Source organism: Thunnus albacares, chromosome 3 (assembly GCF_914725855.1).
Source record: "Thunnus albacares chromosome 3, fThuAlb1.1, whole genome shotgun sequence".
Classification (NCBI taxonomy): Eukaryota; Metazoa; Chordata; class Actinopteri; order Scombriformes; family Scombridae; genus Thunnus; species Thunnus albacares.
Window position 1 is genome coordinate 25,467,598 of NC_058108.1, and position 60,948 is coordinate 25,528,545.

At 39.2% G+C, this 60,948-nt stretch overlaps 3 protein-coding genes across 5 annotated transcripts; 2 read left to right on the forward strand and 1 right to left on the reverse strand.

Moving 5' to 3' along the window:
* Positions 1–1,804: 1,804 nt before the first annotated feature.
* On the forward strand, positions 1,805–7,046 carry rps3a (ribosomal protein S3A). The gene is made up of 6 exons (XM_044347247.1): positions 1,805–1,920; positions 2,590–2,693; positions 3,661–3,848; positions 6,037–6,245; positions 6,526–6,635; positions 6,878–7,046. The coding sequence occupies exons 1-6, from the start codon at positions 1,859–1,861 to the stop codon at positions 7,003–7,005; spliced, it is 801 nt and encodes a 266-aa protein (XP_044203182.1). The 5' UTR covers positions 1,805–1,858; the 3' UTR covers positions 7,006–7,046.
* Positions 7,047–7,678: 632 nt separating this feature from the next.
* Positions 7,679–25,135, reverse strand: sh3d19 (SH3 domain containing 19). Of its 3 annotated transcripts, none has more exons than XM_044347245.1 (21): positions 24,947–25,135; positions 18,054–18,093; positions 16,549–16,589; positions 16,170–16,209; positions 15,781–15,907; positions 15,120–15,309; positions 13,978–15,033; positions 13,113–13,226; positions 12,778–12,896; positions 12,235–12,275; positions 11,915–12,128; positions 11,752–11,820; positions 11,482–11,625; positions 11,299–11,362; positions 10,515–10,645; positions 10,334–10,392; positions 10,010–10,239; positions 9,203–9,252; positions 8,875–9,061; positions 8,152–8,255; positions 7,679–8,038 (listed from the first exon to the last, which is right to left on the reverse strand). In XM_044347245.1, exons 1-21 carry the CDS (start codon positions 25,026–25,028, stop codon positions 7,931–7,933), a joined length of 3,210 nt encoding a protein of 1,069 aa, XP_044203180.1. In that variant the 5' UTR covers positions 25,029–25,135; the 3' UTR covers positions 7,679–7,930. The 3 variants fall into 3 exon arrangements, with proteins under 3 accessions (XP_044203180.1, XP_044203181.1, XP_044203179.1); XM_044347246.1 differs by having other exon boundaries at positions 8,152–8,258; positions 15,120–15,288; positions 24,947–25,134; XM_044347244.1 differs by having other exon boundaries at positions 8,152–8,258; positions 24,947–25,132.
* A 1,924-nt stretch (positions 25,136–27,059) lies between these two features.
* fhip1aa (FHF complex subunit HOOK interacting protein 1Aa) lies at positions 27,060–60,581 on the forward strand. Its single transcript, XM_044347248.1, has 13 exons — positions 27,060–27,329; positions 39,508–39,569; positions 41,558–41,778; positions 47,161–47,844; positions 49,714–49,872; positions 49,997–50,083; positions 51,009–51,176; positions 52,248–52,327; positions 52,531–52,733; positions 53,920–54,954; positions 55,066–55,244; positions 55,581–55,701; positions 57,803–60,581. Exons 3-13 carry the CDS (start codon positions 41,671–41,673, stop codon positions 57,997–57,999), a joined length of 3,021 nt encoding a protein of 1,006 aa, XP_044203183.1. The 5' UTR covers positions 27,060–27,329; positions 39,508–39,569; positions 41,558–41,670; the 3' UTR covers positions 58,000–60,581.
* Positions 60,582–60,948: the final 367 nt, after the last annotated feature.

Consider the following 60,948-nt stretch of genomic DNA (forward strand, 5'->3'; position numbering starts at 1 on the left):
AACATCCTTCTAAAGTTATGTTGTTTGAATGTCTCTTTGAAATTTCCAGTAGGTATTTTCAAGTTATACAATTCCAAAACCTTTTTTTTAAACATTGATGGATGTATAATTTCTGAAAGCTTGACCATCAAAAACCTGGGCATTATTTTTGAATCTTGTCTGACATTCTGGTCTCATATCAAGGCTATTACCAAGACAGCATTTTTTCATCTTAGTAATATTGCTAAAATCTGACCTATTCTATCCTTGTGTGATGCTGAAACCTTAATCCTTGTCTTTGTTTCTTCCAGACTTGATTATTATAACGTCCTTTTCTCTGGTGTTCCTAGTTGTGCTACTAAAGGTCTTCTGCAGCTACAATCTTGACAAAACCTAGAAAATTTGACCATATAACACCCATTCTGGCCTCTCTTCACTGGTTACCAGTGCAAGCTAGAGCTGATTTTAATGTTCTTCTTTTAACTTATAAGGTCTTGCATGTACTTGCACCACCTTACCTATCTGAGATAAATACACCATATACACTGGCACACCCTCTTCGCTCTTTCAATTCTAGTCTCCTGGTCATTCCTTCAGTTAACAAATAATCAGTTGGCTTCAGAGCGTTTGCCTACCATGATCCTTATCTGTGGGATCGCCTTCCAGTACTCGTTAAAAAGCAAGACTGAAAACCTTTATTCATGTCATTACAGGCTACTTAGTCAGGTCCATTATCTTTTAACATCCCTTCAACACTGATGTTCTTAATATGTTTTAAAATTGTTTTACTTTAATTTTCATTATTTTAATTGCTTACTGTATGTTTTGTCCTATGTATTCTCTTTAATTGTAAAGTGTATTGGGACCATGCTGAATGGTGATTCTGTACTGTAAATAAAATTGATTGATTGATTGATCAATTAATCGATCGATCGATCGATCCAGGGTCCACAAATTCAGAAATTAAGAATACTTTTTGTTTATTTTTCTCCCCTGATATCAGTTGATTTCTATACTTGGGTATTGGTTTATATTGGGTACCAATACAATTATCAAGGGTCCTTTTTTTAATTCTCCAGTATGGAAACAAATGGGATCATTTTACACTGTGGAGGCAGTTTAACACCTACATTTATTATTCTTGTGCAATCTTTAAATAAATCATTCTACCAATAGTTTTTGTCATGTCTTGTCCTGATCTGAGTGGTTTGGCAGTGTATTGGATGTGGTTTTAGAATTATGATCCTATTCACCGCCTTAATTGTAAACATATGCAATGTAAGCTGTTTTCATCTTTGATGTGTCACATGAACAAGCCCAATGAGACAAAAGGAGGGATGATAAAACTGACATAGTTTGCCTAGAAAGTAGTAAAATTCAAGAACAACAAAGAACTCACACAGGCCGGAGAAATACTAGGATGGAGACTGGAGATGTTTTATACAAAACTGTATGGACTTTTACATTAGGGAACTGTTGTTATTTCTTTTCTTTTCTATTGTATGTATCTGTTGAAAATTATTTTCAAAACCTTGGTTTTCCATTTAAACTAGCTGATTTAAAAGCTAAGTGTATTTAAACTTAAACTAAATTAAACTTAATTTAGTGCCCACTAGTAATTACATTTAACAGTGAGGTTATCTGTTGCTTGTGAATTTCAAATAATTAGCTCTTATTTGCTTCAATAAACACAAACAAATACATTTAATTCATGAAATCCCTGACTAATGGACTGTTTAGTCTTTTTACCAGCAGAGGGCACCAAAAAAAGGAAAAAAAGGCACGGAGGACTCGCGAGATAGGACAAATCTCACGAAATCTGTCTCTTTAATTCTCGCGTGATTTCGTATTTCTTCCTCTTTCACTCCCTGTAGCCAACATGGCAGTCGGCAAGAATAAGAGGCTGACCAAAGGCGGCAAAAAAGGTGCCAAAAAGAAGATGTAAGTAGAAAATTCATACACCGGAGCACAAAATACGTATTGCTTATTACACTAGTAACGCTTGGGTCTAAAAAATATGAAGGATGAAGCTGATTTTAAGTGGATGTTACGGGGCCAGTGCTAACCTCTTCGCCGCCGGCCTCTGTGGCGCTGGATGCAGTTGTAACATGCTGTTTCCTTTAACTCTGTGATATTACATCTTCACGTTTTGTAGTTGGTTTAATTAGACGTATATACCTAATCCAACAGGCTCTGAGTATGTTAAATAAAGCAGTAATAACTGTACGAGTTTGGCCGCACAGTTAAGGCCACTAACGTGAGTATGCCAAATGCTGCTAGTTATGTGTTAGCATTGATTTAGCCGATCATATCTATCAATAAGGTAGGCAAATTCCACAATAGAGTGTTTAATGATAAGAATAGTGGTACTGACATTAATGAACAACCCGAGTTGTGTGTTCAAGCGCTGAAAAAGTCGCTGAATATTTGTGAATAACTACGATTGAGCCAAATCCTCTTATGGTGCGTGCTAACCCGGGCAGTGTCCTTAGCAGTGCGTGTTAGCCTCTAACTCTAGCTCACAAGCTGTCTGTGTTTTGGTTGGAGCTGTGTGTTCGCGTAGAGTAATGGATTTTAAATGAATGCTAAATACTTCTTACTCTCCTGTAGTGTGGACCCTTTCTCCAAGAAGGACTGGTATGATGTCAAGGCACCTGCTATGTTCAACATCCGCAATCTTGGCAAGACCTTGGTCACCAGGACCCAGGGAACCAGTAAGTCTGAATTTTATTTAGTGAAATTGCTTAATATGTAGTCAATGTGTGCAGTAACGGACTGCCTGACATCTTATGCTTACAGTGCTAGTTCCAAATGGAGGTAAACTGGTACGCATATAGCTCATATTTGTCTTCATCTTCTTTGTAATATAAGAGTGACAAGCACAAACCTTTCAGCCGATCTCTTCAGTGTGAAAATGCAACTTAACTATTAGTGCTTGTTACCCTTGTGCATGTAAGCACACTATTCCTGAACTATATCATTGTCACTGATAGGATTGATGAGATTGTTTGTAGTTAAAGAGGATAGGTTCACAATATTTCAAGTCCATCCTAAAATAAGTCACATGCCCAAATGAACCAGTGAAAGAGGTTTTCATCACTGTTCTCATTCTTCCTATTCATACTGGCTTATTAAAAGATCCCCTTCAAATGCGCTTTCAATGTAAGTGATGGGGGGCCTCAGTGTGTCCACACAGTCATTTTGTGCAAAAATGCATTGAAAAGTTTATCTGAAGCTTGTGAGGCTTCAGCAGTCTGAGCAAGTCAAATAAAGTGCCTATCTGCCACATTTACAGTCTTTTTAGCATCGAATTCCCTCTTTGTGTTTCCTCGGACAGTGTTTCCCTGTTGAGCTGCGGTGGAAGTACATTAACAAAGAGAGGGACTTTGACATTAAAAGGACTATAACATTGAAAGATATTTGCTTGATTTGGCTCATTTGGACGGTTGAAGCTTCATATTGGCTTCAGATAAACTTTTAATACATGGCAGACTCTAAAGATGATACTCTGATACAATGGGAATGAATAACAAACTGTTTCAGTCCCAGATGATGATTGCAGGTTACTTATGAGATCAACTGATTTTCCTATTCTGTACATTTCTCTAATTTCACTACCTTTTTATTCAGTCCTTTAAGTTCTTGTTTTCTAACCCTCTTGTGTTATTCACCACCACTTAGGAATTGCCTCAGACGGTCTTAAGGGACGCGTGTTCGAGGTGAGCCTTGCTGACCTGCAGAACGATGAGGTGGCCTTCCGTAAGTTCAAGCTCATCACTGAGGATGTTCAGGGCAAGAACTGCCTCACAAACTTCCACGGCATGGACCTGACCCGTGACAAAATGTGCTCCATGGTCAAGAAATGGCAGGTAATGATCACATGTTTCACGAACAGTGCTGTACATCTCAATATTTCACTGCACCCATTATGCCCTGTGATTTATTAACAATATCAAGAATTAGGAAACGGTACAAGCATATTTGACCCATATTGATAAGTTCTTTAAAAGCCTTGAGGTTCGATACCAGCCTTGTTTTTATGTTGTTTTCATCAAAGAATGTTGATTTGGTTAAATTGAGCATAGTGAACCTCCAGCATTAGCTGCACTGTTTTTAGAAGCAGCGATAGTGTACATGTGACATGAGCTTGTGACTAGAAGGATGAGGAACAGCCAGGACAACTTGAGAGGAACCCAAGTTCAGGTGTCTACTGAGATATTTGATAAACTGCTGCAGTAGTAGCCAACAATAGAAGTTAAGAGCTGAGCAGGTTGAGTGTATCTGGTAGATAACAGCATGGATGCTTTATCTACTGCAGAGAGGGCTAAAAACTTAATGCAGTTATGTCATTTAGGCATAATCACTGTTTACAGTGAGATCGGTGGAATATCTAATATATTGTAAGAATACTAGTGTAGGTGGGGGGAAACCATGTTTTCATAAACCATAGTCACTAATGTACTTAATGTCTCCGAACATGCTGTAATTCCTCCATAATACGTATGACCATAGTTAAACAAGTGATGGCAATATAAAACTCTCTTTATTACCAAAAACGTTCCAGGATCAATAGAGCCAGAGGACCTTAGAACAAAAAATTCCTGTTGTGTATTCCTGTTTGTGTTTCCACTGCATCTGAAGAACCATAAAAATTTGGTAAATTGACAGATTATATGACTGTGGTTAAAACTCAAATTTTACAAATGAGCATAAAACCCCAGAGTCATGTTGTTCTTATCTAATGATGTGTGACTGGTGTTTGATTTGAATGTAATGAGTGAATGAAAATGAGACATGCAGAGGAGGAAAATGAGGCTGAAAACTCAGAGCGCCTCTCCACAGTTAATGATCTGCTTAGTGTTTGTTAGTCTTATGATGGTCACATTTAAAAACAAGTCTTTATTTAGTTCTATTTCTCTCATTCACTCTAGCTCACACAACCACCTGCGCACTCTGTGCATCTTGCTTCTTTATTTCTTCTGAATTGGGGAAACAACTAAATTCATATTTTAGTTTTTAACTTTGGTAAAGAAAATATGATGCTATTATTGATACGAGAGTACTGTTTTTATGAATGAAGCGGTACACAAGTTGAAGCAGCCGTAGTATCTGAAGTAGCTACTTCTATCACACTTTGAGCTGTCCCACAGGGAATACATTTAGGATTAGATCTTGAGTTCTGAAAACAGTTCTTAGTCCCCTGGGAAAGTTCCTCTGGTGGTAACACCTTACCATGGTTTGCGTTTATGGACCAGTTTTTTGTATCTTTATTTCTGATAGTAGTTGACTGAACCACACAATGTGAAATGGTATTGATGATTACTGTCCCACAACAGTGGAGCTCAGTAGCAGCAAACTGTTAAACATGAACCATAAAAAAATCATGTTAGCCCATCAGAAGCTAAGCAGGGACATTAGTTATTCTTACAGTGCATCTGTTTGGTACTCATAGGATAAAATGCATAGGAAGCACAGAAACTCGCTCCACTGACAGTTGCAGCAGTAGGCACGATACAGTGTAGCCAACAGACTTGTATTGTTCTGACTTAAAGGTGCAACTTTTTCTCATCTGAAACTGCAGCTTGGCTATATTTATTGCACTCAATCTACATGTAAGAACAGCACAGCTAGTTTGATGTTTTAGTGGATACTTATTTCTTTTATCTTGAATAACTTGTAAATTCTAAAACTGTAATTACTGGAATAAATACATACTTTGCAAGACATATGGTCATACATCAGTAATCCGTGGTGTTTTTCTAAAACTTATCTACAAGGCATTGAGTAGCAAATATATATCCAACGCCAAGTAAACCAAAATGCAGTCTGGTACAACTCATCTACAGGTTGTAAACACAATATTTTGGGTGATGAAGGAAATCTGGTAAGAAGCAGGTTGAGGGAATGTGAGCACAGCAGAGGTTACATTACTACAGAGAGGACATTTGGAACACAACGAGGAAACGTTTACATTGAGAGTGCCACCTTTCCATCTGCAATATATATGTATATGCAGTATTCAAAATCTAACCAGGAATGTTGTTTCTTTCCACTCAGACCATGATCGAAGCCCATGTGGATGTGAAGACCACCGATGGCTACCTTCTGCGTCTGTTCTGCGTGGGTTTCACAAAGAAGCGCACCAACCAGATCAGAAAGACCTCCTACGCCCAGCACCAGCAGGTCCGCCAGATCCGCAAGAAGATGATGGAGATCATGACCCGTGAGGTTCAGACCAACGACCTGAAGGAAGTCGTCAACAAGCTGTAAGTCATAGTTTCTCCTGCCGCTAAATGAACTGGAATAATCATTTTATTGCATATTCATGGCATGTTTCTAATGCTAGTGGTGATCAAAATGGCTGATTTAGATTGTGGGTTGTGTCCAATTGTAGAGGTCAAGTCTTGGCTTTGCGGATTCAATTTCTTGTATTTGAGTTTACCATCAGGTGATGTTTAGTTAAACATGATGGTTTATGTTGATTTGTGACATCTCTGAAAAAGATTGGTGACCCTAATACTAAAATGTTGTGTTTTTATGTTCCAGGATCCCAGACAGCGTTGGCAAGGACATTGAGAAGGCCTGCCAGTCCATCTACCCTCTACACGACGTCTACGTTCGCAAGGTCAAGATGCTTAAGAAGCCCAAGTTTGAGTGTAAGTGTACACAACAGTACTGGATATACACCTATTCTTTTTTTTTATGTACTTAAGGGAACACATGATGACTGTTTTCGGTCCCATATGATCTCCTGATTACTATCCATTAGAGATCGTCTGATGATCCCTAACAAAAAATGGATCCCCATTTCAGTGTCTCTGAAGATGGGTTGGGTTTATGCCCTCTTAACTTTGAATCATCACCCTGATTTTTAAACTCTTATCGTGTTCTGTTGCAGTGGGCAAACTGATGGAGCTCCATGGTGAGGGCGGTGCCGGCAGTGCAGCAAAGGCCTCCGGTGACGACACTGGAGCCAAGGTGGAGAGGGCTGATGGCTACGAGCCCCCCATCCAGGAGACAGTCTAAACACCTTGACAGATTTAATAAAAAATGTAAATGACCACAAACTGTACTGTGTTCTTTCAATCTTCTTTTTGTGCATACAGTAGAAGGGCTGCAACATTTTATACACACACAGCAGTTGGACACAATAAAAACCTGTACAAACAGTGAAATCATATCCAGAAGCCTTACAAAAAAAATCTGACACTTGTTTTCAATCTGACCATTACATTTGCCATGTTACATTTGAACAGCATTAATACTGTATTGCAAGGTAGTAGTTTGCCAATGTTATAGGTACAATGAATGTTAAGTGACTTGAGAATAAGCAGTAAGTGGGATTTAACAGTAAATCATGTTTCATTAGAAGATAATTGATCAGTTTCTGGAATTCTGCCAATTCAGGGGAAACTGATGCTTCTATAACAATTTTACTGCCAAAATTGTCACATTACTGAAGCATTTATGTAACCTAATCTGGTGGTAAGCACTCAATTTCCCTGAATTGGTCTGATCTGTTAAGTTTTATTCCATGTGATCAATAAACAAGGTTTTGTAGGTGAAAAGTAAAAGTATGACAACTTAAGGTTTTTTTTTTTTGATATGCAACAAGTGATCAAACTGTAATGGAAGAGACAAACCACTAGATGGTGCAAATGTACAACTGGTGAAGGATCCAAAATAGCTTGTACGTCAATTCAAATTGACAGCCAGATTCACACAATATTTATTTATAACCAAGATAAATCATTCAGTAAACACTTCATTTTAAGTTGATGCTACACAAGAAAACAGATGTCGCACTACTTGGAGATGAAATACTGCTTTCCAGTTAAAAGAAGTTCATGTTTATGAATTCCACTACGAAAAACATTTGTCCTCAGGCCTCGTTTCAGTTCTGGTCATCCAACAGTGTCCCCTTTATTTTGTACTGAAAGCCACATGTCTATCACAGTACTTGCACATAGTTTTTGGGGACCAGGGCCCGTTTCCCCTTTAAGTCACCCAGAAACCATTCATCATCAATGGACTCCAGATTAGTAATAATGTCCCCAACCTGCAAAAGAAGGAATTAGGCTTTCTTAGTGGCGGTGCTTTCAATAGATATCATTTGAACTGTGAATTTATGGAAATTATTCATAATAGGGGGAGAAATATGAACCACCGTACCTTCAGAGAGAGCTCCTCATCACAGTCTGATGCGAAGTCGAACAAAGCCTTGGCTCTCCCTCCACCAGCAGCTTTATTCTGCTGTGTATTAGACAACTGCTGGCCTGCTGAGAAAGACGTATACACAATATTAGTGAATGAATAATAATGACGTTGGTCTTATAAAACTGACTATTAGTGCCCATTATGGAGTTGAAAAAGTTAGTTGATTGACAGAAAATGAACTATTTTGAAAACTGATTAATTGTTTAAGTAGCTTCAAGTACACATCTCAAACATAACCTGGTTCCAGCTTCTCAACTTTGAGGATTTGCTGATTTTCTTTGACTTATGAGAGTGCAGACTGACTTTTTCAAAAATGTTCAACTGTTGGTTGGACAAGTAGCAATTTGAAGATGTCACCTTGGGCTTTAAGAAATTATTTTTTTCACCATGTTTTGACATTATATAGACCACATCAATTATGAAAAGGATCTGAGGATTGATCAATAATGAAAAGCAAATTATAACTGTAATGCCAACAATATTTAACTTTAATGTAATTAAGATTTTTTAAAAAAACATAAGACAGTCTCATTGATGTGCCATCTAATTATTTGTCTCAATTGACTCTGATGATGAGTTCAGTGACAACTGAGGCAAACTGGAGCTAGTGCAGATAACAGTGAACTCTGTAGAGGGCAGTAATTTCATCATTTCAACAACACCGTGAGAACTTCATACCAGCGCTGCTCTCAACAAAAGCCTTTGGGAACATGCCCTCTCTGCCGTTGAGCCTGCCACAGCTCCACTCCTCGTTGATATGCTGGGTGATCAGGATTCGGTCGCCCTGTTCAAAGGACAGGTCGTCGTCTGACTTCCCAGCAAAGTCATACAGAGCCACCACCCACTCCACAGTGGCCTGAGATGCCTAGAGAGTGGAGCGGGACAAAATAAGACATGGTACAAATGGTAATTAAAACAGAACACATGCATAATATTTAACTGTAACAGACCTTTATTTGATATTTTCTCCTTATTGATGTTTCTGCTTTATATAAATATTGATTACCTGATCTGTTTTGGCAACCTTGGGGTGGGTACTGGGAGAGGCACCCATGCCTGTGAAAAAAAAAGACAAATTATTATAATACATATGTATTATAAATTATCATAATATATTATTGAAATGAAAACCATATAACATCCAATCAGGGGAGGAAAAGAAAAAACATTATTGAATCTATGGCAGTTTACATTTTGCACTTAAAAACTTGCACATTTTTGGGGTGATTACAGTATTTTTAAAGTCAGTATATTTATTTTTTTACAAATTTATATGCAGGTCTGTAATTTTCTTATAATTTTAATTGGAAGTTTCTTGGAAAAAACTATATAATCTAGTATTAATTCTGTGGTAGGAAGACGGGTATATTAGTCTCTCTGAGTTCACTTAGTTGTGTTGATTTAATAAATACTTGTTGATTTAAGAAGGAACTTGCAGAAAAAATATTTGAACAGCTAATTGGATAAATAAAATATGAAAAATATAAATGAATAAACTTGGAGACTCAGAGCCCAGTATTTCTAAACTCCCGGCTACGGACCTAGTTGCATGAGTGTGTAAACAGACCTATTGTAAACAGCTATGTAATGAAACAGAAACAGAAGCACACATTCCTGGCATGCCACAGAGTAAAATGCCAGCCAACACAAAGAAAAAGGATGGATAAAGGCTCTTCACTGATGGACACAGCCGCTCTGTTGTTTTCCATGGAGGATCAAGAGGATAAAATGTTGATGTATTATAAAATATTACCACTTAACCAAAACCAGCACATAATGAAAAGAATGGATTTAGTCTCCTAGGTAATCTTACCAGGCAGTGCTATCCTATTGGGCTGCGTCTGCTGCTGACTTGGAGGCGGAGACAGATCTTCGATGACCTCTACAAAGTTAAGAGGGAAGATTCCAGTAAAGACGCCGATCTGTCCCCGAGCCCATTCCTGTCCCACGTACTCCTTCAACTGGATCACATCGCCCTCAGAGAACGACAGCTCATCGCTGTGCTCGCCTTCAAAGTCGAACCTTGCCACACATCTCGGGCCACTTCAAAAGTATGCAACATTTGAAATATCACGTTAATTCATCATGTTAGTTTGTAAATGCTAGTGTAAAGGTTGATATGATGTAAAAACTTTACCTGACTCTTGCAGATGATGGCTTCGCTTTCCTTTCAACGAGGGGTTTTGGTGAATTTGACTAATTGGAAAAGACAATGACAATGAATTTCCTCAATTCAGAGATTTCTCAGCCATAATGTAAAACTCTCCAAAAAGGTGTGATGCATATATGATGTCTGTGTGAAAAAAAATGACATTTACCAGCACATTGACATAATTGACAGGAAAGTAACCAGTAGATCCTCTACAAGTGCCTCTATACCACTTGCTGTCCACCTGCTCTACCATGCTAATGACATCTCCTGCCCGCAGACTCAGCTCTCCTGGACCCTCTGTGCCAAGAACATACACATCAGTCATCTATGATACCAAAAATATAATCCAACTTCCAAGTACAACAAATCCTTTGACAAAATTTACACTGCTTTTGATTATTTTCAGCCAGTATCTATCTTTTAAAAATGAAAACATGTCAGAGGAATAGTTTGACATTTGGGAAATGGACTTATTCGCTTTTTACCATGACTGAGATGAAAAGATTTACACTACTTTCATGTCTATGTGTTAAGTACAAAGCTGGAGCCAAAAGTGGTTAGCCTAGCTTAGCATAAAGACTGAAAGCAGGGGGACACAGCTAGCCTAGTCCAAAATTTAAAATATCAGCTTTCTAGCACCTCTAATAATCTCTTAACATGTTAAATTGTTCCTACAAAAAACACAAATAGTTGTTTTTATATTTCAGATTAAATAAACAAGATATAATTATTGAACTTTATGAGTGGATTTTTTAAACTTTGGAGAGAGCCATGCTAGCTGTTTCTCCCCTGCCTCCGGTCTTTATGCTAAACTAATCTCCTCCAGGCCCTGGCTACATGCTTAACACACCCAAAATGTTAAACTATATCCATATATTGTCTTATTCCAGTGCTATTATGAAATTGTCACTACCAGCAGCTGTTTGTTTTTTTTAAAACTGATGTCTCACCTGGTGTGAAGTCATGTATGGCCTGAACCTTTAGCCCAGACCCAGCTCCACCTGAACCAGCACTCTGTAGAGAGAACAGAACCTCTAATTAGGTTAATGTATCAGAGCCCGGTGGGCACAAAAGAGAAAGTGATGCTCAAGTATCAGAGACATGTGTTTACTCCTGAATGAAAGACAAGTTACCTGTGATGGGGACATGTTTGAGACGGAGTCAAGAGGAGTGATGACCTTCATGTGAGACTTGTGGACTCTACCTCTAGTGTCTCCAATTTGGCACTCAAATGTATTGTGGTCAATCTCCTCTAGCAGCAGAAGCACTTCATTTTTCTATTGAAAAAGGCAACAAAAAGTGTTCACTGTTGCTGAATCATTGTGGATTTGACTTGACAATGTAATTTAATGTGTGAAATAATGCACTTTATGTAAAGGTAATATCTAAGCTAGTTTTGTCACCTGAAATGACAGTTCTCCTGTATTGCTCCCATTGTAGTCAGAGGAAGTGATTCCATGGGGAAGTTGAAGCTGATGGAGGAAAGCAAAAAATTCAACAAATGCTCATCATGTAGTGTTTGATACATGGTGACAGCGCACAGGTGTGCAGTGGGATCTCTCTCACAGTGTATTTGTTGTAGAGACGGTGGCCTGGGTTGGGCCTTGGAGGTAAGATTGGTCCCTTCCTGTGGGGCTTCTGTGTCTGGGGTTTAGGTGAAGCCTGCCGTGGTCCTGAATGGGATCGACCTGTGGCTTGCAGGCTCGGTGGGGGAGGTCTTCCCGGGCCTGTTTTCGCTGGAGGTGGGCGAGGTGGGAGGCTTTTGCTTGTACTGAGCTTCCTGAAGTGCAACACCATCATCAAGTTAAATATCATCATCTTTTTTAAAGTGCACTACCACTAAACATTTAAATTTTACTGATGAGGATTTTTTCCCCTTCACTCACCGAGATGGTAGTGATGGCTCCGGCCCAACATTGAAAGACTCCTGCAGAAGAATCCAATTGTGCATTTTTAGTAGCAGTAAAACAGACTCACTGAATCAGTGTACAGTACTGGAAACCATAGTAACCATAGAAACCACAGCTAGCTTCAGCTCAATGGCAGGCAATGTGTTCATGGAGCCACAATGGTTTTCTTTGTTTGTGGAAAACAGAGGAAATGAAGCAGGTAAGCCACACAGCTGATAGACAAGATAAACCTGATTGAGAGGGACATTCTGGGCTCAAAATGCACCACATCATAGTTTAAAGGTAGAAACACACTAATAGCACTCAGGAAAGCAGTCTCAAGAGCTATTTTTTGATTAAAAGCTCAAATACCAACATACAACTCAAAAGCACTGTAAGAGAAGAAACACCACCCTCCTAGTGTGTTTTCAGGTCTAAAACATAAGGCATAACCTTAATACTGTGGAAACTTTTGATATAAGAAGATGGGATTTTCTGAGCCAGTGCTTGCAAAACTCTGTTCAGTGATGCAAATCCTACCTGAGTGGAGAGGATGGGGATGGGGGGCAGGCCTTGTTTGTGGTTCACTGAGGTATTCAGGGAGCCTATGGGCTTCTGAGCAGGGAGCGGAGGAGGACTGTCCTGAAAATGATCTGAAACTGAGAAGAGACCTGTCTTTACTACAACATACTGAAAACTTACATTATGATGAGTTTTAAAAATAGAAAAAGGTATGTACAGTATGTGCAGAATACTGTATATAAATTAGAAAACACAGTTCTACAAAACACTTTTAACAAATGAACTTCAGTATATTATGACATAATTCAGACAATATTTCAACAGTCACATGGTTTACCGTACACTGAACTCACATGAATCAGTTTTGCTGGGAACTCTGATGGTGGTTGGTCTCCTTGTTACACTTTGTCTGGTGAATGAGCCTTCAATGCTGTCCACATTACGCTGGGGTTTGACTGGGATGTGATCTGAACACAGAGATGATTGTATATTGATTATGTTACACTAAACAATATTTTGTTTTCTTAGGATACATGTCATCACAATCAAGTTTTAATATGTAATCCAGAACACTCAAGCACTCAGAGCACTCAAACTAGCTTAGTGTCAGCCTAGTTTAGCATAAAGACTGGAGGCAGGGAGAGCTAGCCTTTATCTCATGTGTTTAATCTGAAACAGAAATGTAAAAATTTGTGGTTTTACAGGAAGTTACATACTCTTGACGAATACAGCTTTGGACGGATTCACTCCTGATTCTAGTCTTTATGCTAAGCTAAGCTAAGCTAAGCTAAGGTAACTGCCTCCTAGCCTTAGTTCCATACTTAACGCACAGACATGAGAGTGGTATCAACTATCTTATCCAACTCTCACAAACATAGCGAATAATCACATTTCGCAAAAGGTCAAACTTCCCTGAAATATATATTTACTATGGAAAATGACAGCCATTTTAAAACTTTGGGCTCTGACAACTGATGTCATCATTTTTGACCTTGTAGACAAAACTTATGTTGCTTCCATTTAGTTGATTGCTTTGACTGATGTACAGCACATTGTTCTGAAAAGTGGTCCTTAAATAAAAGTGTATTATTATGATAAAACTATTAATCAATATGTTAATCCACAGATTAATCAATCACAAAAAATATAGGATGCTTTCCCACAGAGGAGTGCTCTTTGTCTTGCACAATATCCACCTCAAAACTAAATGCTACTCACTTGACAGACACTCATTCCCTTTGACCGCGGAGGTTGAGTTGTGGTTGTTAATGTTAAGGTTGGGTTTCAGAGGTTCCTTAGAAGGCTTCACTGGAGGTGTAGGAGGAACTGCTGAAGTTTCCTCCTCATGGATGCTGTTGGCTCTGGTCAATAATGAAGGACGTGACCGGTGTGGGACGGCCCCCTTAGCAAGTAAAGTGTCTAGTTCCTCTTTTACAGACGATCCCACGGATTTCCTAGGCTGCAGAGGTCTAGGTGCTGGTGTAGGGCTTTGGGGGATGTTTGTGGTTGGTACATTTTGATTGTCATTATCGACACTGTGGTTAAACTGAGGTTTAAAAGCTATCGAAGGTTTAGCAGCAACTGGAGGTCTGTTAGTGGTCTTCCTGGGTAGAGGTTCTGGTTTGGCTGGTTCAACCACATTTCCATCTTCAGCCTGGCTCTCAAAGGCCTGGATCCTGGCCCGGATATTTCGTTGACTGTTGCCGGCACTCATCTCGCCACTAGCATCTTCACCTTGAGAGGCCTCGTCTGATTGGTTATCACCGTTCTCCTCACACTCGTGTTCTACACTAAAGACCTCCAACAATTCCTTTAGATACTTATTTGAGGAGAAATCCTCTGGATCAGTGCCTGAGATGACTTGAACGCTGTCACAATTTTCACTGAGTTTGACCAAAGTCTGAACTTTGGCTTCTTCCTTGATGGTCTGCTTTCGAGATTTTATACGAGGAAGTGGAACGGGGCGTTGACTGTGCTCTGAGTCTGAAGAGGAAGGAGTATTTTCAGCAGAGATAGCAGAGGCAGACAGAAGCTGTGCAGGATGTTTTGCAGGAATATCCCAGTGCACAGTAACAGATCTGGTACATGTATGAGTAGAGTCTGCCTGGTTGGCTTCTTTTACATCAGTCTTAGAGTCACTTTGCTCCTCAGTGTTTGTGGATTCTGTTGTAGTTGTTGCAACCTTCTCATCACTGGGTTCAACAGTTTCGGCAGCCGATTCTCTGTCCACTGGTTTCGGCAATGATGGCCTTGGTGGTTTTTGCGGCTTTTTACCTGCAGGTAAATGTAAAGAATGATCTTGTGTTGTAGAAATAGACTGAAACTTAAAACTGACCACAAGTGATTCTCAAATGCCTCACCAGCAGATCTTTTCTTTGCTGTCGGTGGAGTGGCAACGCACTGTTGGACAGTAGTGGAGGTGTCTTCCTTCACAGGGTCGGTCTGCGTGGCACTTGTGGTGGTGCAGGTGGACTGGCGGGGGGCTGCAGTAGGCTTGAAAATGTGCTCTTCTTGGGTCTCTTTAATCACCTGGTCATAGGATGGTGGGGGCTAAGTCATGAAAAAGAAAGGTGTTCACACACATGCACACATATTATTTCCCCATGTACTTTAGCATTTACAGTATGTGGTGGGATATTTTACTTAGTTATGTGTTCAATTCAATTCGATTTTATTTAATTTATATAGCGCCAAATCACAACAAAAGTCATCTCAGGGCACTTTTCACATAGAGCAGGTCTAGACCGTACTCTTTAACACTTAACTGAAGAAATAAAATATGATAAAATAAGACCAAATTGGTGTCTAGTAAAAACTTTCTGAAAATGGGGGGATTTTAGCTCACACCAAAGTATTTCAAAAATTCTGTCTATGACCCCGTTCAGTGTTTTTTTTTCCCTCATTAGGAAGAAATATTCTTCAACAGCACAGTCATACCACACTTAATCTCTGAGAACCTCCACATACTGGCAGATAGCCAATTGAATTAAGCCCTGTCACAGACATTCAGATCAGGCCTACCTGGGAAACAGCTTGGATGCCTGCAGACCAGCCTGACTGAGGGGGAGGTGAGAAAACCACAGACGTTCCTGGGAACCAGTTGTTGCTGACCAGAGGTTCTGCTGAGATGATGGTGATCTCTGGTCGCCTGAAATGCCGTTTATATGTATGTGACACATTCAAAATGCCAAAATGAATGGTTATGAATGATTTGTTATTGACTCCTCGATTTGTGTCTTGCTGGCAAACAATGGTGCTTTTGTTATGGTTATTTGCAAAGCAACATGCAACAAATTAGATGTAGATTTTGTAGATCTTAGTGTATTTCAATCAGCATTAATGAGCAGCAAAGTATACAATGATCAAGTAAATATAAACAGGGATTATAAAGATAGTTGTGTTCACATTACCTTCTGTCTCTGGTATGGTCACTCTGAGAGTTTGTTCTTGCTGAAGGAAGAAAAAAAGTCATATGAACTGTCATAACTTTGCCTTCTCAGCACTTTAATTTAATCTATATACAGTATATCACATTTTTTACACTGCTTTTTTACATTTCAGATGGAAACTTGAAGATTTCATTAAAAGCAAGCTATCAAGCTTTCATCAAATTTCTGGTTGAAAACTTTCATTTAAAAACAATGTGTTTATCCTAGACTATCACAGGTGACATGCTGTCATCCAGGGACTCAGGTTAGTCTCAGATATAAAGCATGTTATAATTCTGGATTTTTCACTTTCTACAAACTGCACATTCAAGGGATAAACCCTTGATGTCGGCAAACTTACTTCGTTTGATAGCAGCTCGTATAGAAGACAGAGGCCCTTGGCTGAAAGACAGAACACAACAGGAAATCCATTTATCACTAAGGTGTGGGACACAAACTGAAAAGATCAGTGTCATACCTTAGTGGTGACTCAATGGTTAAAATAAATCTCTTCACTTGCCGCTCAGCAACACAGTACAATATGTTCTGGCAATGCAGATACTTTATACTGTTGATGCTAAGGTATCTAATGACAAAATATTTAAAATAATGTCTAACTTTAAACTAAAAAGAGGAAAATGATAATACATAGGGGAATAAAAGAGGCTGGGCAAAACAATAGAAAAGTAAAATCTAAAGGAAATACAATAAAACAGGCTGAAGTGATTTAAAAAAGATACTTTTATGACTGAGATTTTAAGATGTCTGCATCATAATATGAAACAGTAAGATACACTATACAGTGCATTTTAGTATGCAGTGAAATTGCTGAGGGAACAAACTATTGCCCACTGAGATGTAAACATAAAAGTGACACACATGAATAGAAGCAAATGGAGTGATTAGTTCACTTCTGCATTACTATTCAGCATAAATATTTTATATATGGGTTAAAAAAAAAGCCACAGATTTATATCACCAAACATGCCTCCAGCATTGTAAAAAAGTTACATAAGAGAAGAATAACATAACATGAATAACAAATGCCGGTTATGTGCTCCTTTAAAATCCACCTACCTTACAAAAACATGATGACCAGTGGATGGTACCACTTCTAGGTCAATATAGGCGTAACAATCATAATTCAAATGACTGTTCTTGTTTACTACATCATCTCCAGACAGGAACCAAGCACTTTATCCTCAGACTGTTTTCCTCTCAAAAGGTTTTAGATCTTTTCTAATCCTAAACTGTCTTCACTTCACAGCAGCGGCAATATTACATTAAGATCCCTTGTTTTTGTGCAGGGATTAAACTAATATGATACTCTGCGCCAACACTCTCTTCATCAAGGCTATGTTGAATTCCCTTGACGGAGGAGGCAGGCGTATCATTAACACATATCCTGCTCATTAAGGACTGACTGCAGCAGGGTGATGTAAACTATCTGGGGGAAAAACCAAAAAATCCTTGCCCACCTCTTTGTTCCATGTGGTTAAGTTAATTGATTACTTAAGATGTAAACACCAGGATCTTAACATACCCTGTGTGATCTATCATGAACTATGTTTTTAAATCATTTCCCTGATCTTGCTGAGGTCTACAAGGGTCAGTTAGAAAGTCTCCTTAATGTCTCTAAACAACAACTAAAAAAGCAGCATGATGCATCCGTCCCCATTTTGACCTCAGTCTGTCATTCAGAGAGGATAGATCAGTGCATTGTTTGGTCCATTCACAACCTCACCATCAGCAGATCTGACTGTTAAAGGGACAGTGTTATTTTGCCAGCTACAGATTCAGTTTGGTGAAGCTACACAACTAGATATGATGTATAAAACCACAAGTTCAAGAAGGAAAATGGCATACCTGGAATTAAAATGATCTGGCTTGGTTCTCTCAGGAAGATCTGTGAAGGAAAACAGTGTTACCATTTCCATAAGTGAGGTGTTGTAACAACGGTAGCATCCTGGCAACTCATCTCTATCATACATCTCTCTATCAGAATATATGTAAGGTTTTTTGTGCAATATTGATATTAACAGGATACAGTACATTTTATGGAAACTGACCAGATTTGAACGTCTGCTTTTGCCTTGTCCAGTGAATGAAATACCTGACAAATTGGAACACTTTATCACATTGATGCAGAAATCAATGTAAAAATCAAATATTACCATAAAACAGTCCTGCTCATTGATTTACAGCATAGCCCATGATGGCCTAATATTGTACACTCAGAAATATTAAGGGGTTGCTACCACCCCATAAACCATATGGCAAAATCTGATGGTAGACAAATTTATATCATCTCATGATACACTGTATATGGTCATATTGAAGGGGTACAATTATATCACCTATGTACAGCACCAATAGGAAAAGAAAATATATACATTTTGACCTGATGAAGATCTGACTTGAATCAAAACATTGTCTATTTGAATAATAAAAATTGTGGGTTTGGAGTAAGTGTATGGACGTTACTCTTTTCCTATATATGGTCATATCGACCATCCTTTGTGTGTCAGTAGCAGGACAGTGACACAGTTTGTTAGTTAGGGGTGTTTGAAGGTGCTCACAGTCACATCCATATTGACTGAACAGAAAAGAACTTTTAGCACTTCTGTATATGCATTTAGTGAATAACAGCAGGACAATGATGGTAGGTATACAAACAAGGCAACCAAGGAGTTTGTAGGGCAAAGAGTGGAATGCTCTTCACTGGCCAAGTGAGAAACATGAACTCAATGCATCCGATCACGTGTTTCAATTGATGAAGAGTAGACTGAAGGTAAAAGTCACCGAAATGGGCAAGAAATGCAGCAAAGCATCACTATGGTTACCAGACTTTAGATACTCACTAATGTAAATGGATTTGCAACCTACTCCCATAGATTTTGGTTCTACAAAAATTGGGGGACTCTAATGTAAAAAGGGTTACAATACATAGGCTATTGATCTGGTGTGGATTTCAACACCTTCAATTGAAGCTGAGAGTCAGTAATTGAACTCACAGGTATCGTTTCATTTAAAATCCTATTTGTTTCTGTTTAGAGTCTGGACTGTTTAAACAAGAAATACAAGAACCTAACTCTAATCAACAGGATCAACCATTCAATCTTGATGAACCAGTTAGTGTAAAACAACTGTGTTTGTGCTTTCGAATCTAAATTTACAAAGAAGTAATTATTATGTAAACATGATGCATGTTATCTTTAAAAGATAAAGACAAACTATGATGACAATGCTACACCATTCCTCATTTTTAAACTTCATGAATGTACATTTAATTTTGTCTGCTGCACTGTATCTAGATGACACACTGACTGTACATTATGTTTGTTGAAAGGCAAACTACTCCCATACAAAAAGCACTGTGTACCTCGGCTACACTGGTACTTTCCAGGCAAAGCTTCAGACACATACAATACACTTACTTCTATTATTTGCTTTAGTATTTGGCAGTCACCTAATTTTCATGTCTTAATCAAACAACAAGATGTAAACAAAGTAGCTTTCACATCACAGTCTATTAGTTAACAGCCAATCTAAGGAGCAATATCATTAACGCAAATAATCTAAATAAACTCTCAGGAGTAATTTCAAGTGTAGTCCTCACATTTGAGACAACACTTGTTGGAGGAAGTAAAAATATGAGCGGCAAAGTCAGCTTTGTTGTTAATGCCGTGGGCCTGAAACCATGACCTCGTTCACAGTCAGATCCACCTGTCACACCTGTTACTTGTTATCTGTTTAGTGCCGCTATTGCTGCCTCAAGTTACACTTTAACAACACGTGAGAATAGAGATTCTGTACTTTCACTTAATGGTGGGAAGTCTTTTTAGCATTTGCCTGACAAAGAATTAAGCTTTGGTATTTTAAACAAAGTATCATCACTTCCTTGTACATGTGCAGTCTCACAAACGTAACATAAAGACACAGTTGTGTCACCTTGTACGGAAGTCGACTCTTTGGTGATACTATGCAACAAGGCACCCTACCTGCTGAGGAATTAAACCAATAAATATAAAACCTCCAGGATCAACATGGATATCTCCATACCTCCTTCCAGGTCCACCAAATGAGTGTCTCGGTGATGTTTCAATGTGGAAAAGAACTCGAGGCTTGCAGTCACACACCCACAGATAACAGAGAAGAGTGGGAGGGCTCTGCTTGTAATATCTCAGCTCTCCTGTGTTTACTTGGCCAATCTAACGAACAGGAATGTGGTCATTCAGGAAGCTGTGGTTGTGCTACACGATACTGCACTGTCTTTTTCCTGCCAAGTAAAAGGTCACAGGGACATGCAGGTCGCTCTGTGCCATCCATAACTGGCATGAGTCTACAAGTGCTACAGTAATCAACTTCACTACCTTTTTGTTTGGCTAAAAAAATAAAGATGGACCTATCAATAAACTAATTAAACTTTATATACACAGCATCTTTCATACAGGTTAGGACAACTGACAAATTACATCTAGAACACAAAACAAAAGCCTGAATCAATTGCACACAAGTATAAGCAAAATGCTGAAGCAAATAAATTGGAGGAAAGTACACACATACACAGCTAATACTAAAAACCACAAACATTAAGAGGCAGCTTATGATCATAGAAACACTCTAAGCAAAATCCAGGCTAAAAAACAAGCTTTTGAGTTTACATTTAAAAGTATCTACTCTGTGATGTTCTGGGAGTCTGTTCAAACAACCTGGAGCACAGGAACTAAACTCAGTTTAAACACTCCCAAAGCACCCGAGGAGCCCTTCTGGTCCATATATTAAAAGCATTTTAGATAAGTAGTCTGATATAAGACCATGAAGCGCTTTGAAAATATATATTGAGAATTTTAAAATCAATATAAAAACTAACAGGTCTGTTTTTGGACTTTAAAATAGGTGTAATGTGTGTTGTTTGTCTTCTAAAGTTTCTTCTCAGTTCTCAGTCATATCATAGATTGCTTTACAAAAGTCGAGCCGACTATATTAACATTAGTCTTTTTGTATAGCTTTGGGTGGGAAATTGATGCACTTGATGATGATGATAATTGGAGGTGGTAAGTAGCAGTTTTAGTGATACTGCAGACTCAAAAATAACATTTTAATAGCTCACCAGTTGGCTGGGCTGTGGTTAAGTCTCTGTAAAAATTAGTTCATTGGCCTTTGTACCAATAACCAGCACTTCACTTTTATCTAGGTTGAGCTGTAGGAAAGTGTGCAGCACTGAGACAATGTTATCTCAAATACAAGACATTTATAAAGAGCGTTATGCATTGTGTATTATGAGCTTAGCCATGAAAGGGGACACTAATGAGAGTGTCAAGGAAAAACACACTGGTATGTAGATCGAAAGGCAACACATTTGATCCTGCTATAACCTGTGGGAAAACAAGTTACAGGTTATGTCAGTTTTTTTAGGTGAATATAAACCAGGTGAGGGCCCTGTAATTGTTTTCATCTGTTATCAGTGTTGACCTAATTCATGACCCAAAGATTACAGGACAGTAATTGAATGAATTGATTTTTTTATTGGAGTGTCATACACTCCAGGTGCTCAGCCCACATGGGTTTACAAGACTCTTCTTACAGGATCAAGAAGAACAAAAGAAAAGGAAATCAAGTCGATACACAGTATTGTTTTAAAACACATTATATCAGATATACACTTTTTCAGACATTTTCAGGAAATGCTTAACTCTAAGATGATGGTACAATGGACAGCAGAAAATAAAATGCATTTCCTTCTCAACCTCATCCAAGTCACATAGTTGACATTTTCTGACTTCCTGTGGGAGTGGGTGGAAACCAAAAAATGATGCCAGATCTTAACTGAGCACTGGTCAGGTCCAGGTTCATATATTGTTCGGAAGGATGCTTAATAACATCTTCTCAATTATGTCAAACTGTTTAATTTGGTGTGACCATCACGAGATCACTTATACTCTTTGAACCTTGAATGTCTGTACAAAATTTCATGACAATCCATCCAACAGGTATCGAGATATTTGACTCTGAACCCACATGACCAACCAGCATTACCATCCCTAACAGAACATGGAGTTATTTGAAAGAGCAGTTTTAATTTGCAGTGACATTGACTTGCACAAAGTGTGCTATACTTACTCATTAAGTACTCTTGGAATAGTGATTTACTTAACATATGATTTACCAAATAAAAGCTCATTTAACATTATTCAACTGACTAAGCACTGAGGTTGAGAAAATGGAAAACGCTCCCACATTCCTTGACATTTCCAGTGAAAAAGCTCATAAAGTTTCAAATCAGTAAATACTCCTCGTATTTGGGGAACGCTGACACCTGAAAAGACACCACAAGCGAACGACAAAGCTGCTGAGGTCAGCAGGAGAGGTTTCCCTTCACAGCCGCGCTCTCACTTGAACACATGCTGTCATTACTCAGCACAGCAGCAGCAGTCGCAGAGCAGCTGGCGAGAAGGCTGGCAACAAAGGGAAAGAAAGAAAAACAATCTGCCTCTCTGTCTCTCTGTGTCATGCTGCTCCAGCCAGAACTCTATAGATACTAGAGAAGACAGAATAAGAAAAGTCTCAATGACAGTTTAGTTTTAGTCTGTCTCCAACTTTAGTTAGAGACAATTTCTAACAAGTTTAGTGATACATGCTGGAATAAATACAACATTTCTGGATTTAGAGGCCAAACCGTGATACCCAGCACCAAGCTCATGTAAAATTTAAACAATGAAGCATAATTTGTGATAAAATCCAGGTCAAAACAACAGATTTTGTGTGAAGCGGACAGATTATGGTGTCATGTGTGAATAACACAATGTCAGCAGCTGATGTGCACCTTAGTCAAAGAAGATTAGATGGTGTCAATGCAGACAAGTGATTCACAGCGGAAACTACCTGAAACACTGTAAATGCTCTGAGGCCAATGCAAACCGCTTATGATGGAATGCATCATATTATAACGTTATTTTAAAAGGGGGAGGAAAAGAAATGACAACTTGTTCATGACACAGCAGCCTGTCTGCCCAGAGGGACTGACAGGAATTCCCATCTAGACAGCTGGTGGGGTCGGGGTGCGGTTGGGTGGGGGGGTATAGGGGGGTTAGTCTGAGCTGATTCACCGGCTGCAGATAGCTGGGAAGGGCAGGGCACAGGGGAAAAGGGGATGTAAGTGTTTGAACACCAGGTGTTGCTGAGAAAATGACGAACAAAGGAAACCGTGTCATATTGACGAGAAACTTTCTTCTGGACCATAATGGAAAGAAATTCTAACTAAGACTTATGACTAAGACAGTTCTGCTTGTATGTCAAGCTAATGTTTGTTCACTAAGGTAAATCACAGGGTGAGTACAGACAAATCAAAACTTAAAGTGACACACATTACTATGAGATGTGAGCCAAAGTTTCTGTACCCACTAGCTGGTTTACTGAAAAGGTAAATAATGTTACAGTAATAGAAAAAGATACAGACAAACAGGTTTTCAGCTCTGTTGCTTGCAGCTACTTTTAATTGTAACAGCCACATATTTTATCTACCGAGACACTCATCAGTGGTGCGTGATGATGGTGAACAAAGAGGCCAGTGGCTTGTAATAATGATACTTTCACTTCATGAATTTTATCTGTAACGTCAAGTCATTGTTAATCAAATTATTGTTTTAGACTGGATGTGTACAGTTAGCAAAAAGCACACTTTCCTGTCTGGTATTTTGTAAGAAATATTAAAAAAAATACTTTTTACTAACAGTCACTTCCACTCAGTAGAATAAACATGACAGTCAGCTGCAGGTTTTGCAGCCACACTGCTTCATACAGTTTTGTGTTTCATAGCAACTGAAGGAGAGATGTCAAAGCTCAAATACACACAAAAAAAATCTAATGTTTGTTTCACCCATGTTTTCACAGCTATTGACACACTTAGTAAAGATGTTTTTAGGTTATTCAAGATTTTCACCCATGCTAAAGACAAGTCTAATGTTTTTGATGTGTGTGTCTGCTCGTACACGACACATATAAACAGCTTTTTTGTGTGTGAAAAGAGGATAAGTCATTGAGTTGTTGAAGGACCATACTAGTATTTTGGCATGTTTGGCTCCGTAACTATAAATCATGTCGTCTTTTCAAAAAGCATGAAGAACAGTTATAGATTTCTGATGTATTTTTCCTTCCTTTCTAAACAGACATTGCTTTCCAGTCATGAAAATCAAATGACAGACTCTTGAAATGTGCTTAATTTGTGCAATCCATTATTATGAACATCAAGTCTGCATTCACTTTTGTGAATTTTACATTATTCTTAGCAGTGCAGACATTTCATATCCATCTGGGCTGAAAGGATAATATAACTTTGACAAAAACAAATGTAGACTATGATGAATTATAAGTCTCCAGAAGTTTCAAGAGTCTATTGATAATATTGATTTTCATTGTACAGAAATTTATGGGGGGAAATATGGCTGCCTGGGATAAGTACATTAACATTTTTAAAACACAGCAGTCTGGATAGCTAAACAGTGATGTAATGTTTATGTGATTTGTAGTGAAGGTGTTAAACACGCAAAACAACTTAAACAAATCATTTAATTGCACTTCAGCGCCAGTTACAAAACGTCTGGTTAATTTATACTCCACTGCTGCCCGTTTTCAAACGTCAAAATTAAATTGTGTCCTATTTTGAACTACAAAAATATATATATCCTATTTTAAAACTAGATGAAATTATTATATTCAGCTCATCAGAGGATTGTCAGTCACTATATTCCCAAACATACCTGCTGGCTGGATTCTGCTCCGCACGTCCCGCAGATCTCTGCGCTCCCCCTCTTCCTCCTCTTCTCTCCGGGCTTCAGCCATCGGGATTTAAAACAATGTAAAAAAATTAAAATAAAGAAAGAAAATAACTTGTCTAAATAAACAATAACGCTTTAAGAGCAGTTGAGTGCTCGTTCATCTCTGTACACGGTCGATAAAACATCGGTTTCTATCCTGTCCGCTAGAAGTTTCTGCAGTGTGTCCTGCTCACAGCAGCACTTTCTCTCCCTGCAGAGGGTGGAGGTGGTGCCACTGTCCGGACCACAACAGCCAACACAGGCCAACATTGTATGGACACAGTCAAAGCAGGAGGGTTAGACTGATATTAACCCATTAACTCATGGGTACAACTTTCTTTTTAAATTTGTAAAACATCAGCAAACAGGCAAGCCTTGGAGTTTGAAACTTAAAAAAAAAAAAAAAAAGTAAATAGGCAGTGATTTTGGTGCTTTGTCTCCTCAGGCGAACCTATGACTGAAACTTAAAAGAACCAAGACACTGTGTTTAATATAAGGTTATAAACTGTAATTAATGGATTTATCAATGGCTAGCAAATAATTTACCATGCTTCATAGTTCAGTCATAAGTCATTGATAAGGAAACCTTAATAGACGGTGGTGTTAGAGAGGAAAAACACATATGGCTTGAATATCCAAATAATATTTACTCTTCAAACAGGGATGTAGTCCAATCCAAGCAGCACCCCCTTCTCAGGAATCTTTGACCGGGCACCAGAAGTTCAGCAATTATATTTTCTGTTATTTCCTAAAATGAAGGTCTAAATGTTGCTAAACAGCGCCATGAACACGGTTCTAGAGGAGAAATGTGTTGGTTTCAAAGTGATCAAATTTAAACATCGACATAACGTCATATAAGTCTAAAATACTGGAATCAACCAAGAAAATATCGTTTTAAACTGTAAAACCTGCTGAGCTAGTGAGGACATGAACTCAATGCCCTCAAAGGCAGCTGTTTAACAAAAGTAATTTTTGTTGAATTTGGTGGCAGGAATCCCTTTCAGATACTCATTCAGCATGAATATCTCCTGATCAATTTAACTGATTTAACACGGATACACAATGGTGCCTGCTCACTGATATTTACGTTTTGGATAAGTGCAGTTCAATTGCCCGTCCACCAGGTGTCACTACAGACTCATCCATTTCGTACAGTCTGCTTTATTGCTTTTTTAATGTATACATTTGATCCTAATTGTTTAAATTGTGGTCTATATAAGCCTATATTTAATCAAGCATCACACATACTGGTGGTATCTTTGTATATATATCTATAGAGTATGGATACAAGATACAGATGGATTTAGAGACACTGAGCTGGCTTTGTACAGAACCAGTTATTATAGAAAAGGTGATGTGAGGATAAAAATATACATCCTACATCTTGCATTTAGTTTAAAAACAGAATTTATTACCAACAACGAGACGATTTTAAAAACCTGAGAGTGTTTTTTGGAGGATTAGCTGGACATTAAATAACAGGAGACTTTCCCATTTAAAAAAAAATCAATTTGACATTCCTTTTGCCTCCATTAAACAATCATATACTGTAGCTCTTATTCGTTGAGCCTCACTTCTTCGTCCAACAGGTGGCGACATATTGTAGAGATTTACTGTGTATCAACTGTGAATGATCTAATCTTATCTTGATCAAAGGAACCTACTGTATATGACACCTGTTTTTAACTTGCCTCAAAATCAACAGAATCAGACTGATCTCGTAATTCAGTCAAAAAAGATGATTAAATTTCTGAAATTCTGATCCAAATTCAGATTTTGGAAAGTGTGTCATGGAAAACTTGTTGCTTTTTCAGGCAGGACCAGACAGATTAAACAAACGGTGTTTGGCTGAATTACGATAATACATTACCATAATATTTATATAGTTTCCCACATACTAATCATGCCCCTGAAGTGATTCATGCTTTCATTGAGGCCACTTATCATTTTTTCCATATCGCTATTTTTCATAAGAGAAACTACAGCATGACATATGAGAATGAAAACAGTGCTCGGGTGGATGTGGGCCTGGTTTAACGCGCAGTGGGAGGAGTTCAAATGAGGATTAGAGCAGTTTCACCTTTGTGCGCTGTGGACCAGGTTAAGGAGCTTGGTCACGCATATAATACCTCCACGCACTGTCAGGCTACTAAAGGGGGAAATTGTACAGCTGTGACCGAGATCGAACCCGGTGATTTAGTCCTTGGGAGGACATACTGAGTGTGTGTGTGTTTGTGGTGGTTAGAAACCTGCAGATCGACGGCGGACCGACTGCTGTGCGCTCTCTCTCTCTCCCCGTCCAACCGGAGGATCCGTCCGTCCGACGGTAAGAAGGAAAGAAAGCTCGAAAACAACACTTAATTACCGTGTTTACACTTGTAGCTTTTACTTACCTGTGAAATTATACTTTCATCGTGACATTTCTGGCTTTTATTGGACCATGTGTGTTTTGTTGTTTTTGTTTGGCTCTGTGATTGACATGTGCGGGTGCGTGGAAGTGTTGGGTATCTCCAAACTGCTGTCAGGGGGGGTAACCAGTGGTCTGCTTTGGTTTATTGAGGGATTCCCAGTAAAAATAACGACTTCATTTTGAAGTTGAGGCAGTTTAAAACTAAACTGCGTACTTACATTTCTGGTCGGTTTGGCTTTCCTGTTGTGTCTTCACCATAGAGACTAAGTAGACCCACCCTATCTGTAGGCTATATTTACAATTTCAGAACCACTGCCAATATATCAGCCACTGCTTAATGACATGTTCTTAAATGTATCTGGTTTCATAATCTTGCAGAAACATGTTATGTCCTCAGTGTCATTCCAACAAAAAATATCCACGTATTGCTTTTGTTAGCTCCTGGTTTAAGTTATTTTACAGCCTATACAGGAGAGGCCTGGAGTACCTGTACCTGTCCTGATTCACCTTTCAGGCCCCGGTTCTAATGAGCTTTGAACTCAAATATCCATTGTGAGGGAGGCAGAACGGTGGTGGTGTTGAGTTACCAGCAAACATCATCAATGTTTCACGGCTGACCATCTTCTGTTTGTGTGTGTGTGTGTGTGTGTGAGTGTCATTCCTCTACAGGTGTTCTCTTCCACCTGCTAAATCAATGTTTATTCTCACCTGATGAGTTTTTCAGGCTGGTTTTGGGGGATAAAAGATGTCAGACATGAATGACTGAAACTAGTTTCTGTCTGTAGAGAAACCGTCTTCTATCTGATTTATAACTCTGCTGCCAGGGAGGCTATTTTTTCCATCCTATTTGTTTGTGTGTTTGTAAACAGATGATAATGACATTAGGTGGACTGGACATTTGAATAATGAAACATATGGCTTTTTCATGAACTTTTCCCAACATTTTTAAAAACAATTTTCTCTTGGTTTGAGCTTTAAGGTTAATTCTTGAACTTGTCTCATGACCTTGGACCTATGGACCTATGGAATTATATAATATACATACATATTTCCTCTTGAACTGCTGGACCTGCATGAATGTTTGTACTTGAATGACAAAAACTGAACATATGTGTCCCATTATTGGCAATCACCAAGCATATTTTGATGCTGATCTTAAATGAGATACTGCTTAAAAGTGTACAGACCTTTTCTGTGACTATAAAAGGATAAATATATTATGAGGATTGTGCACTAATGCCTTCGACTTAAGCTAACCAACCTCTAAAGTTATCACCTAAAACCATTGGTTTCCAACCTGGTCGGGATCCTCGAGGTGTCGTGAGATTAATCTAAAGGGGCCATGGCATAATTATAGGGCTGCAACTAATGATGAATGATTTTTTTTATTCACAATTAATAGTTTTGTCTATAAAATGTCAGAAAATTGTGAAAAATTACCATCATAATTTCTTAGAGTCCTTGTTTACGTCTTCTTTTTGGTCTGATCAGCAGTCCAACATCCAAAATTGATCATATATGACACAAAGAAGTTTAAAATCCCCACATTTAAGAAGCTGCAACTATCAAACACTTGCCATTTTTGCTTAAAAATGGCTAAAATGATTATTTGATTTTAAAAATAGTTGACTAATCATTGCTGCTCTAGATAATTATCAGGGTCAAAGATGAAAAAAACAAAACAAAGATAAAACTACAAAAAGTCTGTCAAACCTGTGATAATGGGTTTCAAGTATTGCATTGTACAAGAGGCCACAAGTTTGGGAACCCACGTGCTAAACTGTCCGTTGCTAATTATGAGCGCACGTGTCCTCCACAAATGTCTGCATGTCATCATCAGATGTGGCTGATGAGGTCATTGAGCTGGTCTTGAAATGCTCTTCATGTGGAGGCTGTTTAAAGCTCTGACGCACTGAGTCTTCCCTGCACTCTCACTGGAGACGGTTTGCTGCGAGGGGACAGGATGTAAATACATCAGGGTTCCTCTTTAGTGTGATCTCATAACAGAAGGTCTTCAGGCGGTGTTTGTTAATGCCGGTACTTTTAAAGGATGTGAAAATACAAAGTTTTGATGATTGTAGGGAAGTAGTTTACTGTGGTTTCAAAAAAAAGCTGCACTTATTTAAGACTTTTATAGAGAAATCTCTCTGATGCTGCCTTAATTTATACAGTGTGATCTCTGCTGTTTGTAATTGGTTACATGCTGCGTAGGCTCTGCTTCATAATCTGTTCCACTCCAGAGACTACAGCAAAGATGTAAATCTGAACAATTTCTCCCACTTTTCATAACGGCATCCAAAACATGAACATAAATGCTTACATGCAGCAAGCAAACTTTATGATGTGAGTGTTTGATATAGTTTCTGAGGAATGAAGGGAATGTGCAGCTAATCAGTCATCTGTGTGATTACTGGTGATGTTCAGATGGGACTCAGGTCTTAAATAGTGGCAGTGCTCGGACCTGCATGAAACTAAGATATTCACACACTGGATCTCTGTTAGTCTGCATCACAGCATGCTAGACTGTGAATAATGGTCATACTAATGTGATTACATGTATAGGTTCAGGTCACAAGTTAGCGATCTGGATCTGATTAGCTTCACCTTGCTTGTTGCTGCCCATAGTAAACAAAATGTTATGAACACGGTTGAATTTTTCTTAATAGTGGTTGCTCTTAAATTAGAGTTGTTTTCAAGAATATTTGGTCATAAACAACCGGCAGTCAACTGGTGTTTTTTTTTTCAAATATTGCTAAAATAGATTAGCAAGGAACAGTTTCTTTTTAAAATCAGTCAGAAATGACATAAAACAACAAAAACCTGTTGGTAATCCAAGTGGAACGGGTGCTGTTGTCAACACAGCAGCAGCAGGTGTGTTTGTGTGTGTTAACCTGTTTCTTCTTTCCCACCGCAGACACAGCCAGCTCAGCTCTGTCCCGTGTTGGGGATTAGCTCCACCAACCCTCCCCGCTCGCGCCCCCACACTGACCCTGAGAAGTAACAAGCAACCTATAAACTTTGTGGCAATAACATTAATGGGGGGAAAAGTGTCAGCTTTTCATATAACCATTTTAAAATTGTAATAAAAGTGTAACATTTTGGCAAATATGCCCTTTTGCTTTCTTTTCAAGATGAAATGGTTGATACCACTCCTGTGTGTGTAAAGTATGAAGCTGGATTAGCCTATTTTTGCATAAAACCTGAAGCGAGGGGAACAACTAGACTGGCCCCCAACAAAATTACAAATGTGTGTTTTTACATTTCTGTTTAGAGATGCTGGTAGATGTATTTTTGAAGTTTGGACAGAGCCCAGCTAGCTGTCTCCCCTTGCTTCCAGCATTAACGCTAAGATAGGCTAACTGCCTGCTGGCTTTAGCTTCATAATTAATGGAAAGACATGACAGTGGTATCGATCTTCTCATCTAATTCTTGCAAAGAAAGTGATTACATTTATTTCAGTTATTTCAAATGTCGAACTATTTTTAAATGACATTTAAAGCCTTGATTTGATAGTCAAAAGTGGAGTGAGGGACAGGAAACATGGGTCGGGTAGAGAGAGGGGTATGACGTGCATCAAAGGTCTGCGGACGTGGTAGTTATTCAACTGTAGCAACCATTAGTCCCAGCCCACCGGTTAACTCACACACCACATATACTATATTGTGAAAATTCTGACAAATTCAGATTAGGGATTTATTATTGTCAGCAACTGGGACATTGCCCAGTTTGTTGGCTTTTTTTGGCTTGTGGGCCCTTAAAATGCATGAACGAATGTCTACTTGTGACCCCTCGTGATGCAAGCTGTTCAATTTGTTTCATTTGAAGGATTTTTAGATCCTTGAATAAACAAAATTATGCAGTAATTCACAAGAAGAATATAGAGAAGAGTCAGAAAAGATCAACAAAATTTTGTGTAACAGAAATATTTTTTCTTTCCAATGCCTTTCAATTATCTAGTTAACTCTTAGATTTTTCTTAGGGCCCCTTGGGGGCTGGGCAACACCATGTTCCAGCTTAGTACAGAGAGTTGCCCTCTTTTCCCTCACAAACTCTCTGTGCTATCTTCAAAGGCCTCTCCTTTAGAGTAATGTGAAGAGAATAGAGATTGTAAGAAAATCTGGTTGAACCACTTCTGTTGTTCAAGAATGAACTGGAATGAAGGAACGTGTTATGTTCATGGAGCCTGTTGCTCTGTTTTATGTGTAAAGTCACTGACGTGAAGTAAAATTGTCAGAGGAGTCATTAGGAGTTTGCATCTCTTTTGCCTTGAAAATCATGAGGAAAAAAGTCAACAGATGGAAAATATTTTAGATAGACAATATCCATGGCAGGAAACCGATAGAAGGGTGAAGTCACTTGAAGGGAAATTTAAACATTTTCTTTTCTCAGATAAATTCTTTAACGCTTTAAAGGTAACGAAAGTTTAGTCCTCACAATGAAAAAAGGAAACAGAGCAGAGAAAAAAAAACAGGTTCACAGTTATCCACACCCAAGCAAATATTTGACACAGATGAGCCCGAGAGGCATTTTGGTATGCACTGCATTCCTTTTTAAAACTCCATGTTTCGAGTCAGCTGTGTACCATAGATTTTTCACTCCGTTACATATCAAAAACCCTCTTCACATCCATTTGACTAATTACACGGGTGTAGCGCTGCAGCTCACTCTCGTCTATCTGATAAACATCTCTGAACTTCACAGACATGCTGTATCGTCTGTCCTCCCCCTTCCATTCCACATGCAAACACGGCTTTTTATCAGTAAGTAAGATGTGATGCAAACGAGCTACAGAGGAAGTAGCAGGAGCACAGATAGGATGTACCCACACTAAACACATTCTTATCACAGACAGAAGTCTATTGTAGAGTCGGAAAAGGCTGAGGTCTCCTCATACCAACATGAAAGTTAGAGTGATGTCACCAGCCCCGCATTGTGTACATACAATATAGTAATTTAGCTTGTGTGAGTCACAAGAAAACAGGGAAAAATGTATTCAAAGCAACACAGAGGACATGTCCTCAGTAACATTTCTGGAAATTTGTGCAGGTTTATAATGACTCAAAGAGGAGTTTCATTCTACGATGACACACATAGATGTTTTTTAAGACTGATTCAGTTTTTTTTCCAAATGTTGAAACTTTTTAACCCTCATATTCTGAGCCTTCACAGTATCTCCTCATAATAATCGGTACCAAACTTCTGAGCCATAAATCTTATTTTTCATTCATAAATACCTCATCAGACATTAATAAATGGGGGATTAATCCTTAATGAAGCTTTCAGAGACCAGAGAGTGTATTCTTTAGGTTTTATGGAGAAAAAACATTCACAATCGCATTATATTATGGTTTAATGTTACCTAAAACTAAAGGGAACAAAACAGCCATAATGATTTCAAAGAATGTTATTAAATGTGAAGAATGCTGTAACATATTTGAATAACTGTGGCTTTAATTTACCCCTAAATTAAGGATTGCAACTAACAGTTATTTTCATTATTTCATTAATTTTTTCGTCCATCACATTTTCCCAAAGTCGTAGTTGCAGATTAAGTTTCTTGTGATGGACTAATTGATAAATTATCTGATCATTGCAGCTCCAACATGAATAAATAATCTTATTGTTAAATTGTTATTTTTTTTAGAGGCTATTGCAACCTTTTTTTTTTTATAATGTGATTTGGTTGGTAACTTGGTTGGTAAGCTCCAAGGTCATAGGTTACTCCCTGGGCGGTGAAGTCATAAAATCAATACACACATACTATATACACTATACACTGTACATGAATTGACAGGTGCAAACATAGATAACACTTAGACTTGAATATCCATGGCAGGAAACACAATGTCCATAGCCCTTCCAAGTCTTATCTCTTCACTGTAGACTAAACTGAAGGAAGTTGCTGCACGTGAATCTGACCAAGAAGTCTTTGATATTAACAGTGGTGCATGTGGCCTCTCGTGTCCTCTGGCTGGCCTTTTATAGCCTTTATCTACTTCATAGAGAGCTCAGTGTTCTCTCCCCTTTCTGGTTGTTTGGCACCACTGCTGTACCGATTGAACTCTTTTACCTTCTCCTTTTCTTCCCTCCCAGTTAAATGAGGCACCTGAGTGTGTGTTTGGACATGTTAATGAATCTCTTCCTGTGATGAGTGAACAGTATGGTAGGAACATCTCTCTGAAACCAGTTTCGAGGTGAACACACCCTGTTAGCCTTCACGTGCATGTGAAAATCCACAGACGTGCAGCATGGAGCAACATGCTTACGTAATCGGTCTTATCAGCTAAGCTAGTTACAGTCATTATTCAGCACCTGTTGGCCTGGTGTTGTGTTGTTTAGGAAACAGCCTTTCGCAGGTTTTGAAGGGACTTGATATGGAAAATTTTACTGTATGTCTGATACAATGACATTCATTGGAGGCTCATTTCAGTTTCCGTACAACAGGTCCCAAACACTTGCTATTCTTACAAATATAGGAGATAAAGTCAGGAAAGCAATATTCAAATGATATTATATATTATTTTAACATTCTTTACTCTTAGATGAGTAAAGAATATTTCTGTTATTGTCTTTTGATGGAGACCAAAGGAGAATGGATCTTGTTAACCTGCAACTTTTAATTTTTCATAGTAGTCCTTTAGGGTTCTTCTCATTTTTTTGCATCAGACTCAATGCATTACACAGACTTTAAAGCGACCATAATCTTTCTTTTTTTTATATTAACAATGTATCAAATGACTGTGTAATGATGTGTAATGTGAAGGGGTCACTCATGGTTATGGAACCACAGAAGAATTATCAGCCCACTCTGCAGTTTCCTTCAGCTCTGCTCCTTCAGCTTGTGGCTAATTGTTTTGATTTTCCAGCGTACAATTTTACTGTTTTTGGTTCAGCCATCACTGCTCTCATAGTGTCATTTTTCAGCTGCAGCAGTTTTAGCAAAAAAGCTGTAAAAACCTACTGCTCTACCTTCAAAGCACCAAACAGCAAAAAGACACAGTAAGCAACTAGCTGGTAAAAAGCGTGGAGCAGTTTAGCAGCTAAAGAGCCAGATTTTCCCTCAGGAGTTGGTGGAGACCAAAAACAAAGCTTAAAAAAACAGTGAATATTGGACTTACATTCATCAGGTGGTCAGAAACATGACTCCAAATGAATAGTAATGCCGCTTAGTATCTTCAGTGTAAAATTCTACTAAATAAACCACGTCTTCAACAGCCTTTCATGTCCACCTCCAGCTTTTTCATTGGTCAGAAGTCCTAAATGACCCAAACGATTCAGGACCGATTATGCTGCCAGAAAAACAAACAACATTTATTTGCTGTCATGAAAATGAGCTCGGTTAGTAATTAGTGAAAAATGTTTAATCTGAGCGTAAATTGCTCCTTTTGAAATTTAGTAGTTAAAAATAGTAAGATGCTGTCCAGTCATTTACGATATTCTTATCTATTTCAACTTTGGAATCTGCTCTGACTATGAATTCAATCAGAGTCTGTCTCTCCTAAAGATGAATGGTCCATCATAGAGGTCACTGCCCCGCTGGCTGAAGGGAATAATAGAGACATAGAAACTGAATGGCTTTTCCCTTCCTGCTGTGTTTTTGATTAGATAAGGATGGTGAAGACTATAAATAGTAAGGACAGGCGCTCTCTGGCCCTTCAGTGACTTCACCTGTAGCCCTAAATATTTCAGCAGCTGCTATCACTTTAATGGGCCTGTCTGTCACTGGGTTGCCATGGCTGCCCCCTGGCCGCTGTGAATTTCTCCTCTGTGAGAGAAGAGACTGTAAGACTGGACAAATGAAACTCAGAGGACTGGCTTATGATCAAATATTTATTATTCAAAATGCCTGACTGAAGACAAAAGACTATTTTATAAAAGAAAAAGTGTTTTTGTATATTTTAAATTTCATATCTACTCTGAATGCTCATAAAACAAGCTTCTGTTCTGGAGGTTAAAACACTCCTGTTTCGCAAGAAAGATGATCTGTATTCTGAGTCAAGGGTGTGTGTTGCCTTTAAGCTGTTTGTCCAGACCACGCCTGTGTGTATGAAACCCTCAGGGATGTCAGAAAGCTGACAATGCCTGAAACCAGATAAAAAAAAAAAAAAAGATGACAAAATCCCTGAAGGCGAACATTTCTCTCTCATGTTTGCTCTGTTCGCTCCTATCAGCCTGGAGCTTTATGTGTTTGTTTGTGTTTTTTGATTCGCCAGAAGCCACTTTGCCAAAACACAGAGGTGCAACACAATAGCCCACATTCTCATTTTGTCATTATGTTTACCTTGGGAGTGAGGAGACGAAGAGCCTGTTGCTCTTTATGCAACACCAAACCATTTCCATTGATGTTGAATAGAATGGGGAAATTCCAGTTTTCTGCCATATTTGTATAGTTGTAAATAATTACTTAAATCGATGCACCAATTTGCTGTTGGCAATGCAGGAACAGTAGACATGTTTCAGTAAAAAATGCATTGTATGTGACACTTGTGCTGTAATCCAAACAAGATGAGTCGGGCTTCTAAACAATACCAGAGCCATTATAGAAACAACACACAGTAAGCGTAAAAGGTTTGGCTCCATTGTGTTTAGTAATTTACATGTAAATAAGACACAGAGATTAAATGAGGGCTTTATGTTTTTGGTGTGCTTACTGTCAATTACCTTAGACTCACAGATAAAATAACAAAATAATCCTCAAAAATGGATTATTTTACAAATTATGTTGCATTTGTGTCTTTTTATGTAGTCTGTATTTGAGAGCTTGAATGTCAAAGTAATTTCAAACTAAGTTTATGTTTGAAGTCCCCCTCTTCTCAAAAAAAATATGATTTCCCTACAGTTGGATGTTTGAGCTGCAGAGTTTGACACTGAAAGGCTGTTTTCACGTTTATCTGCTGAAAGTGGAAAGTTTCTCTGTGCTCATTGAAAATCAGATTTTTAAGGGGCGGGTCTATGAGCAGGATTTGTGACATGACATCACACCTATTTTGTAAGCCAATCCCGGTCCATTATGCAACTTACACAAGTGTGATGTTGAAACTTGAAGCGTCCAGTGCACATACATTGAGAATTGACTTTCCAGAGAAGTAGGACACATCTTGTGTTCAGCTGTTAAACTGCTAAAACGAAAAATATTTGCATATTCATAGATTCGGGAGTTTAAGCCATAACCATATCAGACATACATTATTATTCCAAGCATAGTATTTTTATACAGTAAATAATAAAATATTACATTTCATATTGTATAAATAGAAAATTATTTGGGAAAAGGTCAAATAAACAAATGTTGTTTATGCAAAGCAGCAGCCATTTTCCCCTCACCTCGTTGTGAGGGGAGAATTTTTTAAGAAAAACATTATGTGTCTTATGCATCTTACTGCAATGTGTTACACTGCATTTATTTTCTGACTGATAGATGATAGATACGTCAAGGCTCATTGTTCGATTTAATATCATGATACGTAAAATGCAACATAAAATGCTGATTGGCATTGGGTGGAAGAAAGGGATTGTTCAATTGTCAGTACTCCTTAATAGCAACATACTGTATGGAGAGAATGAATGAAAAACACTGCCAGAATGACATTTATTAGCATTAGCATTGTGCTTTCCTAAAAAATGTGATCCTGTGACATCTAATATGCTCTCATGTAGGAAAGGACGGATGTATAATGTACAGTACTGCCTTTTCTCCTGTTCTGTTTATTGTGTCCTTGGCCGTGTAGCCTGTGGAGATAACAAATATGTGTAATCATCAAATTGCCTTAATTGGATAATTGGAAATGACCAGATTGGAAGAATCCAGTGAGAGCTGTATAATGATGAGACTGGCATGCCGGCAGTTAGAGACTGTAAACACACACACACACACACACACACACACACACACACACACACACACACACACACAATACTGTATTCTCATATAAACCTTCAAATAGTTTAAACTAACTCTGATGCACACACACAAAAGATGTATTTTTAACAACCTACATTTTGACGTGCGCTCTGCTTGTCCCATTTCTGGCTCTACTGTATTTTAAGCTATTTCGAGCAAGTAGAACAGTGTCTTGTGGGTAACTGTAGACTCTCCCTCTGTGACAGCATAACAGTAGGTACTGTAAATGAGAGCACGATTTAGGTCATGACTTCCAGTAATAGGCCTGTACTAGATTTGTAGAAAAAGCACATTTTTATCCTGCAAAAACAAGAGGCTTTCTTGTGCTGGGTGAAAAAAATGCATATTTCAAACCCTCATTGGATAATTTAGAGTATTATAAGATGTTGGTACATTGAATCCAAGTCTTGACCTATTTGGCTCATAGTTCAAGAGAAATATACTTAACTAAATGGGGCATATTTGTGAGTAGGAAGGCAGTTGTTGCCAGTGTATTGTTGTCTGAGAGGGACTAACAACTGATTACATCAGGCTAATCTAGCAGTCTGTTGTAGCACTGACAAAAAAAAAGAAAATTAAAAATGTATTCAATATTGCAATATTTCTCTTTCTGTCCGTCAGTCCACTGCTTAAGTCAAGACAGAAATATCTCAACAATTATTGGATGGATTTCTGTGGACAAACATTCATGGACCTTAGAGGATGATTCCTAATTCGTGATCCCGGACTTTTCCTCTCTCCATCAGGTCAAAACTTTAATTTGTCAAATACTCGAGAGCGACCAAATACCTGCAAAACTAATGACATTGCATTACATTAACATTTGTCAGTGAGCATATTGACGTTAGCATTTAGCTCAAAGCAGCACTGTGTCTAAGTACATCCTCACAGAGGTGATCGGCTAGCTTGTTTTTAGTTAAATCCACTTATGTGAGATGTTTAACAGAGCTGCAGGCAAAATGTGTTTTTCATCTGTTTTTCATCACTGATATTGGAGGTATGATTACACATTATGATTCAAGTTATAAATGTTTAAAATATGGCAACCATTCTGTTAAGATTGGCAATCAACAGCTGATGATTGTGGATGATGTCTAAAACCTGCTGCTTTCGATTGGAAAAGGAGTTTGGGGCGGCTGTATCTCTGTTAGAGCAGGCCGACCATTAATCACAAGATTTGTGGTTCAATTTCTCTCTGTCCACGTGTCGAAGAGTCCTTGAGCAAAGACACTGTGCTTAGAAATGCTCCAAATATATGTGCATGCAACAAAAAATGTAAGCAACTCACATTGGATTTAATGCATAAATGTAATTTACAAATGAATGTAATGAACATGGGTGGCCTAAACTGTGCTGCTAGCGGAAAAAATGCATGTATGAGTCCACAGCGAGGCACAAAATCAGCCTGAAAAGCCGAAATGAGTGTTTGATGACTCGTCTTAGCACACTCACCCACACACACACATCCCTCTCCATCTGTCTCCCTCTCACTCTCTCTGTTTACACGACATCACGCTTTTATGAAAGGGTGCTTGTTTTCCAAGAAACCCACATTTTTGAATTGCTACCGCCCAAAACATCAACAGCCGATTAAAGCATGCAGGTTCAACAGTAGTTTTATGCAATCTGTGTATTATATTGTACATGAAAGTAAAACCTAGATTCTGAGAGTTTTAAAGCTGCAGGGTCATGTGACATGATTCCCACGATGGATGGTGCCGGTGCTGGAGTGGGCAGTTGTATTGTTGGTAAGGGACGGGCCTCTCACAGTTGAGAAGGACGCCAATTGCATCACGGCACTAATTGGAGGGGACAATAGTGTTATTCTCCTGTGAGAGAGGGATCATGAGGATGTGATATTGATGCTAAATTCCTACAGAAATATTAAGTGCTGACATATGATTGGTTTTACTTATTTATGCATGTAAACACTGTTGTCATTTTTCTCATACCTGCTCCTTTCTCTTAAGGCTTTCTATCACTCTGCTTTTCCTTTTTTACTCCTCCCCCTCCTCCTTCTCTCCCCTCCCTTCCTCCTCGTAACCTCCTCCTCTCCATCCAAGTGGCGTTCGGAGCAGCTTACTCATGTCCAGTCACTTCCCACCATGCCTCGCCTCTCATACGGACACTCACTTCCTGCGCCTCACACATCTTTGTCTTTTTTTCTTTCTTTTCTTTTCTTTGTGACAACAGGACAAGAATGAGCTCTTCGTCTGCTTTAGCGGCCCGTCCCTGTTAAAGATGCTTCAGCAAAGGTAAGAAAAACCCATCGACACGCTCTCCACGCTGCTTTAACATTCCTTTTCAGGAATCCAACCAGCTGGCATTCTCCTTTAACCAAAAGCAGATGTTGCAAGTTTGACTGTGTGCCTTGTTATGCCTAAACTCTGCGGTTGTTGGGGATGTTTCTGTGGTACTGGGGCAAAGTGAATTCAAAAGAAGGGGGCTTGCTGTGATTGGTTTAGAGGAACATTTAGGGGCAGGAACCTCAAAGCTCTGGTTTGGTATTGTGGTGTGCAGCTGCTGCTTGTTTCACAGTTGATCCCCTGCGGTGACAGAGTCCATATCTTTCTGTATTGGGTAGTGAGTGTTAAAGTTTGTCCTGAGTTTGTGTTGGTGTTCAGAGACAGATTTGTTTAGCCACTCATTGGGAAGTTTGTTGTTAGCCACGATAGCGGTGTAGCTTAAGGGATGGCAATGTCAGTCAGTCCACCACTTAGGTGTGAAACATCTCAACAACTATTTGATGGATTGCCATGAAATTTTGTACAGACGTTCATGGTCCCCAGAGGATGAAGTCAACTGACTTCCGTGATCTGTTGACTTCTTATCTAGCGCCACCATGAGGTTTACGTTGATATTTTGAGGGAAATATCCCTGCAACCATTGGATGAGTTGCCTTGAAACTTGGTACACACATTCATGTTCCCCACAGGAAGAATAGTTATAACTTTGGAGACTTTTAGTAGCCCAATATATATATAATATGACTGAATACATGCCAAACCAATGACATCTAATGATATCCCCTTCAGCGTCAGTGCTTTATAGCAAACATTAGCATGCTAACATGCCAAGCTAAGATGGTAAACATTACCTCCTTAGCATTAGCATGTTAGCATATGTGAGCGTGTTATCATTGCTACTCTTAGCATCTAGCCCAAAGCACCGCTGTGCCTTACAGAAGTGCTTGCATGGCTGTAAACTCTTGTAAAATGTTCTTGGTTGTAGGAGGAATCATGTGTAGGATCTCTAGAGCGTGACTGTGATTGTGTGATTTCAGATTGTGATGATAGTCATGAAAAACATTCACTTGTTGCAAGCAGATAAAACACATTCTATCATCCTTCCTCTTGAACTGAAAACATGTTATATTATGGAACCGGATTTAGCTGAGATGTTGTTTTAGTTCTTAATCCTCTCATATTAGGGATTTTAAAAAAGCACAACTCTCTCTGTTCCCAGTGTTGTCAAAGAAAACCTCTGTCTTGTTTTAACAAGAATCAATCTTTCCAGTAATGTCCTCTCCAAGGGAAACAACAAATTAAGTCCTTTCTGGGGCAAAATATGGGCAACTTCCAAATTTCCATGATGCCAATGTGAGTGTTGGAACTGACTGCAAAGCTGCCCTTAAATATATAAAATATAGATCTATATAATCCAAACAAGCGGTGTGAGGAAATCAGACCTCGCTTGCTTAAAATCTTGTCAAATATTTCCTCCAGAAATGAAAACAGCACATACCAAAATCATGTCTGATCTACAAAACAAGCAGTTTTCTTTTTTTTTTCCTACCCTCTCCTTACTTTTTTTTAACTCTCCACAGTCAGCCAGAGTAGTTCACACCCAGTTGTTGTTCGTCTTCTGATGTCAAAAAATGTTTCTGTAATGAGAGTGATGTCAGGGGGCCTGCTGGAATCCGCTTGGGCGTCTGAGGTATTCCAAAAGCAATCTGACAGCTCTGTCTGAAGTCCAGAATGCAGGAGGCAACTCTCCGAGCCAAAGTCGAGCCTGATGTGTCTCTTTCTCTCCTCTACTGAGTCATCTGACATTGCCTGTTATTGTTCTCTTTCCTGCATGCCTGTCATAGTTGCTGTCTAGCCATGCAGAGGGAGAGAAGGAGAGCAATGTACAGCAATCACCAGTCATATCACTGCAACTATGCTGCTATTTTATGAAGCAAAAACCTTCTGTTGATCTGAGTTTGATGACGTGTTTTTTTTTTTTTTCTCTTCCTCCTCAGGTCCTCTGTGATTATTCCTCCTCCTGTGGTTATGGTTGCACCCAGTAAGCAGTCAGGAATGTCTTCCTTCTCCTGCCTATGACATGGTTTAACTCACGAATGATCTGGTCACCATGATGGCCTCCATGGTTGCCAATGGAAACCAAGACGGGCAGTCTCTGGTCTTGAAAGGGGTGGATCCAGAGACCTGCATGATTGTGTTCAAGAACCACTGGGCTCAGGTAAACTCCAGCACCAAGTCAAGAATCCCACAACTTGAAGAAATAGTTTTTGGATATACATTAGAACATTTCCAGATATACGCGAATCAGCTTTCTTGCGGAGAGTTGAGGGTAATTTATGATAGGTCACTCTACACTTTTGATACGTGTCACTCGACAGAAATTAAAGAGTCACATGACGTTTTCGATTTATGCTTCAGCGAAAGGTTACGAGCTAGTTAAACTAATTAAACAAGGACGTTCGTTGCAAGTTATTTAAAATTACAAAAACCACAATATCAATAAGGAAGTTCAGTGAAAACTACAATTTCCATGGCGACGTTAGTAACACGACCCAATCACATTGCGCGACAAAATATGACGCTGTCCGCAACATAGCTAAATTCTCCAGGTGCACAACATGAAAGGAAAATGTTGAAAATATGTTATTTCTGTCATCGACACTTATCAAAAGTGTTGAACAACCTACTATAAATTAGGCTTTAGATGAGAAGATCAGTATTACTGTCATGTCTGTGCATTAAGTATGGAGCTAGAGCAGGGAGACACTCACCTTAGTGAAGCCTAAAGACTGGAAGCAGAGGGAAAAACCTAGCCTGGTTCTGTCCAAAATCAAAAAATCCTCCTATTAACACCCCTAAAGTTCACTATTTAATATGTTGTATCTCATTGGTTTAACATGGACACAAACATAAATTTAAAAATGACAATTTTATCCCATTTACACCTGGTATTAAAATGTAATCTGGATATACCTGGATAAGGAAAAATGTATGTTAATGCAAGGTGTAAATTCACTGGGATCGACTCAGCCAGACCACATTTGGAGGTGGTCAGGCTCGTGTTATGATTGGTTCTCAGCCAGGTGTAAATTCAATCTGTACAGTCACCTAGCTCTGCCTCTTCCTGCCAGCTAAAGCAAGCACCACAAAAGCTACAACTAAGTAATAGTAGCTAGAAGTCTTCCCTTGCAAAAAGTGATTTAGAAATGAATGACTTCCAGATACAGATCACATGTTAATCCCAGGTTTAAATGGGGCCTCAGTGCTTGTAGAAGGAATTACGTGCTGTTAGTTTTTCTTCACGAAAAACAGTGGTTCCCAAACTTTTGACCTTGTATTCACTTTAAACAAAACCTCTATGTAATTTCCACTTCTAAGTGACACATCACAAGTTACACTAAATCTGCATCAGCACACGCAAAGAGTGTCAAGGTTGTTCTTTTTAAGACACATATTCTACTTAACTTGTGCCTCACACTCTGACAGTAGAAACTGACTCCAGTGCTGTCCCAACAACACTAAACTTTGTGCGGTCACGGCCAGTGGAATCTTGGCAGTGAGACGCCGACTGTCTCAGACTCCTGGCTCTTTGCAGCAGCAGCAGCAGCATGTGTCCCTGTTCACCCCTGTGGGACCTGGCAGCCTGCTAGACCTACTCCTCCCACACCAACATGAACAAACTTTATACGTACTGACATCAGTATAACACTAGCCAGACTTTGACGGGATAGAAAAGTGTGTTGGTACTTTAACTAAGTGTCAGCTGCATTTATGTCTACAGTAGTGGTTGTCAGTGTGGGGTCTGTCAATGAGGAGGCAGCATGGTGCTCACAGTTTTAATTAAGCTGAATTCCACTGTGGCAAGCTTGTGTGTGATTTGGTTGGAAGTTGTGTGTGTACTTTAAACTCTTTTCCCACATTCAGCTGCTGAAGGCAAAAGTTTCACTGGTTTAAGACGTACGAGCACGATTTGACTATTCTGGAAACCACTCCCAGTTCAATATGAAACTTGCACAAGTGTGAGGTGGAAAGTTGAAGCCTCCAGAAGCACATACACTGAGAATGGACTTAACAGTGAAATAGGAGACATCTTGTGTCCAGCAGTTAAACAGAAAATTACATTCATAGATTCTGGATTTTGCAATGCAGGAGTAGATGTAACTTTAAGAATATTTAACAAGGTAATTTATCTTTTTTGATGCAAAAACTATATCATACACTAATTATTATTCTGAGAAGAGTATTGTAGTATTGGAGGGGATCTTTAACAGTTAAATTTGTTATCAGTGCAGTTTTCAGTATTCAGTGTTTTTTTGGGTTTTCTAGTGTAACTCAAGTGCCTTCCTTGGTTTCTTGTGGAATTATATTATTTTATATTACTTTGATCAGTTGGTCTTGAAGGTTTATTATTGACCTTTAGAAATAGTTCCTAAGCACACAGTCCACTTAAAGGAACTTACTTTCCCCATAATTACACAGAGTGCTAAGAATTTTTTGTCATACCAGTTTGATATTTTTGGCGGGGGTGTTGGTGAATCACTCTAGTGACAAGCGTCATGTTGGATGTATCTGTTAATGTGGCTGGTGAGTTCAGATTGATGTGGAGGCCATGTGCTGTAAGTGAGCTTTTATTGTTTTGATTATAAACTAACATTATATAGCAGGTCACCGTGTTTAGCGGGGTTGACATTGTAGTCCAGACTAGTGACAGACTATGTGCTGAATATGATGATTGATATATATGACTTTTATTTTGCTTTTTAGGCTTCTGTTGGTTTGAAATAAAATGGATATACTTTGTCTATTATAATAATATAAAAAACCATTTTTTGTGTGTGTTAATAACTACCTGAATTGAGCTTAATAATAAACAATAAATGAGTTTGTCTCTAGCTGTCTGCTTGGTTTTAATTTTCTCCTTTAAGCTGAGATTGACATTGTAATCAAAAATACAAGAGACTGACTAGTCCCAGCTACTGACTGTGAAGAGAAAAAAAAAAAAGAGAACTCCCTGTTCCAGATTAAAGCTTGTTTTGCTTTAGGCAAACTGGCAGCACAATTTCACTCCTGCAGAGTCTTATTTCCATGCGTAGTTAATCTGTAGCCTGATAAGAGTGCTCTTGACTTTGGTTTTAGTTCGGAAAGCCTTGAAATCCAAGTAACATGTTGTAAGTAATATTGGCCTTTCACCCTCGTAAGACACCCTGCTTGGTTCATCTGAAGATTAGGTTTATGTTCATTTGCTGTGTCTTATCTGCTGCTCTCCAGGCCTCACAGAGCTCATTGTGTTTGTTGTGACATGCAAAGTGAGCTGTCTGTTGCTGCGGCTGCCAACAATCTTTAACTATAGACCGTGCATTGTGGGCAGTTTGCTCCCCGTCACTATGGCTCTTCAGAGTGACTCGCTCATACCATTCATGATTAATGCCACGTAACCTCCTAATAAATCTGTCAGTTTTATGAGTGTGCTTCTGATAACGTTTGTGTCACAACACCCCCATCCAGTGTACATTTAAGAACATATTCAGACCTCAGCTTTAGCTCTCAGACCTCAGACTAAACTGGACCATTTGATAGACCAAAAGGGTCAGGATCACTTAAAATGGCTTTGTCACTACTCCCATCCCTCAGGTGAAGTTACGTTTGTGGGCAAGAAACAAACATTTTCTGTTTTCTGTTACAGACAGGAAATGTCACCTAATTAATATTTGGGGTTTGTTTGTAACTGCAGTGTCTGCACCTGCAGTATAAATCAATAATTCAGTGCATTGTCTGAACGTGACACTGTATATGTCATCTAGTATCGAAAATGCACAAGATGCTTATCCAGGCTTGCACTTTACAAGCATATTAATATGTAGACCCATGCATTTTAATGAGAAACCTCCAAACAAACAGATAGTGCCACATTTTAAATGTTAAAATTCCTGTTAAGAATGTATTTATGCACGTTGTTACCTACTTGCTTGCCTGTGGTGGTTTTTCTTTAAGTGTTAAGCTCAAAATATGCTTTAAAGTACAGACTTTGGTTTTAAAAAAAATGACACACATTTCAGCATTTTCATGATTTTTCTGATATGATTATAAATCACTTTCACTTGTATTTCTTAAAACTTCTCATTTATTCAGGGAAGTTTCATAAAGAGCACAGATTTGATCTGCTGACTACTGAGAAGTTTAACCAGAGCGATTGTGGTTAATGAGGGAAGAGCAAAAGCTGCTCTTTCACTTTCCTGCACTCAGATTTATACTGCAGGTGGTGTCCTGTGATGATTAAATATGAAACAAGTTGGTTAGTTTTAAAGAACAGAACCTCAAAACAGAAATATTATTCTGTCTGGCAGAATGAAACTTAATTTGAATGGCAAGAGTGGGGAAGCAGAAAAGATATAGTCTATAAATGTGAGACTAATTTCACTGCTCTTCCTTCACATCTACAATCTGAAAAACCTCCCATGACTCACCCTACTGTTGTGCCAACACCCATCATTCACCTGGGTATGGTCTGTAGAGAGAAATAAAACTCAAAGCCAAGACCAGCCAGAGCTGACGTTGATCCAGCCTGAGCCAGGTGCTTGGTTGCATTTGTAAAGCCGTATAAACCATATTCTGACAAGTGGTACAGACTATTAACTGGCCTGTCAGCGCTCCCAGACCTGCAGCAAGAAAAAAAAATCACACTTACTAGCAGCTGTTTTACAAATAACACACATACTCTACGCATCAAAGTTTAATAAACCTGTAAGGGAATGCCTGATTTTCATTTAATTGCACTTAATACTATCCCTCATACTGAATGTGAATATTTTCTTTCCTTATTGTTGAAGGTTATTTGAAAATATGAATAAATATATTGCTGTACAAGAGGTTTATTAAACCTCAACCATATCTGCAACTGACCTTGATAGTGTCAGTATCATACCAGCAGGAAGATCACAACCACAGTCTGACTCCTGCAGATGTCCAGGAGGTAAAATCCTTGAGTGAATCTCAAACTTTGGCCCCTACCTGTCACCGCAGTAATGGCTGGAAAGCCTGAACTGGACTGATGCCCGAGGCTCAGGCCACTGGGCCAGGCCCCCTCGGGCTTAGGCAGGGATTATAAAGTCTGTTCTCCTGTTTCCATCAGCCAGTTCTCTTGTGCACAGCCAATTATTGTCATGGCAGCAGTGGTAGGCTGGGGACACTGGCTCCATTATTGTTACTCTGGTTTCTACGCAGCGGACACACAAGGGAAGGGCTGGATACACAAAGGACTGTTTCACTCTGTGCTACCAAACTGAGTTTATCTGTGCTGTGCTGCTGGTCTGTTTACACTCCATATTTGTTGATAGTTAACCTGTTAGGATTAGGAAAAGGATTTTACCTGTTTAATGAATGTATTAGTTTTACTTTAACATGGTATACAAGCGCTGTCTGAACAAATGAGTCAGTGGGTGAATTTACTGAGTAGTACATCTTCACACAAAGAGATACAATTCTACAATCTGGCATTTTTCCCATTCTGTGCGGGTGTATTAATGTTGTAGCAGAAGCATAATTTAACTCTTGACATTGCAAAGTTCAGTTCAAGTAATATCCTTCTTGTCTCTTGCTATAGGTGGTGAAGATCCTAGAAAAGCATGATCCCCTTCGCAGCAGCTCTACACTGCCCTCCCTAAGTGTCATCAACCTCAGCGGTGGCTCTAGCGGCGGCTCTCGTTTCGGCGGCCCCATCCCCGGAGACGAGGCGAGCGCTGTGCAGAACTATGTGGAACACATGCTGTTCCTGCTAATAGAGGAGGACAGCGGTCAGGTCGGCGCCATGGGCCCCATCCTGGAGTTTGTGGTGATGGAGAACGTGATGGAGCGTCTCTTTGTGTGGAGCCTCCGTAGAGAGTTCACTGACGACATGAAGCTGGAGCAGCTGAAGATGTACGAGATGCTGGTGGGCCAAGCACGCCAGCCTCTGTTGCATCACAAACCCATACTGCGGCCGCTCATGATGCTGCTGTCATCATGTTCGGGCACCGCAGTACCAGATGTTGAAGACGAGCTGGTGCTGCTGCTCAACCAGCTGTGCTGCGTTCTGGCCAAGGACCCTTCAGTTCTGGAGCTGTTTTTTCACACTAGCGAGGATCAGGGAGCCACCAACTTCCTCATCTTCTCCCTGCTCATCCCCTTCATCCACAGGGAGGGCACAGTGGGCCAGCAAGCCAGAGACGCCCTGCTGCTCATTATGTCGCTGTCTGCTGAGAACGAGCGAGTGGCCAAACACATAGCAGAGAATACCTACTTCTGTCCGGTCAGTCCTTAAAAATAATAAGATACTTTTCCCTCTCCCTTCCTCTTGCTCTCTTTCTGTGGTTTTTTATCTGTAAATCTCCTCAGACTCAGGCCCTCCCTTTTTTATTTCCCTTGTTAACTGAACCTTTTTGAATGAAGGACTGTTTGGACTTAATAATCATTATTACTCCCTGACTTTTCTGTGACCAGGGACTTAATAATCAGGATAAAATATTTGACAAATTAATAGATTAGATAATGAATCAACAGCTCAAACTCTTTCCTCTCCTACAGACCCGCTCGAAAGATCAAGAGATAAGATATAACAGGAAGCCAAGTTTAGCATCAGCAGAAAGAAAGTGAATGAGAGAGATGAGTTAATTATAGAGGCTGATATAGGGGAAAAAAAGGAAAACACAAGAACTTAGAGATTGCTTAACCTTTAAGGAAAAATCTTAAATTGCTTTTACCAACATGGCCATCATTTTCTCCATCTGCAGTCCATATTTAACAGTAAATCTAACTAAATTGGACATGACGTACACTTGGGGGGAAAGACAGAGAGATGAACTAAAACATCTTTGGCACTGAACGTTACAAATGTCTGGCATTCATAGGATTATGGCACGGTTGCAAGCTAATCCCATGTAAATAATGCCTATTACCCACAGCCGCAGACAGCGCAATGAAAAATTGCTTTTGATGCAATGCCAGTTTAACAAGAGGAGTCTGAATTTAATTGGTTCCACTGGCAGGCAACAAGGATAATCCTATAGAGGATGTATACATAAATGCAACACTAATGATGCACTCATCCTACAGTTAAATGAGACTGCGACGCTATAGGCTCTGTTGTTTGAAATACTGCTCTGTAAATATTAAGAATTACTTCATTAAGAACAGACAGAATGATATCAACACTGGCCCTGAGTTATGCTGAAAGTATGTTGACATTAATGCATTAATTAGTGACCTAATTACCATATCACTGTGATTATGGGAAGAGCGTTATAGGCAGTAAAACACTCTGCTGCTCAAATATTTATTAAGGTCTCGGAGTTGACATGTAGGAGGCATAAATCCATATGCATGCTGTCTTACTATGCGGGGAGGAACAGGTAATATACTGTATGTATGTGAAAGGCTGCTGCAGTGCTGTGCTTACATCTGCATTACATTATCCAAAAGGGGAAAAGAAGAAATGATTTCCCAAAGTGTTTTTGCTTTGTAGTGAGTAATAAAATACTGTAATAAGTCTGTTTTGTGAAGCTGAAGGTAAAACTGACTGCAGAGAAGCTGTGTATATACTGCTACATTAGACAATATACAGATTACATGTGCTGCAAACCCTATGTTTACAGTCTGTTTTCTACGATACATTTAAAATATCTTATCGGTTGAATCTTTTTCAGAGAGTAGTTTTGCTGAATGGCTGAATAGCATTAAAGACAAATTAAAATGGGATTACAGTTTAGCATTAAAACACATTTTCGTAAGTGCTCTGAAAAACCTCTATAACAAATGGTGACATCTGTGTGCCGGTTCTACTGGATAGAGTTAAAAGACTTGTAAATTAATAAAGATGGTTTCCAGATTCATCATGTGGAAACTATGAATTTCTGATGTTCAGATATCTCACTGGATAAGTGCAAACTCTGCTGCTGGTGGCACTAGAGGAAAGGTCTGAGGAACACCAAAGTCATTAGAATTCATCCTTCAGGGCACCATGAATTTCTGTACAAACTTTTGTGGCAGGTTTTTTAGATAAGAGTGGACCCAAGGGTGGACTAACCAACAGACTTTCTTACTAAATGAACAGGGGTGAAACGTACAGTACCAGTAGTCAATAACATTGACATTGATGTTGACACTTCTCTTCCTCCCCCAGGTGCTGGCCACAGGGCTGAGCGGCCTGTACTCATCTCTCCCCACCAAACTGGAGGTTCCCAATGAGGAGTGGCACAGCCTGCACAGAGAGGACTGGCTACAGATGCCGTCCCTCGTCCAGTTTCTTAACTCACTGGAATTCTGCAACGCTGTTATTCAGGTAAAAACATGTGAGAGAGCTGCATGCATGATGACTCTGCCCACATGAAAAATTTATTTACACGTGATAAATGGCTACAGCCTTCTACTTCACTGCACTCTGAACTAATATGTGCTGTTCCCAGGTGGCCCACCCTGATATCAGAGACCAGCTGGTGAGCTACATCTACAACGGATTCCTCGTGCCTGTTCTCGCACCAGCACTCCACAAGGTGGAAACTACTCCTCTCACATCCGTGTAATTCCCCATAGACACCATGAAGCCCAATTTATATTTTCTGCATCCATGTTGCTAACGATCATGTGGGCTGATATATGCAGTGTGGAACGGATCACAATTTATCTGGTTTTAGTGCTGTTACGCATTCACTGAACGGACATTCCTGGTGTGGTCACAAAGATGGTAAAATCAGGCAAATTGTGACCTATTCAACACGCCCTGTCTGTGCTAAAAAACATGTGAATACTCAGATATTCACTGTTCAGAACCACATTTCTTTGAGACTGTATCCATGCCTTAAATAATCCAGGGAGAAGTTGTAATCAAACATTTGCCATACTCTTCAGTATCTACAGTCCACTCATTGTTCTGGACCGCATTTTGGCTATTGCCAAAATACAGGAGGGGGTGTTTAGAAGACAAGGAAATTCCTGTGGAAAATCATGTGACACACTTCAAAGTACATTATCTTTGTTCAGATGAAACTTAAATCATAAGACAAGCCATTTTTGGGGTAATTTTGGACTTTAATAGTTATTAGAGGGACATTAATTAGTGTCTTTTGCAGTCTGAATGGGATTAAAATTCTAAATCAATGCATGCATTGTTAAAATTTTCCCCCCAGAGGAATAAATCCTGTTCTAACGTGGCTTTACTCAGTAGTTTCATTTCCAGAAGACCATTTTAAACTGCTCTGTTTGCTCTGAACTCTGCAGTGCTGCAAAAATAGGGCATGCAGATTAATAAACAGTCTGTAGTCTAATTTGTTTAAGAAAATCTACTTAACATGCAAAAATCTTGCTTTATAGACACATGCAACAGATTCTTCTCTGGCATCATGATCTTATTTGTTCTGTAAACACACACACCAACATACTCACACTTACTGCTGACTAACGAGTCCTCCCTCTGTGTAGCTGACGCTAGAGGAAGTGATGACCACCACAGCGTACCTCGACCTCTTCCTGAGAAGTGTCACTGAGCCAGCCCTGCTGCAGACTTTCCTCTCCTTCATCCTCCTGCACCAACATGAGAGCGTCCACATCTTAGATACTCTGGTCAGCCGCATCAACACTCCCTTCCAGGTACGGGATGGACCGAATAGGCAAAAAAACACTGATGAACTCAGGTTTCTAAGATTTGAAGCTACCCCAGAATCCCTTGGAGAAACTTAAAATGTCAGCGCCCAAGCTGGTAGATTGTTGCCATGGTGATGCTCAGTTGCAGTGGCTTCTTCTGTTAATAAAAGCAACTGATAACAGCATTGGAAAAGATTCCTATATATTGAAACATCTTGTTCAAATATTTTGCTAAAAATGAATCATTAACATGAATAAGTAACGTGTTCTTTACATTGCTGTTCGACTGTGTAAATTGCCCAAGGAGTTCCCTCCAGTGTTTGCAGACAGTCGGCTTTGACGCGCCTGCAATTCAGTGAAAAATAAGAAACATGTTTGTTTTTCACATTTTTCTCCTCAAGCCAAATGAAACTTCGATTAACATGCAGATGCTCCACATTTAAGCTAGTTTTGCTCTCCTGTTTGCCTTTACCTTTGATGCACAACAGCATTTTTAAGGTAGCCATGTTTGTTTTCCAGGTTTATGTTGCATGAGATGTCAGTTTTTAGAGGTGTTGTGCCTCTGATTGAAAGGAGCACTTAGAAAATTATTGGCAGATAATTATATTTAAACTTTATACTTTACAAAAATGTCTCAAAACTCAAGGCTAACCAAAGGATAAATGCCTGTACCACTGAGGATAACAACTTCCTGAATAGCTGTATTTTACAGATTGTATTTTCAATTTATTTATAATTTATTGAAGATCCTTTAGTCTATAAAATGTCAGAAACCAGTGAAAAACATCCATAAAAATTTCATAAGTCCAGAGCATCACCAACTGTCCAAAATCCAAATATATTGAATTTACAATGGTTTAAAAAGGGGAAATCCAGCAAATCTACACATTTGAGAAGCTGGGAACCAGTGCGTGTTTGGCATTTTTGCTCGATAAGCGAAGTAAATGATTCATCAATTATCAGAATAGTTGTTGATTAACTGACTTATCATTTCAGCACTAGTGTCAAAGAAGACATTTGGAACAGTTTGCTGTCATTCACATTTGTCTCATTGTATCTTTCCATTCACCGGTCCAGCTGGGCATTGTGTCACTGGCACTTTTCCGCACTCTCATTGGCTTATACTGTGAAGACGTGATGCTGCAGCTCGTATTGAGGTGAGTAGCACACGCACTGCTCGCTTATCCCACTTATGAAGCGTCGGTACATCTAATTGGTTGTACGACGTGATGAGCTTTTACTCTCTGCCTCCCACTGTGCAGACTTGTGCTACCATCTGTCCTCTCACCCCCTCCCAATACCCCTCCCACAACCACCCGTCGGTTTTCCTAACAGGATCTGTTCCTATCTGCCTCCCCAGGTACCTGATCCCCTGTAATCACATGATGTTGAGCCAGAGACGTGTGGTGAGGGAGAGGGACTGCTACTCGGTGTCAGCAGCCAAGATCCTGGCATTAACGCCGTCCTGCTGCTCTCCCGATCACAGCCCCCCGCCCCTCCGACAGCTGGACTCCATCCTCTTTTCTAAAGGTGCAGAGACTCCCAACAACACCGGCACCACAGGTAAGAGGGGCAGGACATTGAAGGGACATTTTTAGTCTGGTTTATTACAATGTGGGTCTTATTTTTGCAGTTTTCATTGGGTTATCATAACATTGTAATCACTAAAATAATTGCTCTGATCTGAGAACACGGAGACATTGCTATCATGAAGTCTGATGAGACAAGAAACATCAACACTCAGATGATCATACAGGTTGTAAACAAGCCATCAGTTTTGCCAGATTATCTAAACCACTTTATTTGACAGTAAAACAGAAAGTTTGCACACCTAAAATGTTGGTAATAATCCCTCACACACAGAGAGTTTATCTGTAATAATTTTGCCTTCTGGCCTTTGTTTAGCTAAGTGGTATTTATTTACAACCTGCCTGATTGTCTGACTGCTTTTGTTTTTTGCCATGTTGGGCTTTAGTGATGTCTCTATATTTTCAAATCTCAGCAATGAACTTCGTCATCACAATGATGTCAGATGAATTATCCAGCCAGCCATCACTTAAAGAGAGTATATGGTGCACTATATGGAGTAGAGCTAATTATTATCGTAGTTGAGGTGTCCTGAACAGACTGCAGGAGAGAGGAGAGCTAGATTTTAATAATGCCCTTGGAGACTACTGAATATTTTTGAATTTTAAAGTACTCTATGTGCTACAGAATAGTCAAAATGTATGACTGCTTTTCAACCATATTTATAATCGGCTTTTATAGGTTGTTTTTTTTCTTTTTATTTGCTGCTTTCAAGTCAGCTGCAAGGCTGAATTCATCCAGCAGATTTGAATATTCGTAACCCCGTTTGATTGTGTGCATGTTATGACCTTGGGGTGTGCAGTCAAAACAAACAAAACAAGTGGAGGATAAATGCAAAGTCATTAAAAGGGGCAGTTATATAAGTGCTGTCAAAAGCATAAGCAAAATATTTATTTACTCATATTACATTTTCAAAATCTGCACACAGTTCTGAGTTTAGTGCACTGCAAGGTGTTGATGTGCATTTCATGGAGACATGAACATATAACATGGATGAATATAAGTATTCGATCAAATAGTGAGATTTCCTGCTGTTTCCCTGTATTACATCACTTTACCCCCTGTAGTTACATGTCAAACTCATTAGTTCTGCTCTGTGTTAGCGCTGTGCTGAAGTGCTGCACGCCAGCTTTTATCAACATATCCTATCTGTTTTTCCCAGAGGAAAAAGAAAGCTTCTCAGAAGAGGATGATGACTCGGGTAACTCCTGCACCATCGGGTCAGAAATCTACTTGGATGTCAGTTATCTCCATTACCTCTATGATGCCCGACTGAGCATCAGCAGCTGCATCCGGGCCTGCCGGGTTTGGTCAGCCCTGTACGACGGCGAGGACCCGCCTCCTGAGAAATACCAGCCGGGCGTCCTCGAGGAGCCGGTACTGAAGAGGCCGCAAACCCAGATAACTCTCAAGAGAGCTCCACAGCCGCTAGCACCGCGCCCTCGCCCTGCCCCGCCGCCGAAGTCAGAGCCACCCTCCGTCAACCAGCTGGAGCTGGAGTGGGATGATAGTTACGATGCATGCCCGGTGCAGACTGCTGAGGCTCCTGTTGAGAGTAAACCTCCACAGCTGCCTTCTGCCGAGCCTCCGAAGCACATCCAGGAGATGAGGAGAACAGCCATCATGTTGGTAAAAGGCTCATACATTGAGGAATCTGAGTTCCAGGACGACGTCATGGTTTACGATCTTGTTGCAAAGAAAGATAGCACAGATGTTGAGCGTGGTAAGCACAGACCCAACGGGTCAGAATCAGAAGAACCCCAACCAGGTTCACCTGAAGCTCCCCTAAAAAACGGACTCAGTCTAACGCTTCCAACCTCTGTGATAGCTGATAATGGTAAGAATAGCTCGGACATAAAGGCCAAAGGTCAAACAGATTGTAATTCCAACCTCCAAAATACCACCACAACCGCCACTGCCACTGCCGCCGCTGCTGCTGCTGAGCTGGGTGAAGACCTTTTGGCTCAGTATGAGGAGCTCATTCGTACGTTGGACACAGAAGCAGGTGGAAAAACGGTCAAATCCGATGGAGAGTTGAAGAAGCCCATCACACCCGTGGAGGCGGAGGAGGAGCAGGAGGAGATGGATTTCACCTCCTTCTCTGCTGAGACGCCAGAGCCAGAGAAAGTGCATTCACCATTTGGCCCCACGCTTCGAAGCGGAAGTACAAGTAGAAACCATTCAGTGCCTTTTACAGGTGAGTCAGAAATCATAGTGCTGCAGCAGCCTCATTATTCACCAAAAAAAAAAAAAAAATTACATTCAGACTGCACAATTAAAATATTGTTTATAATTATTCTCTCTGCAGGGCCGTTTGTCAGTGTGCTTTTGTCTCGTCTGGAGAACATGCTGTCCAACTCGCTTCATGTCAACTTGTTGTTGACGGGCATACTGGCCCAGTTGGCAGCCTTTCCTCAGCCTCTGCTGCGCTCATTCCTCCTCAACACCAACTTGGTCTTTCAGCCGACAGTTCGCTCCTTGTACCAGGTAACAAAAACTTGTTTTGTGTGTACATGTGTAGGCAGGAGTGAAGGCTTTTGTATTATCGGGTAAACTGCAATATGTTGAAACATGCAGTTTACCTTTTAGAAGTGTGAGTGGAGATATGATTACAGTGAATTGTTTGAAATTTGAGCGTAGTACTCCGGCTGCTCTTGATTAACTTAACATAAATGATGGCGTGTAACTGAATAAGCGATCCTTGATTAAGACAATCAGGCTGCAATTAGATTTGAAGGTTGTGCTCATTAGGTTTATTTGCATCACTGTAACCAATGCAGGTGTGAATTGGATCCTCAATTTCTTTTCTGTGTTTACCTTCAGGTACTAGCCACCGTGAAGAACCAGATAGAAGAGCTGGCTGCCACCAGAAAGGACTTTCCAGAGCTGATTACTGCCGCCCAACACTGGCTCCTGGCCAGGGAGGCGTCGTTCGGAGCAGCAGGTGATAATACACCCACATCTACGATCTTTGTTTGTATGCCAGCGTTATTCACACTCCTTATAACGATAAATATTTATTACTAAATGTGGTAAATATGCTCATTTTCTTTCTTACTGGGAGTTAGATTAGGAGATTGAAAGAGCTCTCATGTGGTGTTGATAATTTGAGATTGTGTCTCCACTGATTTTTAAGGCACAGACATGAGACACGTGGTATCTTGTCATCTAACTCTGGGCATGGAAGCAAATAAGTGTAATGTTTAAGTATTTGTTTAAAAAAACAGGTTTCAGTGCTTTTTAACAGGATGACTCATACATGAAAAATCCAGTATTTAAAACATTCATATTCAGTTGTAACTCTGGGTAGCTGTCATGTATTTGCAAATCTTTCATTAACTTGGTTAATTGTTACAAGAAAGGCTCATGCTCTATATTTTGACTTTTAATTAGCATATTAATATCATCACTAAAATACTCTATAAGGTTCCGATTTATTAAACTAATGTAATTGGACACCAGATTTCAAATTAATAATGTATTTTTAATCCAACATTTAGTTAATAATTAGTATCAGTGACCTGAGATATCTTTCATTATGGTTTTGTAAGATTTTGGAGCATATTTTGGTGGAACCCTGATGATTGAGTTCCTCATTAACTCATTAACATGCTGTCAAAATGGTTCGAGTTCAAAACAGCCGCTGTATTCATTGTCGGCTGTGTTTTGGTTTCTGTTGGGAAACAGAATAAATTCTACTTGATTTTGTTAAGTTGTGTCTTTTCAGTCAAGCCCTGGAGTTTTAGGCATGTTTTTGAACTGGATTCCTCTCAGTTTCAGAGCTATACAGACTACAAAAAAATGTTGTTAGAAGAATGTTTGTGGAAAGATAAGAGGCCATGAATTTAAAAGGGAATTTTTAAGTTGGTTAACTGGATCACTCTCCTTTCTTCCTTTCTGAGAAGCAGCACTTAAGATCTTACTTTTTGGTTGAACTTATTACTTATACATGCAGAAATCATTAACAGGAATATATTATGTTTACAAAATGTCTTAAAGGATTAAGCTAGTGAATTTCTACATATTTCTTATTGTCAATGAAAAGACCAAAACCAACAATGAACTGATCCCACTAACGAGTGTGATCTGTGTATCAAAGCCTGATACAGTGTAGATTATTAATTTGTCCCATAGAGCTCCATTGTTGTTCAGAAACTGTTAAAAACACATAAATTAGCCACACTGTTGCACTCGATGACATGTTTCACTAAATGTGTAGTAATCTGTGGCTAAAAATTGTCCCCAACAGATGCGCAATTTATCTATTTTTTTTAATTGTCTGACATTTGCTAAAAACTAAAGTGCCCAGCTGCCTTTTTTAAAACTTCAGCCTTCAGGACGACCACATGGGTTTGGAGCTGAGAGCCACAGACAGGGTAGAGAACTCAACATATATTTATTATAGTTTTAAGATTGTGTGCACTGTCTTATGTTATACTGTTGTATGGTTAAATGCACAGAGCAATACTTTGTCTTCTCTGCTTCTCCTATGAAAATGTTCAACTGCCGGTTAGCAGCAGGTGTGGATAAGTTATCAGAGGCGAAGCTGTGATTAAGCCTTCAACTTTTTATGCTAAGCAGATAGAAAGGAGGAAACCTCCCGGGGAAGAAAGATAAATAAGTGAACGAATTATACGAATGAACAGAAGGAATATTGTGTATTAATTAAAAGACACCTGTTTGTCTTCGCGGGTGATGAATACGGGATGTTTTGTGGTGCATGCAGCTGTACGTACAAATATGATCATTGAACTTCACCACAGCATCTTTTAGCCTCACAAGCTGTCTGATCCATTTGCAAATGTTGGTGTTGATATTGCAATAATGACTTAAAGACATCGGGCTGTTTGTGAACTCTCCTTTAAGACAGAAAATTCCCACAAGAGAACTAACAAATTGTTGGATTTGGTCCTTTCATGGGAAGAACATAGAATAACCTCAGCCTTATCCTTCAAATTCAAACATATGCATAGCATTATTATAATCACATATGAACATACTTAATGTACTGCATGTTGTTTACATTGTCTTCCTCATATTCTCAGACAAAAACAGCAGTGGTGGCTCCAAGCATGGTGATGTGGGGAGGATGTTGAAGAGTTCCCCGCCACCGAAACCCAAAGCCATCTCTCTGGACCGGACAGACGTGTTTGCCACCGTCCTCTTCACGGAGTTCCTCAAAGAACTGGCTGCCATTGCACAAGAACACTCCATCTTATCATACATTCCTATGGAAGAGTAGTCGTGTCCTGATAGGCCTCTGTGATGAGTCAAACTGAACTCTGAAAGATTTTAAAACTCTGTTTTTGGATGGTTTTCTTTTTTTTTTGTTGTTGTTGTCTTTTTCAGGCACTACTCCATGAAGAAACCTCTTAGATCGAGTGATTTATACAACTATTTTTAAAATGACTATTTATTTTCCAAGCAAAGATAATCACTTTCATGTGCTTTTTAATTTCATCATTCTAGCTCTGTATAGTGTCCGGCAGCCACGGAGGAGGTCCAAACTTTGAGCTAGAAAATCTTGACCTGCATGAGCAAATAATTTTCATAAAAGTGAGCTCCAGGTCCACCAACCAAAGACTGTAGGGAGACGATTTTTAACAAAACAAAAAGAAAAACGGCTATTTTTTAAGCAATCATCAGCCCTCGATCTGAATGTCTTCTACAACCAGCTCCAACCACAGTATGATGTCTGCTGCTCAGTGCGGTTCTATAAAAATACTCAGGTGGCCTTTCTGGAGTGTTGTTGCCTCATTGCCGTAGGATTACAGTACAAACTATAGCTGAGCACAATGTGGAGCCTCTGTTTGGCTTTGAGAGGACGAGCCTTTGAATTAGCAGCATGAAAATGTAATTTGATTATAACTGTTGTCATCACAGAAAAACATCCAAACTTAATTATTATGCAACCGACTATTTTTGGGGGGGGCAAAACACGTTTGGTCACTTAAGTCTTTAAACCTCACAAAGGGGTGTTTTCACACTATCATTGTGTGTTAGATGTACATTTCTTTTGGTGTTTTTCTGTTGATTCATGATGGTACCTCAGGAGTCTTTTTAATGCACATTAACACATCTGTTCTCAGTTCTTAAACAGCCTTTGGGTAAAGCAATTTACACTACAATGCACGAGTATCTCACACTTATGGGCTCCACATGTTCTCTATATCCATACAAATTAACAGACCAGAGCACCAAAACCAGGATTATTGATGCTATATTTAATTTGCCTTACATTAGTAAAGCTTTACAATGTACATATTGTAAGAAAACAACTATGCAAATCAAGGATATTTTGGTTATAATTAAGTTTTGAATATTTTCAGAATGGGAAGGGGTATTTAAGCTTTTTTTCGAGACTTTCTATTGCCATATTTTTTTTTTTTTCAACAATGTTAGAGGCTTTTTAGTGGTGACGGTTTGTCAACACTACCTTCTATTTAGGCATTGTGTAGGGTGTTGTTTTAGTTGTGATAAGTCTTAAATATCACTGTTGGGAGAGTCGTAGTTTTGCATTTATTGAAAACCATCTCAGACTGTAACTGTTACCGAGGGCAACCAGTTGTAAATTGCCTTTATTTGAGTCCAGGTGGTGAGCACAGTTGTTATAATGAGATAAATTCAAGAGATGTATTTTGTTACAAAGCATGCCTCTTTTAAATGAATTTACCAGAACAGAAAGACTTTTAAATTAGTGCCTACATTAGGATTTTAGTTCACATTATTGCCTGATTTTAGAATGGGTTTACACAGGTGTAATACAGGCTTTCATAGGTTATGCTTACAGTTTATAGTGAAATATTTCCTTTCTTACTTAAAGCTGTCCATTGTCAAAGTGTAACGGCTGTGGGGACTGAAGAAGTGCAACATGTATTGTTTTGTCCTAATATTTCAGCCGAGTTCTGCTTTATATTAACTTTTAACTGTGTAGAAGACAAAAACTAGGAGTAGGAATAAAAAAAAAAATCACTTTCCATTCATAACTTGATAGAATGATACGGTTAATATCATGTGGACAATTATCTGGTAGATTTACCTTTTAAGACAATTTGTTGCATGGCCATCATTGGATCCTAAAGTTTAGAGAGAAAAATATGACATTAATGGTTAAAACTGATTCTGAGATCATGGACTGCTTTGAGTATATCTAACAAAAGGTAAATGCACTTTTGTACAAACAGAAGTTATCAGAAGAAAAGAAAGATGGGATGAAAAGATCTCTGCATATCTGGCGGTGCTGTAAAATTACACTGAATGATGGATGTTGTCATCTCATGAGTTCAGCCAACAAGATCACTTTAAATCTGGTTTGTTTTTGTTCTTATTTAAATCCATTTGGTTTCTATTTGATGCTATGCAGACAATTAATTATGCAGTAGAATCCTTGTGTGCTCGTATTTTTCTACAAAGATGGCTGCAAATATATTTCTATCAATCTATGCCATTTTCTGAATTGTTGAGTAAGTTTTTCTCTCTGGCAAAAGAATGTTGCAGAGCACTTTATCAGCCTTTATATACTACAGTGCCACTCTGCACTGAGTCATGCTGAAACAGCCCCTCAACCAGAACCGGTTCAGTCTGTGTTAACACACCAAGCACAGTATAACAATCACTGTTTGAGCAAAACGGGTATTGCAAGTTGGCAAAAAGATCACAGAGCAGTTTTTGTCTCAGTAGATTCTTATATCAAAGGTTCTTTCTGACACCATTTGGCCTCAGTTTTCTGTCCCAGATGTAATCAGGTCGCTGTTTGTTGCTGGTGTCTGAGACACAAAGGCATGCCTCTTTTAATAAAGACAACTTCTGGTAAATGAAACTGTATGCATTTGTGTGTTGACATTTATTTTCACCCCATAAACTAAATTAAATACTGCCAGATTTCCAAACCAGAAACTCAGCTACTTTGCCTAACAGCTTTCAGCTGACACCATCAATATATTGTTTCCCTTTTGACAGAGGTGGTTTGGGGCTGTTTACTCTGCGGACGTCCTCATTTAATCTACATTTACTTTCCCAACAGCCCATCCCCCAGAGAGGTTTTGTTCAAAACAAGGTCTTGTTCTTGGGTAAACACAGGAGCTTACACTCGCGCTTCATATGCACCAACTATGACACATTAGATGAAGCAAACTGTGATGGAGATGCTTTTGACAGCTCGTAAACATCCTGTGCATCATTAGTGCACAAG

Bases quoted from the DNA above. Each gene is read 5' to 3' on its own strand.
- sh3d19 (XM_044347244.1), bottom strand. From the start codon at position 25,028: ATGGCTGAAGCCCGGAGAGAAGAGGAGGAAGAGGGGGAGCGCAGAGAT. The intron at 15,908-16,169 runs GTAATGTGAACA...ACGGCATTTCAG, and splicing joins GACCATACCAGAGACAGAAG to GCGACCAGAGATCACCATCA. The intron at 15,310-15,780 runs GTAGGCCTGATC...TTCATGACTTAG, and splicing joins GCATCCAAGCTGTTTCCCAG to CCCCCACCATCCTATGACCA.
- fhip1aa (XM_044347248.1), top strand. From the start codon at position 41,671: ATGATGGCCTCCATGGTTGCCAATGGAAACCAAGACGGGCAGTCTCTG. The intron at 41,779-47,160 runs GTAAACTCCAGC...CTCTTGCTATAG, and splicing joins TCAAGAACCACTGGGCTCAG to GTGGTGAAGATCCTAGAAAA. The intron at 51,177-52,247 runs GTACGGGATGGA...TCACCGGTCCAG, and splicing joins GCATCAACACTCCCTTCCAG to CTGGGCATTGTGTCACTGGC.
- rps3a (XM_044347247.1), top strand. From the start codon at position 1,859: ATGGCAGTCGGCAAGAATAAGAGGCTGACCAAAGGCGGCAAAAAAGGT. The intron at 6,246-6,525 runs GTAAGTCATAGT...TTTATGTTCCAG, and splicing joins AAGGAAGTCGTCAACAAGCT to GATCCCAGACAGCGTTGGCA. The intron at 6,636-6,877 runs GTAAGTGTACAC...GTTCTGTTGCAG, and splicing joins TAAGAAGCCCAAGTTTGAGT to TGGGCAAACTGATGGAGCTC.